Source organism: Octopus bimaculoides, chromosome 24 (genome assembly GCF_046866305.1).
Source record: "Octopus bimaculoides isolate indiv1 chromosome 24, ASM4686630v1, whole genome shotgun sequence".
In the NCBI taxonomy this organism is placed as follows: Eukaryota; Metazoa; Mollusca; class Cephalopoda; order Octopoda; family Octopodidae; genus Octopus; species Octopus bimaculoides.
In genome coordinates, this window is record NC_142951.1 from 31,123,421 (window position 1) to 31,187,720 (window position 64,300).

General features: G+C 36.4%; 2 protein-coding genes across 3 annotated transcripts; both read left to right on the plus strand.

Annotated features, from left to right (window-relative positions):
• Positions 1-27,703: 27,703 nt before the first annotated feature.
• LOC106879373 (cdc42 homolog) lies at positions 27,704-51,030 on the plus strand. Its single transcript, XM_089341234.1, has 4 exons — positions 27,704-27,856; positions 38,398-38,580; positions 43,865-44,062; positions 45,333-51,030. The coding sequence occupies exons 1-4, from the start codon at positions 27,752-27,754 to the stop codon at positions 45,420-45,422; spliced, it is 576 nt and encodes a 191-aa protein (XP_089197360.1). The 5' UTR covers positions 27,704-27,751; the 3' UTR covers positions 45,423-51,030.
• Positions 51,031-51,120: 90 nt separating this feature from the next.
• LOC106879372 (uncharacterized) lies at positions 51,121-60,059 on the plus strand. Of its 2 annotated transcripts, none has more exons than XM_089341232.1 (5): positions 51,121-52,706; positions 53,588-54,488; positions 54,831-54,940; positions 56,248-56,344; positions 58,653-60,059. In XM_089341232.1, the coding sequence occupies exons 2-5, from the start codon at positions 53,618-53,620 to the stop codon at positions 59,831-59,833; spliced, it is 2,259 nt and encodes a 752-aa protein (XP_089197358.1). In that variant the 5' UTR covers positions 51,121-52,706; positions 53,588-53,617; the 3' UTR covers positions 59,834-60,059. The 2 variants fall into 2 exon arrangements, with proteins under 2 accessions (XP_089197358.1, XP_089197359.1); XM_089341233.1 differs by lacking the exon at positions 51,121-52,706 and adding an exon at positions 52,725-53,109.
• The last annotated feature ends 4,241 nt before the right edge of the window (positions 60,060-64,300 follow it).

A 64,300-nucleotide genomic window follows, 5' to 3' on the forward strand; every position in this document is an offset into this window, starting at 1 on the left:
CTGCTGCTGCAAATGAAAAGCAGAGAATTTTATGGCAGCTACTTGAAAAAATAATGTTGCGAACACAATATTGGTAAATTTATTTCTTGTACATGTTAAAATAATGAACTCTGTGAATGAAGCTGTTTGTTTTACTAGCGTTTTACCTAGTCTTTGAATGCCAATGTCAAGGAGTGGATGGCTGCCAATTCATCGTTTCAACTGATTCCAAACACTGTTGCTGCCTGCCTGCTCCTGCTAGTTTTGTTGCCATCATTGATATTCCTCATGTGCTATTAGACACACACACACACACACACGCTCATATGTGTACGCTCCTGCTTCTATTAGCAATATTCCATACATTTAACAGCACTGCCTGTTTTTGTTTGTTTGTTTTTTTTTTTAAAGAATAGAACCAGAAACCTTTCTTAGATATTTTCCATTCTGAAGAAACCTTTTAGTATTTTTAAATTTTTTTTATCAATGTTAATTTATGAAGGATATGGTTTATTAATGTCATATTTTTATTAATCTTTTAATTTTTTTTTTTTTTTTTTACTTTTTTCATTAGTGTGTCAATTTGTGTCATTCTTCTTATTGTGATTGTTTTGACAGAGAACTAGTAATTCATTAACAAAAAGTCTTCTGGAATTAATGACATTTTAGTTGTCTTGCTAATTGTTTTATGGAAATAGAAATTCCTTTCTTAATTAACATTCTAACCTAATTCATGTTTTTGTATATTAGTCAAACCTTGACCTTTTGTTGCTCCTCTTAAACGTGTGAAATTAATGCAACTGACAATCAACCTCAAGATCTTAGGATATTTGTTGAGGGAGTCGAGGGTCTGGTGTTAGTACTTAGCATAGTGAACCACTCAAGACCAACATGATAGCAGTGGTATTTTCTGGAGTGTTTTTTATTTAATAGTTAACCAGAAGAGAAGCAATGTCCATACCCTTTGCAGACATGCCAGGTGAGCACGAGAGGAGAGGATATACAAGGGAGCAGAAGCCATTGTTGATGGAAGCAGTTTAGATTTGATAATAGTTGAATTTCTAGTTATAATGTAGTACACGCAGTATGGTATTGTGTATGTAATATAATGTATATTTGTTTAATGTCCTTTTTTTTTTTCCATGCTTGCAAGGGCCAGATAGAATTTGATGAGGCAGATTTTCTATGGCCAGATGCCCTTCTTGTTGCCAACTCTTCTTGTTCCCAACCCTTCTTGTTCCCCATGACCAGACATTAGGAAAGAGCAACACCACTTGAATGACAGTGGCACTCGTTTACAGTCAGCACATGCTATCAACACAAGGGTGTGCGCACACACACACACACACACACACACACACACACACACACACACACACACACACACACACACACACACACACACACACACACACACACACACACACATGTGATGGCACATGAAAAGCACACAGTACACTACATAAAGTGGTTGGCATTAGAAAGGGCACCCAGTTGTAGAAACCAAGCCAAAACAGGCTGGAGTCTCATACAACTCTCCAACTTACCATCTCCTGTCAAACCATCTAACCAACACCAGCATGGAAAATGAATGTTAAATGATGATGATGCTTAACCATCATTCACACATGCACACACACATTTTTACCAATTGATGTTGTAGTTAGTATTGAGGTTGATTGAACCCAGAGTTCCTGTTGGTTGTGAATGAATTGTATTTCCCCAGTATAATAAAGCAACAGACAACATCATGGGCATTTGAAATGGAATTTATTTCATAAACAATGGAAGTCCTTGCTGCCAATACATACACTTCAAGTTAAGAGAAATTATATTTCAATGACACAGCTTTCTTTGTTCAACTTTCAGCTTTGCACAAAGCGTTTAGTGGGGCGGTGGGATCATTTGTTTATGGTCTATAATAGGTTTTTATATGTTAGAGTTTAAAATAGGTTTCAACACACTGCATCTGTATTTCATTGGGTTTGTTTTTATAATGGAAGACAAGTTGTGTGTGTGTATATGTTTCTCTCCTCGAGGATCAAGCCAGATCTAACCAGCTGATTATGGAGTAAGCTGAATATTATATAGAAAAAGGAGAATATTCCAAATTCCACTTTGTATGTTTAAATTGATACTGTAGAGGTGGGCAGACTTGGAGTAATGCACCTTTTTGTTGTTAAGCACGCGGTCAGCTCTGATCAGTAGGGCATGTAATTTGAGAGAGATTTTTTCATGGTAACTTCTGTGTTATAACTTATTTGTATATAACTAGCTGTTATTATAATTAGCACTTCACACTCGTTTGGTCTCTTGTAAGATAGATTATGGGTAGATTTAATTCTTGGTATGTTGTTTCCTCCTTTTTTTCTTTCTCTTACTCTAAGAATAATTGCCTGTGTGGTAAGAAGTTTACTTCCCAACCACATGGTTCTAGGTTCAGTCCTGTTGTGTGACACCTTCGGTAAGTGCCTTCTGTTATAGCCTTAGGTCGACCAAAGCCTTGTGAGTAGATATGGTAGGGGGAAACTGAAAGAAGCCTATTGTGTGTGTGTGTGTGTGTGTGTGTGTCTTTACATGTTTGTCTCCTCCACCAATGTTGATTTGTTGTTTAGTTAGTCCTGATAGAGTGTTCCAACAATGACCATCTTATCATTTTTTTTTTATTCTAAAGTTTATGTAGGTCTGTTATTTAGTCAACCTATTAATGTAGATATGACTTTTTTTTCTCAAACAAATCTCCACTTTAGATGCTGTGGACCATATGTGACACATTCGTTATTGATAGAAAACAAAACAGTTATTATTATTAAACTCAAATAGCTGGTTGTATGGCCAAGTCAGTGACTTAATATTCACTTGCCTGTATAGCATAATTAATTGGTAGTGAAGTTGGGTGGTCGATTATAAGTTACTAGTATGTTTTGTCTTTCAGCAAAATGTACAAAGGTCTTAGCTTTGTGGATTTTGCTGCTGATAAAACATAAGCACTAGCCCAGAGTTATGTCTGCAGAGTTATGTCTGCAATTGATTAAACCAACCCTACTATTTGACTGTATTCCAATCTATTCTAGAATGATAAAAGGTAAAATTGACATTGCAGATTTTTTTCAACTTTAAGTTACGAGTGGTGCTGCCTATGGCTTTTGCAGATCTTTCCTAACAGAATCGATGTAGCCCAATGTAACTCTTCATTTAAATCAGTCATATCAGGGCCAAATATTCCTGTTTTATGTTCAAGCCAGCTGGATTCAGCCTCTCACTTGTACTCTACAATGTCAGTCTGAAAAATGATCACATTGAAATCTCAAAGCTATGCCATAATGCATGATTAATTCAAAACAATGTTAATAAATAAGCATTACATTTGACAGTAACCTGAATGCTAAAGGGTTAAACATCTGTAGCGAAACTATGGGTAGAGAAGCTGGAGAACTTGTCTGAATGCTTGGAACATACTGCACTCAAATGGAACATAGTGCACTCAAATGGAACATAGTGCACTCAAATGGAACATAGTGCACTCAAATGGAACATAGTGCACTCAAATGGAACATAGTGCACTCAAATGGAACATAGTGCACTCAAATGGAACATAGTGCACTCAAATGGAACATAATGCACTCAAAGACCAGCACTCAAAGACCAGATGACAGTGTTCCAGCACTTACAAGGATTTATGATTTTGAAATTAAATCCTTCCTTGGTTTGGTCAGGCTTTATACAAACTGGAAAAGATTAAACACAAAAAAAAAAAACAGAAATTTGGTTCAAAGCCTTCTTTTTCCAAGACAGGTTAAATAAATAAATAAAAATAATAGAGTTATCATTGATAATGCTAATTAATTGAGAGGTCTATTGAAAATACAGTTGAGCATTTAAACAGATTTCATCTTCTGCTGGAATTTTTCTTTCAAATATATTTGATTATTACTGTGTATCTCATAAATTTGTAAAGATTCCATTGTGATTTGAGAATTCTTTAGGAAATTGACTAACAGACAGCACAATAAAATTGTTTAGTCAAACACTAGAAAATTAATATTTAAAATCGTTTATATTTTTAAATTCTTTTTCTTTTTTTTTTCTTTTTAAATTTAAATGTCATGTTGTCGATGCAAATGAATCATTTGTATGCTTCAGTGTGCAATAGTTGTCTGAAACTCTTCTAATCTTGCATAAGGAACACATCAGAATAGAAAACCGCATTTGATCCGTATGACTCAAAACGCCGTTCAGTTGGAAGTAAACACCCTTAAATAGGGACTTACACGGGGTCTGGATGTCATTCTTCTTATCATTTCTATCTCGAGTTTTATTTTTAAAATATTACTTTCATATGCATGTGTGTGTATATGATGCACACACACACACACACACACACACACACACACACACACACACACACACACTTACGTATACACAGATTCTTTCAGAAATCTTTTACCCTAGTCCTGTAAAATAATGTGTTGCTAATTAGTGCCTTATGCTTCATGTTTATAAATGGTGCACATGAGAACTAAAGGTGATATCATTCAAGTTATTTCTTCAGAACACAGACATTATCATTTTCCCCACTTAAGACTAAGCTGAAACAGATATCTCTTGATATTTTTGGCGCCTTGGATTTTCTTCTATATTATGAAAAAGAAAACTATTCCCCTCTTAAGATTTTTACCCTCTTCTTAATCCTTAATCTGTAGCCAGACTTATGACTGCATTGTTGTTATTATCTAACCCTTGTTTGCATTCTGAGAGAACCCAATTAGTTAGCTAGAGATCTGTTTGAAACTCACCCAATGAATTCAACATTAAGAAATGTAATTATCAACAGAGCATTTGGATATGATAGTTTAATTAAGTAAAGAAAACTTTAATTGCTAATATTTCCAATTTTATGACCAATACAGGACATCCAGTTCCTGACACTGATAAAGCATGGCCTTCACTGAAGAAATGATGAAGGAATCGAATGATGTGCAAGATCGTATGTTTATTGGTGTTGGACTTAACCCTTATCTCTTTTCTATCCCAAGTGTTGGTTTTGATTTTTTTTTACCCTAGTATATTGTATGTGTTCTTCCACTCTTGTTTTCCTTTTACAGATGAAAAGGTTAAATTAACCTGTATTAGATCTAAACATAGAATTAAGTCCAACACTACCATTATGTTGACAAGCTCAGATTACTAATTGCATTGGGATAAAAAAAATTTTATCTTCAGTGTTGAAATATTTCTTTCAACTTCATTATACAACTGGGCAAAGTCAAAACTACATATCACTTGTGCTCTCGGACTACTTTTTATAGAAACAAACTGGACTACTTTTTATAGAAACAAACTGCTCGTTGTTGTGATTTGCTTTTATTGACCATTGAAGTTTTCCCCCAACACCTCTCTTAACATCTGCCTGAAAGAAGTGGCTTTTGTAATGGCCTTCATAATTTTATCAATTCAATTTCAGATTTTGTAGACATTGTCCTCAATTTCAAAGTATATTTTCAGCTGTGGCACAAGCTGAACATAGTAGTTGAGTGAGCTTCAGTACATTTTATTAGTCTTGAAAAGATGAAATACACAGGGAGTCCAGGTGAATTTAACCCTTTAGCATTTAGATTTCTCCATCAATCGTTATATTTATTCTTATTGTTTTTAACTAATTATACATTATTTTGTAGTTTCAAGATTTTGATGAGCTAACTGTTAATTTTTAGAATGTCATTGTAGGTTGGTGTGAGAGACCAGATTTGGCCAGTTTGAGCATAAAACTAGTAGAATATATTGGCTGAATATGTCCAGTTTAAATGATAAAAAGTTTAATCATAGAATGTAGCTAAGTGCTACAGGGAATTTTTTTAATCAAAGGGTTGATTGAATCAGTCCAAGTGTATGTAATACAGTTCTAAAACTAAGACTTGGTTAGTTGTCAGATGTTATCCCATTTATGTTTCTTAGCATATTTTGAGGGTGAATGAGCGTGAGGTTTTTGTTGTTATTCAAACATAAACTTTGGATGCTAAGTTGCAAGCAAGTAGTAGTGTGTGTTGCATTTGCAGTCATTGGATTCCAAATTCATCTCAGTTTGGCACCTTGGGGCCTTATTCTACCGTAGTCTCATGTCGCCCTAAGTTTATCAATGAAATTGTGTCAACAGAAAACTGTGGTGGCCTATTGGCTGGACTATTCTGTGATTTCATGAAGTCACCCACTCCTTACTGTTGCAAATATTTAGAACATGGCTGAGGGTTGAAGTTTCCTCCTCTTTCCTCCCACCAATTTATGTGACCCTGGTAAAAGGTCACAAATGCTGCTCTTCCTCCTCTGAGTAAAAAGTAAAACAAATTTTTTGCCTAAAAGAAAAAAAATCATCAAAGAATATTAAGTTTCCAAAATTAAGTTTTCATAAATCTACTTGGTTCCATTGGGTGACTGGTAAGATGATTAGTACCAAAAGCAAATATTTAATCACCAACACAAAACAAGGACTTCATTATAAACATTCAAACAGATAAGTGTGTGTGTGTGTGTGTTTGAAATCAGTGTGAAATAGTGTTTTAAGATTGGATTACAGAAGTATTTCTAGTGACACTATGCTATTATAGTGTGTTATTATGAAGTGTTCTGAAAGCATTTATTTATTTTATGTCCAATAACGAGACTATTCATTAAGGTTTAACACATTGACATATTCGGATTTATTTAGTTTATAATCAATACTAAGACATTAATTAAAATAAACAGATTCTATTTTTTAAATTGTTGCGTATAAATTTGAGGTTTTTGTATCTAAGAGTAAAAGACAGCGATAGGCCACCTGTGGCATTTATTAGTAAGTGTTCTTGTGACTGGGTGGGCTTGTGGCTAGAGTGTGCATGTGCCACATGTGACTGGACTGTGCATACGCTGCATGTGACTCGGTGGACTTGTAACTGGAATGCACATATTGACTGGTGTGCTTGTTGCAAGTTGACTTGGTTTGGAATGAAGGTGAAGCAGCCTGTGTGGTTACTCAACTTGTTAATAATGGCATCTGAATCTTCCTCAAATTGCGCTCTTCTGTCATAAAAAGGACACTTTGGATAATGCAGTCCTAAATACTATCAAAATAAGAGATGATCACAGGTAAAATATCTTTGGTCATTGTACTGCTGTGTCAGGCTAACCTGGGGCTAAATGACTAATGCTTCTATGAGTAAGTTAAGGAACCCTAAAACTTTAATGTAATGAAACACACTTACCTATTATGCATTTCAATTAATTTTGAATGTAATGAAGAATTTGGAGTGATTTTTAGTGCAACATTTCGTTATGAAGCTAGTTTTTGAAACCTAACATTTGGAAGATTTCTGAAGATAAAACTGTTGGAAGGTTTTAACAGAAATACAAGTAGTTTAAAATGAGGATTTTTCATCAAGCCAGTGTAAGGAATTTGTAGCAAAAGGGTTAATCCATCTTCACTCTTGTCAAAATATTGTTTGTGTGTGTGTGTGTGTGTGTGTAAGTTTTAGGGGGTGTTTCTTTGCTGTGTATGTTAGTATATTTTTATGTGTATATATATTTGTGTATGTATAATAAACATTCAAAAGTATTTTTTTAAGCAGGTTTAATGTAAAGTTATGGATGAGGAGAGACAGAGAAAAACGCCCAAACCATATGTGTGCTCTCCTTGTGCTTCAGTTATTTGAATACCCTCTTAAGATCAGTAAACTCTAAGTTGTTATTTTAAATCTTCCGAATTCAGAGCCAATCACGGTGTTTACCATTTCTCCTTTTTCAATATTATGTTTCAGTGGTGCAGTTTTACTGAATAAATAGGGTAACTGGGACCCCTAAATGAAAGGTCATTGGTTCATGTTTTGGTGGTGTGTTGTGGTTGGAATCAAGACACTTCAGTTTTCAAAGGGCCCAGTGGTGCTCTTAGCTTAAAGTGGTGTTGGAATCTTTATACTGGGTATGAATGAGTAACATCTTTTGAGAAGCAGGCTGCATGAGACATTGCTCTGCATCAAGTGGACTGCATTACTAAACAAAAAAATTCAAAGTAATATTTTGTTGGGTATGCCATTCAGAAAGTCCTGCAGGTCACAGGTTGCATATGACTGCTCTATATGGCCTGTCAGTTTGCTAGAAATGGCAGCTCAATATCCTTCAAATTACTATTGAATAATATAGTCTAAGATGCTCAGTAGGACAGGGTGGTTATTGATGGAGAGCTTTTGATTATGGATCTATTTAGTAAGGGCTGACCTGGGTCTCAAAGCAGCATAATCAGTGTATGAACAACACTGTAAAATTTCACCTGGCCTCAATGCCAGGTTCAACCCCTTTGGATATAGCATGGAGAGGAATGGTCTCTTCTTGATTTCTCACTCCTACCACCACCGAAATAGAGTATTTGACCAAGTCTCTTCTACTGTTGACTAATGCATTGTGAGTGGAAGGCATCCTTGTATGAAACTGGTGTCTTCACCTTACTTTAAAAAGCAAGCTTTATCTATTCAATAAAGATCAACGAAAGAAGTACCAGTCTAAGTACCGGTGTCATTACAATTGTCTATAACTCTTGAAGACATTGCTTCAAACATGGCCATAGTCCAGCAAACCATTGTCCTGAGAAACCAACAACAAAAAAAATACAGCAGTACTTCTTGAATGACGTTGTCTAATGTTTGCCCTTTTCTGTTTATAAGATCATAGGTCCGATCCAAGGCAGATTTTACTGCAAGTCATGTGATCGTATATACTGTACTCTTCGTCAGTTCAATTTCATCTGGTTTCTCTTAGTGGCATATTGTTATAATAATACAATTTAAAATAACTGAAACACAACTGTTTCTGAAATGTCACATGACTAACAGGACAAACACGTTTGACTTGGATCCAGTCAAACATGTTTACTGGTGCTATTTTTTTTAAAAACGAAAAAAATACTTACCCAGCAGCTAGTTTTTGTGTTTGTCGCCAGTTGTGGTTGAGTAGATAAATCAAAGGCATTAACAACATCAGGCAAAACTGGATGTCAAAATAAGAGTAGTTAATTGAAATTGAATGATTTCTTGATGTATCTCATGACTTTGTATATAGTTTTTTTATTTTTATCAATGTTTCATTTTTAGCAATATGACCTTTTGAGAAACAAAATAAATTGGGGTTAAACTCAGTTTTTTTTTTTGTTTTTTGTGTTTCACAAATGCTGATGCTATGGAAAAAAGAAAGCACCCAGTTCACACTGTAAAGAGGTTTATGTTAGGGGAGGCATCTAGCTGTAGAAACCATGCCAAATTAGACGCTGGGGCTTGAACTAGTCCTCTGGCTTGTCTGAGTCATCTAAACCATGCCAGCCACCATGGAAGACACACATTATGATGATCCTCATTCTGTGTCGAAAATTTTATGTAATCTTTTTCTTACATTATTTACATTTGGCAGATATATGTCCTCATCTTGTTTGTTCTTAACACAATGTTTCAGCTGACATACCCTCCAGCCTTCATCAGGTGTCTTGGGGAAATTTCGAACCTGGGTTCTCATTCCTAAGGTATTTTTTCGATGTTTATTATTCAGGTCACTGCCAGGAATCGAACAAACAAGATGAGGACAAATATCTGTCAAATGTAAATAATTCCTTATCTCTTAAATATAGAACTGTAAACCCTACCCCCACCCTAAAGAAAAAAACGTTTTATTTTGATTTTTCTTTACTGCTAACAACACAGAGGGGGGGGGGACCAAGCCAAGATGGATGTCTCCATGTGATCATTCAACCACCTAAAAATAGCAGCTTAATTCCTCCAAGTTACACCTTGCTATCTTGAGTAAGGGTTAAAAGACACCATTGCACAGTGTCTCTAAAAAAAAGACATGATGGTCGTGGCTGCAATGCCTTTCGATTTTAGTTCTACCCAATCAGGACTGACTTAAACCTAAACACAACACAGATGCATCGCTCAGATGTATCTTACTAGTTACAATGGATTTTAGCACTTGTGTAGTAACATCTGTTTTCTACTTGAATGTCGGTCCATTTGTCATCGTTCGATAGTTGTCCTTATCTACTGCTTACATAGTCTTTTATCACCTATCAAGTCAATTTTGTTTACTAAATCTAAAATTAGCTTCTATTGCGTTGTTGATTTATTCCAGTGACAGAAGCAAAACAAACAAAAAGTGTGAGTGGGGAAAATATTCCCTATAGTTTGTTTGTTTCACAGTTGTTTCTCAACTCTAATTTTTGTCCAGTATTGATTTCCAATCAGGATTTATATTGGTTTCAATGTCCATGTCCTTGAGCCTGTCCTCCTTTTAATATTATATTACAATTATTTGCTATATTTGGTAGCTAAAATGATTTCTATGGTGTGGGTCATATTTCTCCAGTTGTTCCAGTTAGCAACTGGTGAACTCATCAATTATTTCCATGCTAAGCTATTATTAAAACTATTTACTGAAATAATGGATTCTCAGATAGTTTGTTTCTTTCATTGTGATATAGTGTCCGAATAATTAAACTGTGCAGGAAGGAATGGTGAGCTTAAATGCTTCAAGGTTTTTTTTATTTTATTCTTTTCATAGAAATTTGTTTCTGGAAATAGCCTTAGCAATGTTAGGCATATTTGGCAGCTAAAGTAATTTCTATGGTTATTGGTCAGAATTCAAAAGGTGTGCCAATTTTCAAAGGCGGGCACAATAATATCCATGATATTTTTGTTAAAATTATTGCATAAAATGTTTATCTCTTGCATTGGCACATTTGCCTGAATATCTGAATTCATGATTGTACGGATTGTGTGTACTTTATATCCTGTTTGTTTATCTAACAAACCATTTGAAATCTGTGTTGTTTATAGTTCAATCATTGATCTGTAGATCAAACTGTAACTTTGTAATTCAGTGAAAAGTTCTAAAGGAAAAAAAATTTGTTGGAATTATTGAAGCATATATTTGTTATTATCTTTAATCACACTTTTATCAGTTTTTTTTTTCTTTCCCTCTAGCGAGATCGTTGCCAGTGCCCCTGGACTGGCTCTTGTGCGGGTGGCACATAAAATACACCATTTTGAGCATGGCTGTTGCCAGTACCGCCTGACTGGCCTTCGTGCCGGTGGCACGTAAAAGCACCCACTACACTCTCGGAGTGGTTGGTGTTAGGAAGGGCATCGAGCTGTAGAAACTCTGCCAAATCAGATTGGAGCCTGGTGTAGCCATCTGGTTTCACCAGTCCTCAGTCAAATCGTCCAACCCATGCTAGCATGGAAAGCGGACGTTAAATGAACAATATTCATTCTTGCAAGTTTTGCAGTGGCCAATCCTTTGAATATCAACCTGTCTGATTAACAATATTACTTAAATTTAATTCCCAACCAAATAATTTTATCTTATGGATGACGAGATACATTAGTAAATTTTTGTCTTGGATTTATGTAAGAAATTTTTGTATGAAAACTAGCTTAATATACCCATAAGTTATTGTACCAACAATAGTATCCCTGTATAGACTCTTGCTTGTAGGAACAGTAGCTAAATCTCCCTCATTATACTTTACCATGTTAAAAAGGGTAAATTAACCCCTTAGCTTCTTTTTTTTAAAGATAGACTGTTTGCAACTATCTCTAGAATATCAATCCAGCCACATTGTGGTTCCTTTGTTCTCAGTTTCATTTAGTTCTTAGATATGTTGTCGGTTGAAACTGTTTTAGATTTATGTTAGATATCTTATTGATATCTCCTTTCCTTCATAATATTGTTGAAGTTTTGCTAAAACATTCTTTATATATTCCTCTTCTGTAAGCATTTAAAAATACATTTTAAATGATTACTTGAGCATCATTTCTCAATTTTCATCCCAATACCTTGTAATTTTAATTATTTTTCGCTGACCAGGTCTTCTGCAGTCACTGAATATTTAAATCTCTTAACCCATTACCTGTCCTGTGTATCGCATGTGATACGCAGGAAATATTTCCCCGGTATCCATACTATGATATACATTTGTAGATCTTTTTAAAAAACCACTTGGGACTTAGGAAAGCTTTATATTACTGAGAAGGTATGAAACAAGGGCTAACCAAAAGTCTGAAAATAATCATGGATGTTTAGAATAGTTATGAAAATATTTTGGACTGGCAGAGGGTTAAAAACCTTCTTCTATAACTGGTTATGGCTGAAACTAAACTGTAATTTACTATCTTGGTGCAATTTCAAGAATTCCTTGCAATGGGCTTTTGATCATTGATTAGAAAACCTATCACATTTCATTCCTTCTCTCTACACTTTCAATAATTAGAATGTAGTTAGTTATGCACTCACTGTGTTAGTATTGTAACACTTACTATACAAGCCAACACTATGGCATCTTTTTTACTAATCCATCATGTTTTTGTTGCGATGTGTGTTAGCATTCCACCTTCTCACAACATACTTATTAATCGTTACTACACCTGGCAAAATACTTAGCATTTCTTCTGGCTCTTTGTATTTTGTGCTCAAATGCCACCAAGGTTGACTTTGCCTTTCATCTTTTCAGAATTGATAAAATTGAGTACCAGTCAAACACTGAGGTTGATGTAATTGGCTCCCCTCCCCTTCGGAATTACTGGCCTTGTAACAAAATTAGAACATTTTTCATCTTACCAGTTAAATGTTGACTCTTGGACCTTTTTGTTTTTTAGTCTTGTTTGTTAACTTTGAATTATAAAATTATAATTATCTTTGAATACTTTGCTAACACTATGACACCAGAGCAACTCTGCAAGTTAGCTATTTATTCAGTAGAACAACAGCAAATATTCTTCTGAGACATTTTGGTTTTTAGTAAAGATTATTGTAAGAAATACACCAGACCAGTGTTTCCTAGAGGACAGCCGTAGGCCTTGCTGTAAAGAAGAGAGCTGTGAAGAATGAAAAGTTGGGGGTGTACCAAATTGGTATGTTCTATACAATTGATTACAAACTTTTTAAAATTGTGCAATATCATAACAAAGAGAGCTTTATGGATGCAATTTTTTCTCTTTTCATTAACTCTTCAGTAATGCAAGTTACTGCAATTGGCACTGAGTCCAGAGCTACTTGTAACCCCAATTCAAATAGTGTTTTGGGCCATAAAATAGTAACTGTTGAGCTCTCTCAGGCAACCAACTGTTTTACTGACAGTAAAGTTCAGAGTAACTAAGCCAACTTTTATAATTTAGAATGTCTATGCTCCAGTTGGCATAAATATGTATTTATGGTCACAGTACATTTTGTGTTGTACTCTTTATAATTTTGTCTGCTTTTATTTTGGATTTGTTGGGTGGAGATATAAAACTGAAGTTATCCGGACTTTATTTGAACACAGCACAGTGACATAGTAATCTACATAAAATAAAGCATCCTGTTCATCTTAAATTACTTTGGTATGGCAATGACATTATCATTCCAGTGAGTTCCTTGTTTGGCTGCTTAATTTTTTTAAAATTGTATCTTATTTTTTGCAATTTCCTCAATGTCCTCTCCCTTAGTTACCTTTAAAAGCTAATTAATTTTGTATAAGAAAAACATGAGAAAGTGAGCATATGGATCTCGGGTCAAAGGATCATGATTTCAATATAGGAGACTCTAGTTCAGCTCTGGAGTAAGGCAAGGCCTTACAAACTCTAGTCATGTTTGTATAAATCTGTGTATATAATATATTTATTTATTTATTTATTCATTCATTCATTCATTGAAAATTAATCTGTTGGTATGTGTGCAGTAGGGATGGAAGTCTTAACACAGCACGAAGCAAATAAGTTTACATAATTTTAGGGTTTAAATTACACTAATAGCTAAGCATTTAAAATTAACTTAGAGCTCCTATGGTGTGTTACATAATTATTTTGTTTTTGTATTAGTTTTTGTCTAATATCTTCTAATCTGGCTATCCTAAACATCTCTGGCCTTTATCCGACTTAATCTGTTTGAAAATAAATACATTTGTTTTGTCACTTTCTGCTGATTGTTTGATACAATCGCTGGCCTGAAATCACTTGGTTTCAATTATTTTATGAAAACTGCCTATTTTTAAAATCATCATCGTCGTTTAACGTCCGCGTTCCATGCTAGCATGGGTTGGACGATTTGACTGAGGACTGGTGGACCAGGAGGCGACACCAGGATCCAATCTGATTTGGCAGAGTTTCTACAGCTGGATGCCCTTCCTAACGCCAACCACTCTGAGAGTGTAGTGGGTGCTTTTATGTGCCACTGGCACGAGGGCCAGTCAGGCGGTACTGGCGACGGCCACGCTCGAAATTGTGTATTTTACATGCCACCTGCACAGGAGCCAGTCCAGCGGCACTGGCAACAATCTCACTTGAATGTCTTTTCACGTGCCAGGGAGGCGACGTTGGTAACGGTCAACGGCCACATTCGAAATGGTGTATTTTACGTGTCACCTGCACAGGGGCCAGTCCATCGGCACTGGCAACGATCTACTTTTAAAATGTTCATATGTAAAATAAAACATTTTTCATCATTTGTGAAAGAACCTTTCATTACATTCTAAAGATCAACTTGCTATGGAAAATAAATATAAAAAAGTTATTGTAATAAATCCAGTAGTTTTATATGTTCTTCTGTGCTAGCATGGGTTAGGCTTTTATATTACTGAGGCCTTGTTTTACTACTGGGTACCTTTCCTGTTGCTCATCCTCAACTGCTTTTCAAGTAAGAATCTCTTTATTTCTTTGAAGACACTCAGTGAATGGATGAGCTGTTAATAGGAGAAATGACAGTAGAATCATTGCAAGCTACTTTTGCAGGTGCATATGTAAACATACACACACTCGTGTGTGTACGATGGTCTTCTTTATTTTGCAGAAATGTTGTGTCTTCACTTCCCATGACCTTACCAATCAATGCTGGGTGAATTTTTTTTCATTTCTCTTTTTCTTTTTTTTTTTAAAGAAATATTATCAGTCTGATTATTTTACTTCATTGGCATGGTATGCAATTAAATTTGGCTCCATTTGAAACCAACTACACATCAGTTTATCTTCATCACAAAATTCCAGTAATGCTATTTCTTTAATGTCATGCATCTCTCAACTCGACTCTGATAATGATCAGCCATTAAAACTTTATGTAAAAATCTGTCATCTGTCAGCATACAAGGCCTTTAGACTCTACATTTAAAGCTTCCCTTTCATTTTGTTCGGAGTTTGATGACAGACAAGACAGACTGTAGCTTTTATCAAATGCTCTAACAACAATAATTGTATATCCATATCTTTGTCATCGGTGTGTCATCCACTTTTTATGTTTTGGTTATTTCTTTTAAATACTGCTTTCAGTCATTGGGCTGTCCTTATGCTGATGTACTGCTTTCAATTGCAAAATCAGATATATTGATCTCTTGTGTCTGATTGGTTTGTCGTACATTTTATCATCATTAAAAGTAGTGGTTCTCAACCGGAGCCCATTATAAGATTTTATTGTTAAAATTTATGTGCAATAAACTGGTTATATACTTGTACAAGACACAAAATAGTTTAACAATTTGTTTTAATGCAATTCCTAATATATTTAATCATAAAAATACAGCAAGATTTTTTTATATGCATTTCTTTATATACAGTGACTGGCAATGTTCCAGTGGGGGGAACAAACACAGATATATATATCATCATCATCGTTTAACGTCCGCTTTCCATGCTAGCATGGGTTGGACGATTTGACTGAGGACTGGTGAACCAGATGGCTACACCAGGCTCATACATCAGGCTTCTTTCAGTTTCCATCTTACAAATCCACTCACAAGGCTTTGGCTGGCCCAAGGCTATAGCAGAAGACACTTGCCCAAGGTGCTGCACAGTGGGACTGAACCTAGAACCATGTGGTTGGGAAGCAAGCTTCCTGCCACACAGCCACAAAATGCTTTGTCTGGTTCTCTATTGATTTTTTTTTCTTTCTTTCTCTCCGTCCACTCTTCACTGTCCATTTCTCGCATCACATTTTTCATGATGGATGAACACATGCATAGACGTACACATAAATGCTTGCATTTGTGCACTTGTATGCAAACAGGCAGAAGTGTGCACCTGAGTATATAAATACCATTTAAATCTAACATTCTTGTTGGAGAGCTTCTATTATTAGAAGTTTGGAATTGTTTACAAAGTCCATCTGCTGATTCTTAAATTTCTATTCCACTGTAGACATTACGACTCTTGGAAATATTCTTTACTTTCTTGAAAACTTCCTGACTATTTGAAAAACAAAAAACTATTTCTAGACAATCAGATTTACTGGAACTTCCCCTTCCTATGTTAATGGTCTAACATTATACCATCACATCAGAGTTTGGAACAGTTAGTAGAGGAGAAGGAATTTAAGAATGCTTCAGAATCGGTTAAACACTTTAAGCAGCTGCCCATTTTTTTCTCTTTTAGGTTTTTTTTTTTTTTTCTGATAAATGAAAATAACCTTGAGATATTACACAAATTGTCAGCAACAATGTGTATTTGCATATAAATTTGCTAGATATTTGTATTTGCATAGTAAGGATATATTTATATTAGCATATAAATAAAATATACACTTTGGGCGAACACATACATAAGAGCAGTGATCCATAAAATCCTATTTCAAATAACTGCTGATCCAACCCAATCAGGCGTGGGGGGAAATGATTGTTAAATGAACAGTAAAGTGGTTGGCATCTAAAAGGGCCTCCACCCACAGAAGCCACGCCAAAGCAGACATTGGGGCTTCACACAGTCTTTTGGTTCACTGAATCCTTTCGAATCCTCAACCTATGCCACAGAAGCTGTTGTTCTTGAAATCCGAGGAAACTTGCAAGGGCCTACATCAGTAAAAATTAATCCAAAGGAATTGGTAAACTACTGATGTTTCATTATTGTGCGGAGTGGGAAGAGCCTGACACATTATTTCCCACTCTTCATGGCAGGTGAACCCATTAACATCCTGTGAACTTTTCCTCTGTACAACATCTACACACTAGATAAATCTCCTTAAAATGTATCCCTTTCTACTCCATTATCGAGGGTTTCATTTTCTTTTTCCCAGGGAATCAAACTATATTTCTATTTCAATTTTTTTTTATACCATTATATTATGGTAGTTATAATAATTTACCACATACCCACACCTCTTTATACACACTTTTGTTGTATTTTCTAATGTATAATTAACCAGTCTTGTACATGTCCACTTCTGAGTGGGTCAGAAACACGACAAAAGTGTTTATCATCACAAACTGAAACAAAATTGAATATAATGGTATGTGTATGTGCCTTTTCAATAAATAGCTATCATGACTTGCAAAGATGAAATTGTCCATTTCAACACATGACCTCAGATCAAGTCCTGTACTGTTTGTACAGCTTTAAGTTCTTTAAACCTTTTGTTACCATATTTTGAAAATAATGAAAGAACTTAGCAAAATAATTTTGTTATTAAGCTGATGTTTTGAATATAAATTTTAATGAGAGGTTTTGATTTATATTGCTTTAAAACAGTATTTGTATTGTTGAACCAAGGGCTGTTTCAAGTGCATTCATATCAGAAGAGTTAATAAAATGTGTGTGTGTGTGTGTGTGATGAATTTGGCCCAAGTAATTTGTGTAATTTACTTCAGAATGGTTGAATTCATTGTCGTAGATCCCTGTGTATTTGGCAAAACAAGATCGAAAGAAAACAATTATGGAGATAAATGGTGATGATTTTGGAATAAAATAAGGAAAAACGATTTATAATCCTTCTTGGTTTTCACTGATGTATTAAGGATGCAAGAACCTTCCAGTTAATGTTATTTACGATGATCTTGCCTTTCTGTCCTAACTCTTGAGTGTATAATTATAATTATTTTCAACAGGAAGTTAACAATTCTTACAAATGGCTTCCACTGGTTCTAAGCACTTTACATTTGATTTTTTTTCTTTCTCCAATTTCAATTAATGACCTTCATATCCTTTCCACATGCACTTCACCTCCCCCTTTTTTAAATTTTTTTAAATTTTAAATATTAAAAAGGGTATTTTTTAATGTAATAATGTATTCTACAAATGGGTTTATGATTGGAGAGTTTTTGCTATGACATTATTCATATTTTTTATTTTATTACTGTCACCTTGTGAATGTGGAAACTGAATAAGAAAGACTTGTACAGTCAGTTGATGTATTCCAAAGAAACTGTTCAACCAAAGAATTTTACCAGAATTTTTCCTTTGGCACATTCGTTCATTTGTTCTATAATTTCAATTGAAGAGTAAGGAAACCAATGCTTAAAACCCTTGCGTTTTGCCTGAGATGAAGACAAGGGGCCTAATAGGTTATTCACCTCTCTGTGTAATTGAACTCGCCCAACGATGGACTAATTGTTTCTGTCATCGTCAGTGTCCTGAAATTCTAGATTTTAATTTTTTGTTTTGTTTTATTTTCAAAGAGTAGAATCTGTTTCCGACTTGTGTTTCATTATGTCTTTCAAATTTGTTGGTTTAAGCCTTTAGCATCCAAACTACTCTGTCAAAAGTAATACTTATTGTTATTGTCTTGTAGCATCAAGATTTCAATAATCTGATCCGTTCATTTTTAGAATGACATTATAGGGTAAGGTGAGACGCATGAAACAGAATATTTGGGCCAGATAGGGCCACTTTAAATGGTAAAGGGTTAACAAAAGAGATAGTTTAGTGTTTCAGTCACATCATCATCATTGTTTTCCATACTGGCATGGGTTGGATGGTTTGACTGGGGCCGGCCAGCTAGGGAGCTGTCCATACTCCAATTGTCTGTTTCGGCATGGTTTCTACAGCTGGATGCCCTAGTTTATTTTGCAACCCTGTGGATTTTAGTTTGATTCTACTGTACAGTCTACTAGCATGGCTTTGGGTTGAATAGAGCTTTGAATGAAATTTGGCTGGAAACTGGAGAAACCAAGTTTGATGGACTGTTTCTTCAAGGGCAGTGTAATTCATCACCTGTTTTAATATTACCTCTTGGATTTTTAGCACATTCACTCCAAAATCTCTGATCTTTGGAAGAAAGACTGAAAAAAAACCAGGACTCACAGGTTGACCTAAACTATAAAAAAAAGTCCTATCATTTGAAAAATTTGAAAGCAAGAGAAAATGATGATCAAACAATCGGGCATTTTATTGTAGATGGAACATATAGTTACATACCTTCATACTTTCAAATATCTTATAGAACTTTTGAGGTTACCTCCGGCAGCATGTCAGTTGCTCCATTTCGTTTATTAGAAACCTTTCTCAATACACATCTGGTAAATATTGTCTTTAATTGCTTTCTTCAAATTGATATGCTTAAGGTAAACAAGGAATTCTCTGTAATTGCTCAACCTGACTAAAATACCAGCCACCCTTACACCCTCACGTAAAAACAAAGACGAATATGTTACATATGTAGTCCAAAATACACTATAGGGGAGGGGGTCTGATCACAGCTTGAATGATTTGATTATAGGATCAGGGTTGACCCAGGGCTACCACCTACATTAGGTAGGCTTGACTTCTTTGCTATACAGAGATTGTTATCGATAGGGTACAGTTGACCTTTTGTTTGTGTGTGTATAACTCTTGTATTACTAATATCTGATTCAAGTAAACCAGAATCTTCTAGATTTCTTACAACTTTTGCAAATGTTAGTCTTGGTTGTTTTTCTTGTTCTACCTGTGGCATATTAACATTTAGGATTCTCATTCATTGAAATCTTCTCTCATCTCAGGGTATGTTAATTTGTGGGGGTTATCCTACTGGTTGTTCTCAAGCTATCAAGTTACCTGTAAAAGATGGTAGCGGAAATATTTTAATGACGTTGTTTGTATCTTTGCATTTAGAATACTAAATATTTCGTGTTGTACAAGATTATCATTTCCTTTTAGAATATGGATCATAATTAATCTATATGCATGATCCTAGCATCTTTGTATTTATTTATTTATTTATTTTTTTATGATAGAGCTACGAAAGACTAAATTTGTCTTGGGTGAAATTTAATCTTGGAAACAGGAATTAAAAACTACAAAGTATATTGGCCATCTCATACTTTCATATTAACTTAAATGCCAAATGTACAAAATGGCAGAACCATTAACATCCTGGGCAAAATGCTTAGCAGCAGCATTTCATCTATCTTTACGGTCTGGGTTCAAATTCCGCCGGGGTCAACTTTGCCTTCATTCTTTTGGAGTCGATAAAGTAAGTGCCAGTTGAACGCTGGGGTCGATTTAATGAACTCAGCCCCTCCCCCAAACGTGCTGTCCATGTGCCAAAATTTGAAACCATTAACTTTTTTGGTTTTTGGAAGCGTCAAATGTGTATCATATACAAAGCAATATTTCAAACACGGTATAGCCATGAAAACAGCAGAAAGATTGGGGTATTTTACCTTTATATGACAGAAAAACACCCAATCTTTCTGCTGTTTCCATGGCTATACTGCATTTGAGCTATTACTTTCTTGTCTGTATGATACTTTAAATATTTTGCCTTTAAAGAAAAGCCATTTTGAGTGTTCATGTTTAGTTACATTGAATTTATTTGTAATATTTTAACATTTGATGTTGAATACATTATCTTGCTCTGCTTTCTTTTTATTGCCAAAAAGAAAGCTGAAAGCTAAAATGACTAACCATAATTCCTTGATACCATAATTCAGTATTAAAACTATTTTTTTTTTAAGCGAGCGATTTTGACAAATCAAAAAAGCTTAATGGAATATTTGCATCAGTCTTTCTGGCTTAAGGAATTAACTATGCTAATGTGGTCCTTTCTAATACTTTTCTTTCCTATTTACCGTTGTCAAACAATACAGCTCTTAGAGTTCTAATCTATTCCTTTAACTCGCAGCTAACCAAGTTTTTTTTAGGTATCAGTGTTAGATCAGATATTTTTGTCTGTGATTTGTTCTTGGGAAAGATATTGAGACATTCCATATTAGCTATAAATCGCTATCAGAAGCAAGTGCTTATTTACCTGCAGATCATCCCTGATTGAGCAGACATCAGCGATCACTGACTTGTCACTTGTCTTTTATTGTCATAGTGTATCTTGGATTACATTATTCAGTGTCATTCTTTTCTTCTTTCCCCCCCCCCAAATTCTAAGGTGATTTGAGGGTCAATCAATGCTTATTTTTACCAAGTGGATTTAAAAGCTCTCTTGTTGGTTTATTGTTGCTGTGGTTTGTAGTGACATTTACAGTACCCTACTATAACCTTACAAAATGTCTTGCTTGCAACTGGAACTCTTTACATTTAGGCACACTTTAGCTTTTTTATTGAAAACACAGAACTGTCAAACTTCTCTTTAATATATATTTTCTACAACTGTAAAGCTAGGGGATTAGCTTAGTTACGTCTTTTAAAACCGATTTTGCTGCTATCTCTAGCATGTCAGGTAACTACATAGCTGTTCCTTCATTGGCGTTACAATTTACTTTTATATGAGGCAAGGTTAATGTCATTTAAGTTTCACCATCTTGCGAATGTTTGGCAAAGCTTGTTCTAAAGACTGTCCAAAAGATATTCTCTAGATCAATGGTTTCTGTTTTACTCTACTGCACCATAGCCCTTCCATGGACATTAAAAAAATCCTATATTTTTATTTGTTATTAGGAATTGTATTAAAAAAAATTTTAATATTTTGTATAGTGTAGAAGTATAACTAATTTATTGCATATAAACCTTAACAACAAAATCTTATATGGACCTCCAAGGGTCATACAGACCCCAGTTGAAAACCACTGCCCTAGATTATTTAACCATATTTATTTTGAGATGGTCTGTGTTTCTTTCAATTAATTTTGAATATAACAAAGAATTTAGTAAAATAACTTAAGCTTATGTTAGGAACATAAATTGTGACAAAGGTTTGTTGGAAGATTTTAATTCAAAACTGATGAAAACAAGACACTTGTACTACAGAGCCAGAGGTGGTTTCAGCCAGGTTGGCATCAAAAGGGTTAAAATCAAGTGTGGTACTTTCTGGTGATAACAGTAAAAATGAAAGAATTCTATAGATATTACAAGGCAGTTCTCATTATGCCGTGCGTGATAGTTCTACTTTGCATGCAATGGACTCTTCTAAACACTTATGTGTGTGCTCTTAGTATCTCTACTTAGAAAAAAAAGCTGTCATATTAAGGTTTTATGCTGAGTACCATTCTCCAATTAGTTTTCTAATCTTCATATACATGACAGGAAGTAGTAGTTGTATCCTGGAAGGCTGACCTTCAGGGGGGAGAGGGTGAGGTCAGCCTTGTATTTATTAGTGAATCATTAAAGTTTATTTTATTTGACATGATTGTTTGTCAACAACTTTGTGGTTGGTAGAGGCATTGACATCTTAAGACAGGAGGAACAAACATCTTAATTGGTAGAATGACAGGGGAAGAAAAATAGCTAGGGAGAGAACTGATGTATGAAAACTGTAACAGTAAAGTGGGTGCTAATTAGCACACTTTATCTAGTAAAACTGGATATTTTAATTAAAATTATACCTTTGGTGAGGAACAACTATCAACATTATTTTTAGTGAAAAAAAAAGTGGGGACAAGGGAGACAATCTCAGTTTTAATTAAATATAAGGTAATGAGCTGGCAGAATCATTAGAGCATCAGAAAAATTGCTTTGTAGTATCTTTTCTAGCTATTTATGTTCTGAGTTCAAATCCTGCTTTTCATTCCCTTTACCAGTTGATGAAATCCAAGTATCAGTCAAGTACCTATGTTGATGGCATTGACCCATCCTCCTCCTCTTAAAATTGCTGGGAGTGAGTTTGATGTTTATCAGTGTAATGACAACTCTGAGCATGTTTCAGCTTTATTGGATCTCCTTAATGGAACACGATTTAACTATAACTGCAAGGTCAAAGGAACTAGATTTTGTTTTCATAAATGAACGCCTGCAGAAAATCACTGTTTAACAAAGTGTTGGCATTTGAGCCTTTCTCGTGTATACATGCAGGAATGGCTGTGCAGTAAGAAGTTCCAGGTTCCATCCCATTGCATGGCACCTTGGGCAAGTGTCTTCTATTATAGCCCTAGGCTGAACAAAGCCTTGTGAGTGGATTTGGTAGACATAAACTAAAAGAAGCCTGTCGTATATCTGTGTTTGTCCCCCATAATATTTGAACTTCAGCAAAAGAAACCAATAAAATAAGTACCAGGCTTAAAAAAAAAAATGTACAAGGTTTAATTTGTTGAACTGAAGTTCTTCTTCAAGGCAGTACCCCCGCATGACCATTGATAGGAGCCTCTGGTCACTCGCTGCACTGCATCCATGTTGTGGTATTGCTTTAAAGGGTTTTAATCAGTTATACTGACCACCCTCTCTCCAGTACATTGCTTGGTACGAGTTTATCTACCCAGTGGACAAAATAGTCAACCTGGATGTAAAGGGAGAAAGTTGCTGTGGAGTGAAACACCACAAGGTATTTTCATTTGACAAGCCAATTTTTGCCATTCCATGCTGTGTGTCTGAAATTAGTCATAAGGCTATGAGAAGACACTTATCCATGGTACCACACACACACACACACACACACACACACACACACACAGATACGTCTGCCTGTACCCGTTTGTTTACATTTTTCAAAACCATTTTGAATGTTACTGTGTGTGTGTGTGGGGGGGGGGGGTATTGAAATGGTTTCGCAGAATGTAGAAAATATCTTTTAATAGTTTATAAACATTGAAAAATTCCAAAGGAGGGTGTGATTGAAATGTTTCTTTAACTTCCCATTGCACTATATGCATGCATCTACAAACTGTAGATAGCTGTGCCAATGAAGAGGCCTCAGCAAGATTCCTCTACTGGTTAGAAATAACAGCTAAATTCACCTTAATACCTTATTTTCTATTGTCCTAAAAGGAAGAACGCACAAAATGTTGTCATGGTTATGTTGAATAAAAGAGGAAATGGCCATAAGGGAAACGCATTTGACTATAGGCCTAATCAGCCAGAGCTCACCTGGCAGTTAAACCATGTATCTTGCCCCAATTCCAGGATCTTGTTGATAAAGTCTTGTGATGGAATTTTTTTGAATTCTATCCGTGGATAAGTTAAGGTTTTTCTTAATTAATTACCTTCTCTACTTAGCATATCGGCAGAATCAGTGGTCAGATAATTTGAATATATCCCTCTATATTCTGAACTCAGATCATCACAGCTGGGTGAATAAAGTACTCTATCAGTCAGACACTTGACAATTTAATCAACTACATTTCATGCCTTTTCAATTGCATTTCTGGAAATACAGCTGAAATCAGCTTTCTGACATTAATTTTACCATCTTCCCTTTATGCATACATGTGGGTGTGTAAGCAAAAGGTTTGTACTTTTTACTCTCAAATTTGCTCATAGTTGCACTTTTTCATAAAACTATTTCTATGACAGATTCCAAAGAGCATGGTGTTGGTCTGTGTATTCAGTAACATTGATAAAAAGAGTACAGCAAACTTGCTGTGGGAAGTGGCAAATCTATTTCAGAAGGTCCTCTTCCTCCCGGGATAAGTTGACTGGACAGAAATTAATGAGCATTTTACATCCTGCTATTATAGATGACTTATAACATTTCTGTACTTGTTAATCAATGAAATCCAAATGTTATTCTGGAAGGGGGATAACCATATGAAAGGTCGTTTAACCCTGAGTTAACCTTGCTAAAACAGACTGAAGATCAAAGGCATTCTAGCTGTGACCCTCTTGTGTTTATTTTCTAGAACTTTATTCAGTATGTCATTTCTCTCCAAAAAATCAGGAGTGGTTTTGTGGGTATTTGACTATCATTTCTAGTGGCATTTCTACATAATTTCCTCTTATACCAAAGGTTAGCTCCTGAGATGAAAAGCTACCTGTTTTTTCAGCTTGTCTACAGTGAGGAAAGAAGAAAAGTCTGTGTAATCTCTCTGCCATCTGTTTGTGTCCTCCCAGAGTTAACCTTAATCACCATTATCCTGTTCAACTTAATTAAACCAAATATCTGCAGGCTGAAGAACTCTGAATCCAAACATTACATCATCTTTGGCTTCATTCTGTCTATTTTGTGAGAAAATAGATTCCACTTTCATCTAATAATTAAATGATTTGTTTGTTCTCGTGAAGCCATATCCAAACACGAAATATTACTGTTAATATTCATGTTGATAACTTCTCTAACAAATTCTCATACAGAAAACAGATGTGAGATCTTTAACAATTTACAGTTCAAAGAAACTGTCTGAGGTCACTCTAAATTCCATCTGCATCAAAACTCCTTTTTTTTTTTTTTTTTTTTGATTCCCAGCAAGATGCAATTATATACTCCACTATATTTTTAATATTTCTCGAACTTCCTTAACTGCTTAGTATTTACATTATTCTATCAAAAGTAATGTTTATTTATCCATATGTCTTTAATTAATCAAGCATTATCTTGTAGCTTTGAGATTTTGATGAGGTAACTGTGCGTGCAGATATAAGCATGGCTATGCTAATTTTACATCACAATCATAACTCACTGTGTAGCAGCCTATGGTTTGTGTGTGTCTGTATTTGTTTTTGATAGAACTCTACTGATTAAGAAACTGGTAATTATTTCAGAATGATAACAGTCACTCAGTAAAATGTAGATCAATGAAATAAATAGCCAATTGAAATAACTAGATTAAAAACTGTTGGGACTGATAACCCAGCGTGGCTGGAGTCCAGCGAATAAAAAAAAAAAAAAAGAATTCTATATGTGACATTTTGAGTTTTACTTGGGGGTCCCTGAAGGAATTGCAGGATAGAAGGGAAATCCTATTTGTTTGATAAATGAAGTGTTTAATATATAATAGATGTGATCTATCAAATTTAGCTGGCATTAATTTAATGAATTCTTGTGGGTGTATTTTCCCTGTTTTTCATGACCTTAAATAGAAAGATTTTTCTTATTTGTAATCAGTGGAAATTTTCTTAGTCTAAGGACAAGTTATCTTATAGGGTTTCAAATCCTCTCCGTTGTGGGTTCTCAAGTGTGAGTTCCTGAATGAATTGGTTTTTGGAGAAAAAAAATACAATCGTGATATTAAACATTATAATCACCAATTTCAGACAGAAGAAAAAGTAACAGGTTTACAGGAAGGAACTTAGCCATATATCTCATTCCAGGTGTCTATTACCTGTTTACACTGTTCCTCATTTTTTACAGACTAGGTACTGTGTTTTCGTATTAAGCATTTCATAATGCCAAGAAACTGTATAAACACCACAAACAACTTTTGCTATATATGAAAAATATAATAAAATTCTAATTAATAAATGTAAATTTTTATTAAAACAAAACATGCGGGCGAAGTAAATCTCGTGGTGTGAAGAATCAACACATGCGGGTGAAACAACACAATAAACAGTTGTCATGGTAACAAGCTGTTAATGCCTTGCTGTTTGTTGATTGGCTAAAATTACCAAAATTTCCCTACTTTAATTCTAAATAGCATCAGATTCTTTAATTTACGGGATAAAGTAATTAATTGGTTGAGCGCGATCAAAATTTAGACTTGCATTGATACATCAAACCTGAAATCAATTTGAGCAAAATTAAAGGGGGCTCATTTTGCGAATGAGAAAGGCTATATCCCTTATTTTTAAAACCTAGTACTTATTCCATTGCTCTCTTTTGCCAAACTGCTTAATTATGGAGATATACACATACATACCTTCATCGGTTGTCAAGAGGTGGTTGGGTACACACACACAATATTTAATATAGACTGCAAACATCCTGGTATACATGCACTCTCTTTATTTCTTCCACTCTTTCTCACTTGCCTTTTATATCTATGACTGGAAGTGTATAAATAGATTTAGATAGTCATATTCTAAAATGTCTATGAAATGTTCTAATCTGGTTGTTTTATCACATCACATGATGCCTCCTCCTCCTTCTCCTCACAACTCATTTACTGACCATCTTTCTCCCCCTCCCCACTACCTATCCAGTAACCTCCAACTATGTGGAAATGTAGTCAGTATTGAGACAAACTAATTGTACCATGTCAGGTCTGCAATGTAATGGTGATTGTGGTGAAGTTAAATGAAATAAAAAAAAAAGAAGAAAAAGGTATTAAAATGTTAAATTTAAAATGACATTCATGGAACAGATTACTGGGTCATGCTCTCAGCTAAAGTTTGTAAATTGATGCTAACCAAAATTTTGTCTTTTACTGACTGAAAGGTCAAAAGGTAACTGCAGAGTGGTTGACACACACATTGTAGACAAAGGGGAAACACATATGTTAACCTTTTCTCTCATTTTTAAACTACAATGCCAATTGACCTATAATTACTTGTTCGCTTGGTTTCCCACCCCCACCTCTACTTCCATCTTTGTTGGAGCTATCCCTTCCCCCTATCTCTACTGAATTGGGTTGGATAGTTCTGCAAATTCAGATATTAGATTAACACTTTTGTTGTTTTATATTTCTGTTGAAATTGCATTGCTTTTACTTCAGTTAATTATGAAAATATCTTTTACATGTTTTGACTATTAGACTGTGGTCATGCTGGAGCACCACCTTGAATTTATTTAGTCAAATGAATTGACTCCAGTACTTTTTTTTAAAGTCTGGCATGGTTCTTCATCTGTACACACACAACCTGAAGTAGTGACGAATGAATTGTTTTCAGGTAACATAACGTGATGTATGATTTTCACAAATATTTTTCGTTTTTTTTTTTTTTTCATTAATCTTATCCTTACAATATTGTTTTTTTTTTCCTTTGCAGAGTTGTTTTGAAGTTGTTTCATCATGCAAACGATAAAGTGTGTTGTGGTTGGTGACGGTGCCGTTGGTAAAACCTGTCTCTTAATATCATATACGACCAACAAATTTCCTTCAGAATATGTCCCAACAGTAAGTCGACTTCTATCTCACTTTCTCATGAATATTATTTAAAATTACTCATAACACATTCGGTTCATTAGGGTTGAGGAATTTTGGGACACCTGCTGTTTCAACCTTGTCATGTCTCCTCAGTCAAAGCTACCTCAGACTAATAAATCTAACAAAACTTTTTGCCCTTTGTTTAAAATATTCATGTTCATATTTGCTGGAATGTATTAAGAATGAATATGTCGTTCTGACTCTTGTGCACTCTTGTGGAGGGCTAATTGGGCCTATTACCCGGAACCTAAAGAAAACAAGAATAATAAAACAAGAATATATTACTTTAAATTCAGTTTAAATGAAAAACTTGTAAGTTCACAAATTTTGAGATTACCTTTAAAATCTGAATTTTCAACTGTTAGCTCATAACAAATCCTCATCCAGACCTGATTCCAATGCTGGATGGCCAAGAACCAAATGAAGGGCATCCTGATTCCCAAAAGGTATTTGTCTATGTAGAGCAAATGTAGACTGAGATTACAAGGGTCCCGGACGGACAGACAGACAGAATTTCGTGTTTGTTATTATAGATTATTGAAATGTAGATGTTGTTGTTGTTGGCACTCCGTCGCTTACGACGTCGAGGGTTCCAGTTGATCCAATCAACGGAACAGCCTGCTCGTGAAATTAACGTGCAAGTGGCTGAGCACTCCACAGACACGTGTACCCTTAACGTAGTTCTCGGGGAGATTCAGCGTGACACACAGTGTGACAAGGCTGACCCTTTGAATTACAGGCACAACGGAAACAGGAAGTAAGAGTGAGAGAAAGTAGTGGTGGAAGAGTACAGCAGGGTTCGCTACGATCCCCTGTCGGAGCCTCGTGGAGCTTTTAGGTGTTTTCGCTCAATAAACACTTACAACGCCTGGTCTGGGAATCGAAACTGCAATCTTATGACCGCGAGTCCACTGCCCTAACCACTGGGCCATTGCGCCTCCACTGAAATGTAGATAATCATAGCTAAAAGCTAATTAAGAATGTACTCTTTTGCACCCAACATTATTATTATGTGAAAAGCCATTTTACTTCCATTGCTGCATGGGTTCATCTATCATATGGAATTTTACCACTGATTTGTCTGTCATCTTCAAGGCTCAGCATCACGAGTTTCATCACACCCCTTCTCGCATCTTACTCAAAGATGCCACTAACACAATTTTTTTTTTTTTTTAACTGTTGTACTCTGCGCTCCTTGTCCATTTATCACATCATCACATGTCTTATGCCAGCATAGTAATCTCTCGGGCAAACATCAGCTGATTCTTTTACAGCCTTACTCTACTCTCTCAGCTTATTGTAGGTGGACATCATGTGTCTGACATCCTGTTAACCCCATTTTCCATTCCAGCCTACAGCACACCGAGGGGGTGCTGGAAAGTTCCTGGCTTTAAGGGCATTGTGAAAGGCCTGGTTGGAGACCCAACCTTCCAAGTTCTTTAAATGGTTTCAAAAACCTGAAGGACCATTGCAATAAGTGTGAATCTGAGGGGAATATGTTGAGTTAAATCATAATTAACTGATCCTCCTATATTTGCTGTTACCCAAAGTCAGGAACTTTTCTGTACCTCCTCCTATATATATTATATATATATGAGAGGGTGCTGAAAAGTTCCTGGCTTTAAGGGAATTACAAAAGGCCCGGTTGAAGGCCCAAACTTCCAAGTTCTTTTACAGGGCTTAGAAAAACTGAAGGATCGCTGCAATAAACATGTGAATCTGATAGAAAAGTATGTTGAATAAAATCATAATTAACTGATCCTGTATTTTCTTTTACCCAACCCAGAAACTTTTCAGCACCCCCTTGTAGATCTTTTTTTTTTTTTTTTTTTTTTTTTTTGTAAATTTAGTCATTGTTTGGTTCAACCTCATCACCACCACCACCTTGCTTAACGGTTTTTAATGGAGTTCATTTTGTTGCAATTGGTTGAACCAGGCATCAGGGATATCTGTCTCCTAGTAGTCTTGTATGTCCTGGAAAGGGTTGTGTACTCTACCTTTCTTTCTCCTGACTAAACTGTAAAAAGCAAAAGGGTTCTGAAACTATTTTCAGGATTGTAGATCTAATCTGTGTGATGCTCGCAGTAGGATACATATTATCCAATTGAGCTAGAACAGGTCAACAAAGTAATTTAAAGAAATTTACCTCACATGGGTCACTGATATTAGAAATTTGTTGAACCCTAAGTTAGCGTGTCAAATGTTAACAATCCACTTGGTCACTGTGGTTTTCGCTAATGGCCATGACACAGTTCTGTAGGAAGCGGACATAGTTAGATTGATATCAGTATTATTTTTTTAAAAATGAAAGACAGCTAACCTCGCTAACCCAAGTATGGTTTGAACTCTCGCTAGCATTCTATCAATCCATGTGTATTTACAAGAAAGCATCCAGTCAAATTTTGTCCGCCCACACATACACATATCATATAAGCAATCTTGAAATACTTGGTTTATTTAAACATTTATTAAATTAGGTTATAAATAAAGCACTAAATGTTCTGTAAAATGAGATTGTCTTACATCCGGTTGGTTTTCTTTTTCTTCTTTCTCCATACTTGTAGAAAGTCGTATTTCTGTACGATCTTTAGTTTATTAACCCTTTTGCATTCAGATTCCTCTGTCAAATGCAATGCTTATTTATTCACATTTTGAATTTATCATGCATTATCTTGTAGCTTAGAGATTTTGATGATTTTTTTTTTTTGATTTTTAGAATGACATTGTTGAGTAAGTATGGAAGGCCAATGGTGATCATAAAATGGGTAGAATATTTGGGCTGGATATGGCCAGTTGAAATGCTAAAAGGGTAAAACTGTAACTGTCAATCTACTGATTATAGTCTAATTGAAAACGTGTATAAATCATACATGTTCAAAAACACAGGCACAGATGTTGCTGTGTGGTAAAACGCTTGCTTCCCAGCCACATGGTTTCGGGTTCAGTCCCACTGCATGGCAACTTGAGCAAGTGACTTCTACTATATAGCCTTGGGCTGACCAAAGCCTTGTGAGTGGATTTGGTAGGTGGAAACTGAAAGAAGCCTGTAGTGTTTGTGTTCCCCACCACTGCTTGGCAACCAGTGCTGGTGTGTTTCCGTTCCTGTAACTTAGCAGTTAAGAGACCAATAGAATAAGGACCAGGCTTAAAAAATTTAAACAAATACTGGGGTTGATTCATTTGGCTAAAAATTCTTCAAGGCAGTAGTGTCTTCTATGGTCCAGAGCCAACTTATACCTTGTGAGTGGTAGACAGAAATTGTGGAAGCCTGTTATATATATTGTATTTGTTTGTTCCATCACTTGAGAACCAGTATTGGTTTGTTTATGTCCCTATAGCCTAGTGGTTCAGCAAAAGACCGATAAAATAAGTACCAGGCTTAAACAATATGTTGTGGGGGCGGGGTTAATTTGACTAAAACCTTCAAGGCATGGCAGCAGTCCCATGACTGTCCAGCAACCAATAATTATACTGGGTACTGAGGACTTGTGTCACTCACACCAAAGAGCCCTTGAAAATCTTTATAGGAAGAAAAGTGACATCAGCCAAATCCTTCAAACATGTCATGAGAATCTCCTGACCAAATTAGCTACCTTCTTCTGGTCGCTACTCCCATTGCAGTACATGATACTGGAACTTTACTCCATCCCCTTTGTATCATTTTAAGAATGCCCCAGGGCTCGGTCAACTCCCCCTTACACTTTGCCTGTGACTATATATTTTTTTTCTACTGATGCATTTCCTCTGAATGTGCCACCCCAGTGTCGCCCACCATGGTTGCCTGTTTTGATTGCCAAACCAGCAAAAGACTGTGTGGGTTGTAATTAATTAAGCATTTCGGTATGAAATTTCATTGAAAAGATTGCTCGAGGGGAGGGGAGGGGGGTCACCAATTCTCTTGGTATCGCACACGCACACACATCACAATTAGTGTTGAATAATTTAACCATTTAATGATTATTAAACCCTTTTTTACAGTCTGTGGTTATGCAAGTTCAGTATTGAATACTAAACTAACTGCCACAACAGCAGTAGCAGCACTGGTAAAGAGTAGTAGTAGTAGTAGTAGTAGATTATAAGGGTAGTAGTACTAGTAACGCTGATAGTAATACTGCTTAGTGGAACCTATCCCACTTTTCTCTCTCTCTCACCTTCCTCCCCCTCTTTCTTCCTGACAGCTGTTGAAGTATGTAGGAGTGTTAAGTTTTCACATCTCTATGAATGGCTGATGACTCATTGCAGTTCCTTACCTCCCAGAACTTTTTTTTTATTTAGTCCTCCTTATCTGCTTTGTGGATCCAGTTTCTTTTTCTTGTTGCCTCCAGCTAAAAGAACTTGCTGCAGAAAATCAACTTGAAATAGTAAATTTTCTTTTTTTTTTTTTCCCTTCAGCATTTGACAGCAGGGTGCAGGCATTGACTGCATGGTGAGAAGCTTGGTTCCAGGTTCAGTCCCACTCTGTGACTCCTTGGGCAAGTGCCTTCTACTATGGCACTGAGTCAACTAAACCTTTGTGAATGAATTTGGTAGATGGAAACTCAAAATAAACCTTTTGTGTGTGTGTGTTTGCCACTCTGCAACTTAGTTTAGCAAAAAGGATCCCAATAGAATAGGTAGGCTTAGAAAAAAGTACTAAGGTCAATTTGTTTGGCCACACCCTTTGGGGCACTGCCCCAACACAGCTGCAGCCTGAATGAAACCAGTAAAAGATAGGATTATAGTTCATGTAAACATTAATCCTTTCATAACATTTTGAATGGGATTTTTATTTCTCTGAGTCCAGTGGAAGGGGCACAGTCCATGGTCCTTTACAGGCTCTCTGAGACCAGTTCAGTTGGATCAATAAAGTTGATCTGTTTTAAACTGTTGTAGGTCAACACATATTGGAAAAACATAAGCAGTGCGGAAGGTTCTGACATACTGGGGCTGGTGGTTAGTGTAGAGTCGAAGAGGAGGAGAAATGATGTTGGCAAGAGATGAGGGAGACGGGTAGGCTGGATGTGCCTAAAAGGTGGTGGTACAAGACCAATCAGATCCATGAAACAGGCCATTATAGTTGCAACATTGTAGGGCAAATCAATGCACTAGGCTCTATAGTATTTATTTATTTATTGATAGCAAACCGCAACACACATAAATTAGAATTTGGCCCCTCAATGTTCCAGTTCCTAAACCAGTCTGAGAAGAAGGTCTTCCAAAGATCATGGCCATTACTCACCTTCCAGGAATAACTTTAGAAGAAAGAAAAAAAATATTGTTCAATGTTAATTGCTTAATTAATCATGTTAGGTAATGTTTTTTAATTTGAATTTCTTCTACCAATTCCTAAAATATTATACTTTACCTTTTTAAGACTCAAATGATAAAACCGTTTAGCTTTCTGTAGATTTAAAAACAAAAGAATTCAGTTAGGCCTTAGTTGAGGGTAAAATTTAGATATTTTATATTTATAGAAATAAACTGATTACATTATTTTGGCTATTTATAAATCTCTAAACCTTAGTCATATATATATATATATATATATATATATATATATAGGCTGTGCATTGTGGTAGGAGGGTATGATTGGTGCCAGTGTAATAGGTCTGTTATCAAGAGAAATTCTTTGGAGGAACAGATAAGGCGCTGGAGAGAAGCTATCTTTTGGGAAGGCTACTGCAGTTCAGTTGCTTGCATCACACACACTCTTACACACTAATTCGATTGTCCTTTCTCTGGCCTAATTGATGGAAGATATAAAAGCTGCCTTCCTTTCTGCTACTCGTTAAGTTGATTACACACACACACACACACTTTACTGTATACAGAAAAATTTGTGAAACTTTATGAATTTCTACATTAAAATGTTGAATATTTCTATCAGTTAATGTAGTTGAAAGGACCTGACCAATTTCACAGCATTTTTCTGGTGTATGTTTTTGACACCCCACCTCACTCTCTACCCTTGAATCAGCTTATCTTGGAGCATCCATCTGCTAGGTACCACTACTTCATAGTAGTGGTAGTAATAGTGGTGGTGGTGGTGGTGGTAGTCATTTCTCTCGGATATTAAAGTTGCTCTGTTATTGAATTTTCTGTGGAGATCACATGTCACTAATTACGTAAACTAATTAAAATATTAATTTCTTCCTATCTGCTGTCTTCTCTGGGTGGGCTGGTAATTCAGCTGTCTGTAACTTGGGAATCGAGGTTTGTTTAAAATTTAGATAGTTAACTGCACAACTACAGGATGCAGAAACTAATGGTGGTCTTCTTCTGTGTCAGCAGAAATTTTATAGCAAAACTGTTCTAGGGTTTGGATATAAAAACTTTTCTCTCTCTCACACACACAATAATCTCGATGTTACTCCCCCCTTCTCGGCACAAAAGTTATCCAAAATTTCAAACTATATTTAGAATTTAGCTGTTTACTGATTCTTTTTTAAAGAAAATTTTAGGACTTTTTTACCAAGAAATATTCTATCAATTAGGTTGTTATTATCATCATCATCTTCAAATATTTCTAATTAAAAAAAATGCATGTTATTACTTAAAAGAATAATCTCTCTCTTTTTCTCAAAGTTCAGTATATAAGTTTCTGGTTACTGGTAAATGCCCCATATTTTCCATCTGTCCTACAAATATGGAAATTTTATTTTATTTTACTTCTTTGTTTCTAATTTCCAATTTTGACAAAATCCTTAATACATATGTACTACAAACTTAGAAAATTCAAACCAACAAGGGGTCTTCTACTCTAAATAGTCGCTCAACCAACTAGAAATAGCAGCCAACTCTTCCTCAAGTCAGAACCTACCATCTTAAATAAAGAACACATTGGACGCTGTAGTTCTAGATGTTCCTAAAAAGAAGGGATGTTCCCAGCTAGATTGTATTTTAGTTTACTCAATCTATCCCTGATCTAAACAGCTAGAAAAGCTCTCTCTCTCTATTTTTAAACTTGAATGTAGTTATTAAACTGGCTTACTTTAATATTCGCACACTCGCCCAGTCAATCTGTCTTCACTTGAGTGAGATGTTGACTAAAGAAAAAACCAGGCCATCTCTTATAGTATTTAATAGTAATGTTATTGATGTTGACGAGTAACTCAGGAATGTCTATCAATTAACTTAATATAAGTTTTCTACTGAAAGGGAAAGAAAAAGAAAAAGTCTTAATTGACTGTTGAATGCTGTCCTCCCAGGAGAACTGAAAAACTACTTAATATCAGACTAACCTAGTTAGGTTGGTAGTTAGTTTACCCCCATTATAAGTAGTAGCAGTCGTTGTCAGTCTTCACACCCTAGCTTTAAAAAGCAGGACAGACAGATACATAGTCAGTCTGTCTGTTAAAGCTAGCTTGTCTCTTATAAAATATCTTTCTGAAATACTCTCTCTCTCCACCCCTACGTAGGCCAACTAGAGTCAGTATCTCTATAATTCAGAATAATTCAAACTTGTATTATTTATAAGTGAAGCATTTGATGGAGGAAGAGGGGGTTCACGTATGTGTAGCAGACAATGCATGTGTGGTATCTCCTCTTAATAACTTTATAAACATATCTGCATAAGATATTTCTTTTGTGAGTCGGTCGGTCTGTTTAGCCTTTGGTCATCCATTGGAGAATTGACCTATAATCGAAGTTATCCCAGCCCCATGAGCACTTTTTTTTTTTTTTTTTTTTTAAGTAAAGCTAGAGAAAATTATAGCATTCAGTAACTTGAGACTGTAGTGTGTGATTTAAGGTTTTTTTTTACTCTCTCAGAAAAGGATCTCTCGTTGGTTTGTAGTTAGGGTATTGAAATATTGCAGTATTGAAGTTTAGATATTTTTGGTGTCATTTCTGTTTGCAGGCATTTACAACAGTTATAATTCCATTTTTTATATTACTGGTTTCAGTAATTGGGCTGTCATGCTGGAGCACCAACCACAGTACTTAGTTGTTCTTTTTTGGGGGGGAGAGGGGTCTGGTACTTATTTTATCGGTCTCTTTTGTTGAACTGGGATGTAAACAAACCAATACTGGTTGTCAGGTGGTACATGGGGCATGGTACACAGGACAGACAAAGGGTTAAAATGATATTATGATATTTAGCCCTTTAGTATCCAGCCGAAATATTCTACCTGTTTTATGTTTAAACTGGCCACATCCAGTTACGTGATAGCAGATACATGAGGGTGTAAAGATGAGGTGTGGAAATTCTAAGTGGAGACAAACGAATGGTGTCTGCACAAAAAAGGGGTGACCAGTGAAAATAAAGTGAGAAGCAGGAGAGGGGGATTGGGAAAAAGAGGGGGGTGTCAAAAGAAATGGTTGCAAGAGAAGGGGGTGGAGAACTCATGGCACAAAGGGGGTGGAATATGTGCAAAATAGTGCCATTGATAGAAGAGGAATAGACGTTAGGAAGATGAGATGGGGAAAACTTGACAGGGACAGATTGGTTATTGGGCCTGGTCAGTGTATGGACACAGCCATAATGCTTTTAGGACTTCACTTTGTCCATGACAGACAAGTCTGCTTGAGTACAGTAATGTGCCAATCATCTCAGACCTTTGTCAGTTCTACCATGAGGCTTAATATCTTGGCATAAACATCACATGGCCATAACCTTCTTCAGCAGCTGTGCATGTGTGTGTGTAAGTAATCTTATGCCATACCAGTGTTTCAATAATTTCATTCAAAAGTACTTCATACAAGTATGCTCAATACTATAAACATTTTGTAGACAATAGTTGTTTATATATACACATCTGAATATACTGGGAAGCAAACAGGACATTAAACAAAATATTTGTAAGTAATATAGTTTTGTTTCCTAGTGTACTTAACGCTATAAGTATACACACACACCTCCCCCACCTCTCTATTGACAAACATGAAATCTAATATACAAGACTGGGGGTTTAAATGGTTTGTGATCTCTTTCAATTTATTTTCTACCTAGCCATTAAGGATCAAAGAGAATCAATTGTATATGCTATTGATGGATCAAAGAGAATATATTAGGTTATTTATCGATAATCTATTTTCTACGTCAAAGAGAATTTATCATGCGTATTTTTGATGGATCAAAGAAAGTTTATTGTGCATGGAATTGATGGATCAAAGACCATATATTATGTATGTGCCTGTGCAATTTGATCTATCCAGTTAATTCAAAGTATTTTTAGTCGATTGTTGTGCTACCACTGTAGCAAAAAGTACACAAATTCATGTTCTGTATTACATTTTTGGTTAAAGTCAACACAGCAATTTCTTTCAAGTTGGTGGGGTTCCTGTTAAATTCTAAAGAATCCTCAGCAAGCTAAACATTATCACCAATTCTACCAGCTAAATGAGTGGTTTTTGTTTCCTTTCTGACTCTGAAACGGACTGGGGTAAATTTAGCTGTGATATTTCACAGAATTTCCTGTGTGTTGATGGAACTGGTAGCAAGTATGGTATCAGTGGAGGTCATGGAAACTGATAAGTTCTGAAGTGAATAAATTTTGTTTAAGGTAAAATTGAAGTCAGTGCTGCTTCTGTTGCATGTTGTCCTAAGAGACCCTTTATAATGGTTGTCTGTTTTCAGAGACTAAAGAACAAAACTAAAAGGTATTAATAAACATTGGCTTACAATTGAAACATTGGTTAAATTTCCATTTAAGACTGAGAACTCTGTGGAGACATTTTGAGTGAAAGACTGCAAATATAGATAGAAGAATCTGAAGACTTGGTTTATTCTTGTTTGTTGTGTAAAACATAAAGGTCTTATCTACATGCTGCTTATAGTTAAGATGTGCAATTATTCTTGTTAAATGAAAAATAACAATAGTTAGGATTGATGTGCATTAGTTAATGTTTCCTTTCAATTAAGTCCCAATTATTCAAACCCCATGGTCTAAAGACATGCCCAAAAATGTACGCTGCTAGAAAAAGCCAAGGTTAATATCTAAATCAAACACACTGAGTGGTTCTCGGGGTTTTGAAGATTGGTGGGAAGAGAAAAAAAACCCCCATGACATAAGGGTTAATGCAAGTTGAAAACTGTGCATTAAGATATTTTATTAACCTGAGACCCAAGGCCTAGTTCAGATATTTGCAATAGGCTCTGTTTAAGGTACTCAAAGGAAGAGACAGGTGGAAATGTTAAGCTAAATAGATTAAGCCTATTATCCGAGAACAGATACATTCCATTTGGTTGGCTTTTACACTGCTTCCTTTTATCAAATTTCATCCATAATGCTTCCTCGTGCTAAGTTAGATAGATAACAGTGGTGGCAGGATATGTGTATGTGTGGGGAGGGTTCTGCCAGATTGATAAATTTTTCTCAACCTATCATTCCTTCTCTTTAATATAATATTTCATTTCTGTGACATGAAAAACATGGTTTTGGACTATTAGGTTGGAAATTTGAATGGTGAGAGTTCTGTTCTATAGAAACACTTAAACTAATATAATTACATTTATATTGAACACTTAACTATGTTAATTAACTTTAATTATGTTTTTTTTTTTTTTTTTTTTTTTTTTTCCTTTTCTCTAGGTGTTTGATAACTATGCAGTAACAGTAATGATTGGAGGTGAGCCTTACACTTTAGGATTGTTTGATACTGCTGGTCAGGAAGACTACGATAGGCTAAGACCCCTCAGCTACCCCCAGACAGATGTCTTTTTGGTTTGTTTTTCTGTAGTGTCGCCATCTTCATTTGAAAACGTCAGAGAAAAGGTAAGTCCTGCTTAATGTCTACTTCATAAGCAACAGTTTTTGACAATTAGTGTGACTTTTGAATTTTAGCTCATGAGAGCTGTTTAGAACTAAAAGTAGACCAGAAGATGGAGTTTCGAGTTGACCAAAGTTTTTGAAGTTTGCAAGCTGATAACAAGCAATGTCTGAGCCAGAGCCCTATAAAAAGTTACTGTATGAGGACGACATGGGTTTCATTGCAGAACCTATGGAAGGTGGCATTAAACTGCTGAGATTTGAAGTCTAATGCCACTAGGCATTATAAGCACCAAACTAATAATAATAATAATAATAATAATAACAACAACAACAAGAGCACTCAGAGAGCACAAACCTCTGCCAAGGCAACACTAATGTCCTCTCAACAATTACCCAGAGATGATTTTTAAAATGAGAATATCTGAAATAAACTCAACTGCTCTCACAAACGAGAGTACTAAAAATGAACCCGATCGCTCTCAATAATTAAGTAAAAAAAACAGGAAAAATAATCCAGAATCCTTGTCCGGTACTGGATCGATCCCAAAATCTAATCCGTTTGTGCCAGTCATAGGGCCAAACATCCCTGAAAGTCTTATCCGAATCCATCCAGCGGTTCTTGATATCTTATCCATGGATAAACAAACAAATGCAACTGAAAACAATACCTCCACCTTTGCTAAGGCGGAGGTAATTAATAATAATAATAAAAGAACACTTAATGCTTATGCATTTAAACTGACCATATCTGGCCCAAATATTCTACTTGTTTTGTGTCCAAACTGCTAGGTTTTGCCTCTCATACCTACCCTACAATGTTATCCCGAAAATATAACCTCATATCATTGTAATCTTGAAGCTTTGAGATAGATGAAAATCATGCAAATAAATAAGCATCGCATTTTACAGAATAATCTGAATGCTGAAGGGTTAAGACTTGCTAGGTAAGCTAGAAATATGTAATTTGTCTAGTAAGGTCTCTAGTGAAGGTGGCACATGGCTCAGTGGCTAGCGAGCTTGATTCCCAGACCGGGTTGTGTTTTGTGTTCTTGAGCAAGACACTTTATTTCATGTTGCTCCAGTTCACTCAGCTGTAGAAATGAGTTGCAACGTCACTGGTGCCAAGCTGTATCGGCCCCTTTTGCTTTTCCCTTGGACAACATCAGTGGCATGGAGAGGGGAGACTGGTAGGCACGGGTGATTGCTGGTCTTTCATAAACAACTTTGTCTGGACTTGTGCCTCAGAGGGTAACTTTCCAGGTGCAATCCTCTGTTCATTCATGACCAAAGGGGGTCTTACATTTGACAGAATAATCGGGATGCTAAAGATGTTAATCATACTTGTGTACAAAATGATAATGTTTCACAAGTTGGTTAAAAATTAATTCAGATTTGTGAAGTGTTCGATTATATTTTTAAAAATCAGTAATTCACTTCAGCACATCAGTTCCTCATGGCGTAGTGGGCTGTCATCTGACTCATCCAAGAAAGATAACTGTGCTGTGTGGTGACATGAATGTTAGTGGGCCACACGCCCAAATTGTATAGGGAAAATTTGGTGATACATTAGTCGGAAGTTACTCAAAGTAAAACAATGGTAGTAGTAGTAGTTAATGACACTAGACTGTGTTGAAGTGGAAGTGCTTAAAATGTTAGGCCTTTCATTTAGGAAAATCCAGGATTAAGATGCATAAAAATTGTATTGCAAAACATTTCCGAACCACCCTGTAAAGTAGTTGTGAAATATTTCATAATGCTTAAATTTCATTTAAAATAGTGATTACAATAGAAGAGGTCTTAATACTGTTGTTGAAACATTGACCTTTGTGTTATGTACATTAAAAACTTGTGGGTATCATTTTTTTCTTCTTCTCTAAATGCAATATTATTATTAGATCTCTGTACCACTGACAGACATGGCCTGAGAAAAGTCTGACCCTATTCAAATAGGGATAATGGGAACAAATGTAGTTCTTCTGATACTTAACCGTTTTGATGCCGAACCACCCAAGACTGCTTCTCATTCTATGATAGAACATTTGTTTTAACCCTTTGTTATTCGAACCGGCCATATCTGAACCAAATAGTCTACATGTTTTACATTCCAAGTGGCCTCTCACACCTACCTTACAATGTCATTCTAAAAATAAAGAATTACATCGTTAAAATCTCCAAGCTACAAGATAATACGTGATTAATCCCAAACAATGTGAATTAATGAGGATTACATTTGACAGAATGATCTGAATGCTAAAGGGTTAAAGACCCCCTCCCCCTTCAGTCATGAATGACCATGGGGTTGCACCTTGAAAGTTAGCCTCCAAGGCACAAGTCCAGACATGGTTGTTTATGAAAGACCAGCAGTTGCCCATGCATTCCAGTCTTCCCTCTCCGTGCCATTGATGTAACCCAAGGGAAAGGCAAAGGCTGATACAGCTTGGCATAGGTGACATCACAACTCATTTCTACAGCTCAGTGAACTAGAGCAATGTGAAATAAAGTGTCTTGCTCAAGGACACAACATGCAGCCTGGTCCAAGAATCGAACTCCCTACTTCACGATTGTGAGCCCGACACTCTAACCACTGGGCCATGAACCTTCACATGCACCTTAAAACTTAAAGCCTTCCATCAAAACCTAAAATCTTCCATCCTAACCCTAACTCAAAACCTTCCGTCCTAACCCTAACTCAAAACCTTCCATCATAATTTATTGTTTGAACTATTTTGTTATGTTCCAAACATCAGTTTAATGATGACCCCCACCCCTCCAAAAAAAAAAAACCCAGTTGTTTCCGTAAAATCTCTAAATTCTTGATATTTTTTCAAAATTGAAATGCTGAGACTGTGTGTTTCGTTAGAAATATGATCACGAAAGGATTAAACTAGACATCCTGGTTTAAAAATACACCTGCTGAAGTAGATGCAACTGGAAACTAGGCTAATTTCAGCACCAGAGATATAGATCTACAGTCAAGGATGTCAGTTGAAATTTATCACTGATATGTTAGCCTGCAATAATGGCAGAAGCTTAGCAATGACAACATTTTGAGCTTTTTCTGCTTTTTAAGATTTTATCAAGTTTCCTAATGTACAGGAAGTGTTCCACTTTTATCATTTTGATCCAGTCTCCTCCTTCTTATTTATGTGGAGCAAACAACAGTTCCTGGTGTACATAACATTAAATGGCAATTGAATTTGATTCACTCATATTTCCATTGCTGTAATCCATTGGAGGTGGTCACCAGTGCTCTTTTTCTAGTTTCACCAAGTGGACTGTATCCATGCTTGGATACCAGTTTTGTTGTGTCTATCTTCAAAGGAGTTGCTGTTTAGCCCCAGGTCAACAAGGCCTGATTAACCCTTTTGATATCCGGCCCAAATATTCTACCTGTTTTTTGTTAGAACTGACCAGATCCAACCTCTCGCACCTTTCCTACAATGTCATTCTAAAAATATACAACCACACCATTGAAATCTTGAATCTACAAGATAATCCATGATTAATTCAAAACAATATGAATAAATAAGCATGACATTTGATAAATAAATCTGAATGCTAAGAGATTAAGAGAGTTGCATGTCATTTGGGAGACTTGGCTGCTGTTTCTAGCTGCTCGAGTGAGTCTGTAGAGCAGGGCTGGTCAACCTGAGGCCTGTGGGCTGCATGCGGCCCGCAGACTTTTATCTTGCAGCCCGCTTGATACTTTCATGAAACGGGTTTATTTAAACATTTTTAAGATTCTAATCAAAAATTAAAGATTGTAATGAAAAGTAAAAAAGAAAGATATTACTGTTTTTGCAACAGTAATATTTCCTGTTGAATCCACGATCATTCATTATTGTGATAATAGCATGAGAAAGCTAAATGCTTTCAATTCTGTCCGTATACAAGCGGCCCTCAAAAACCTTTCTGTGGCCCGCAGTGTAATTCAAGTTCTCCAGGCCTGCTCTCATTATTTGATTTATTGGTTTAAAGCTGAACCACTTTCTCCTGAAGTGGGAGCAGTTTCAAGTCAAGTGTTGCCATCTGTAGATCCCGGATATGGTAAACTCCTCCAATTGTAAGCGTTACCAGAATCCACCATCCTTATCTACTACAATGCTTGGTCTGTCCTACCAAAGCCTATTGTTTTTTGTTTGGTTCACTATTTTTTTTTTTTAATGCTCACTTTGTCATGTTGGCTTTTTTAATTTAAAAAAAATTTTTTTTTTAAATTTCCGTCCTAATATCAATCTCACAAGGAGGAAGTGAGGGTGAGACTGACCTTAAGAGTCAGACGAGCAGGAAGTGTGGAGAGATGTTTTGTGTTTATAGACATAGCAGTAGTAGTAGTAGTAGTAGTAGTAATAGCACTTGATCTCTTGATCATGTGGCCAATTGAGATGCACTTTGTGTGTGTATAAAATGAAATGGTCATGTAGGAATAGCTTTACTCTTTTACTTGTTTCATTTGACTGTGGCCATGCTGGAGCACCACCTTTAGTCAAGCAAATCGACCCCAGGACTTATTCTTTAGAAGCCTAGTACTTATTCTATCGGTCTCTTTTGCCAAACCGTTAAGTTACGGGGACATAAACACACCAGCATCGGTTGTCAAGCGATGTTGGGGGGACAAACACACGCACACACATACATATATACGACGGGCTTCTTTCAGTTTCCGTCTACCAAATCCACTCACAAAGCTTTGGTCGGCCCGAGGCTATAGTAGAAGACACTTACCCAAGATGCCACGCAGTGGGACTGAATCCGGGACCATGTGGTTGGTAAGCAAGCTACTTACCACACAGCCACTCCTACGCCTATGTCATAGATCTACTCTTTTTCTCTTTCTCTCTCTCTCTCTGTCTCTCTCTCTGTCTCTTTCTCTCTTTCTCTCTCTCTCTCTCTCTCTCTCTCTCTCTCTCTGTCTGCCTGTCTCTCTTTCTCTTTGAGTGTATCTGTCCATGTCTGTGTTCGTCTGTCTGTCTGTCTCTCTCCTTTTAAAAGATTTATCAGGGCAGTTCTTCATTCAGCACTGTGTGTGCATGTGTGTACGTTTGTATGTATTCTGCATATTCAGCATAGTCTTGATTATTTTCTATAATTAAAACACATGAGCAGTAATATTTCAGTGGAAATAAGATCACAAAAGATGGAAATTCTTTTCTATATTGTCTCTCTCTTCCTCTCTGTAAGGTTCAGATAAGATTGCGGCCCCACCCACCACCACCACCACCTTCACATTGTTAATGATTTACACTGTAAAATAGATTTTCTTAGATATTCCTATGTTCTTTTGCAGTGGGTTCCAGAAATCACACATCATTGCCAGAAAACACCGTTCCTGCTGGTAGGAACACAAATTGATTTGAGAGATGATGCCGGTACAATAGAAAGATTGGCAAAGAACAAACAGAAGCCAATATCATATGAACAAGGAGAGAAGTTGGCCAAGGAATTACGTGCTGTGAAATATGTTGAGTGTTCAGCACTGACACAGGTAAGAGAGATATTTGTAATATCGATTCCTTTGAAGGTGGCGAGCCAGCAAAATCATTAGCACGCCAAATGAAATGTTGCTAAGCATTTCGTCTGTCTTAATGTTCTGAATTCAAATTCCACCGAGGTCCACTTTGCGTTTCGTCCCTTTGGGTGGTCGATAAAAATAAGTACCGGTCGAGCACTGGGGTTGATGTAACTGACATATCCCCCCCCCCTCCTGAACTTGCTAGCCTGGGACCAAATATTGGTTCCTCTTCCTCTTGTAAATGGGTGAGAGTTGGTAGCAGGAAGGGGCTTTTGGCCGTAGAAAAATTTACCTCTGTAAATATTGTCTGGCCCATGCAAGCATGGAAAAGTAGACGTTAGAACAATGGTGTGGATATGGGTGGGCAATCCACAATGTTTACAGCTTGATTGTTGCTTGAGCTGGTTGTTTGACTTACTCTGATCTCTTGTTGATTTAAGAAGATTTAGATAATCTGTCTAAACAACAACAACAACACAGCAGAAAAACAACAACAACAATAAAAGAAAATCATTGGTAGTATTAATTACTCTTATCTTTCATCTTTTACTTGTTTCAGTCATTAGACTATGGCCATGCTGGGGCACCACCTTGAAGGGTTTTAGTCAAATAAATCAAGCCTAAGATTTATAATTTTTCGAAGCCTAGTACTTATTCTATCGGTCTCTTTTGCCAAACTGCTAAGTTACAGATATATAAACACACCACTAGTTGTCAAGCAGTGATGGGGGACTCGCACACACGGTGGTGAGCTGGCAGAAACATTAGCACGCCGGGCGAAATGCTTAGCAGTATTTCGTCTGCCGGTATGTTCTGAGTTCAAATTCCGCCGAGGTCGACTTTGCCTTTCATCCTTTCGGGGGTCGATTAAATAAGTACCAGTTACACACTGGGGTCGATATAATCGACTTAATCCATTTGTCTGTCCTTGTTTGTCCCCTCTGTGTGTAGCCCCTTGTGGGTAGCAAAGAAATAACACACACATACAACAGTCTGCTTTCAGTTTCCGTCTACCAAATCCAATCACCATGCTTTGGTCGGCCCGAGGCTATAGTAGAAGACACTTGCCCAAGGTGCCACGCAGTGGGACTGAACCATGTGGTTGAGAAGCCAGCTTCTTACCACTCAGCCACACCTGAATCTTATGTTTAGTATATTTCTACTATGTCACATCAAACTATTTAATTTTATCCTGTCTTTCTGTATGTCTTAATTTCTTTTTTCTTTTTTTCCCCATTCTCAGAAAGGATTGAAGAATGTGTTTGATGAAGCCATCCTTGCTGCCTTGGAACCTCCAGAGCCACCAAAGAAGAGGAAGTGTATTATTTTCTGAACAGTTTACCTGTTATTTGGTGTGGACAAAGAAAAGACGGAAAAAAAAACACACACACTAAAAAGAACAATTAAAAACTCAATTGTAATTTTCTTCACCATCCAATTTTTTTTTTTTTTTTTAATTAAACGTTCTCTTTTTGCAACTTTTACCAGGTTTTCTTGGGTTTGGAGTTGCAGTGGATAAAACAAACAAATAAGATGAAATTCCTCCCCTCCAACAAAAAAAAAAAAGAAAAAAGAACAAAAAATTAAAGCGTTGCTGGGCTTGAGTAGACAATCTGTCATGAGCTGTTAACTAGACTTGCCGAATCGTCATTCTTGTGGAAATTTTGGGGTATTTTGGCTGTCAGACTGTTCGGTACAATTGAAAATCTAGCTTGAAATTGGTCAGAAATAACCATGTGTTTGTGTGTATACATGAATGTCTGTGTGTATATATGAAAGTGTGTGTGTGTGTGTGTGGCATATGTACCTTAGTGATGAATAACTAATTATAAGTAAAACCCCAATTGGGGTGGGGAGTTATTCTAATAGGGTGTTTTTAATCCACACTTTAAAATATCTACTGGAATAAAAGTGCATTTGAAATTAAATATTCTATGCTGTGCATGTGTGAGTGAATGGTGCATGGCCTAGTGGTTAGAGTGTTGCACTCACGGCTGCTAGATCATGGGTTCAATTCCCAGAAAAGGTGGCGCGTTGTGTTTTTTGTACAAAACACTTCCTTCACATTTCTCCAGTCCCCCTTTTGGTGGGTGGGTGGTATGGGGTTGACCTGTTGTCTGACCACTTTCAAAAGCTAAAACCATCATTCATTCAATGCAAAGAGTATTGTGACCAGCAATATATAATGAGGTCTAATAGTCAGGTTGGTCACATGATATATATATATAGATAGATATATATATATATATATATATACGCACACACACACACACACACACACACACGCGCGCGCGCATTACATAATGGGTCGTTTCTGAAAAGTTGATTCTTGGCTTCATTAATTGCTCTGAGACCTCATTTAATTAGGGCTACAATTACCAAGATGGGAGTGCTATCATTATTGAATTCTTTGAAACAATCACTGGAATATTTATTCTTCATTGTCTTATGATTATTACAAACACTTGAGTTCAAATACCACTCAGGTTTAACTTTTCATTTCATCCTTTCGGGGGTCAATAAAATAAAGTACCAGTGAAGTAGTGGGGGGGGGAGCAATGTAATCGACGACACCCCTCCCCTCCCAGCTTCTCCTAAACTTCCTGGGATTGTACCAAAATTTGAAACCATAATGATAATAATAGCAGACAAAATGCTATGCAGTATTTAATGTTCCTTGACACTATCATAATATCCTGCTGAGGTCAACTTTATCTTGCATCCTTCTGAGGTCGATAAAATTTGAAAGTTTTTCCTTCACTTAAATTTCTGGCTTTGTACCAATGTTAGTTGCCATTTATTATGGGAATAATTTATTGTTCCAACACTGAAAACCACGAGATCAGTTTTTTTTTTCCTTTTTGTTTCCCCCCACCCCCTTCTTATTTTTACATTTGAACCATTTCTTTTATCTATGTGGTACCTTTTGATAATAAAGGGCAGCAGTTGGTCTACCAACTTGTGTGCGTTGGGAAGCTGGATATCATTCATGGCGGTTCTGTGAATGACATTATTCCCAGTGGATATGTGGGCAATGGATATTGTCCATGGTGGCTGCACGGATGATGAATTCCATCAACCATGGCTGTGGAAGATGGGTGTCTGTTAGATATTCTACTTGTCACAGTTTTTTTTATTAAAACAGAATCTAACTTCAAATTTAAAAGAAATACTGAAGTTTCCAAGCTAAAACTATTTGATCTTTTGTCATACAACTTCTTTTCTTTAATTTTACAACTCTTTTTCTTTTATTTTACAACTGAAATATATATATAAAAAAAAAACACCTCCTTCATTCTGATTATAGAAAAGGCAGGGGGAAGTTGGGTTACTGAGGGTCATGTGTGTGAGACAGATGAAGAGCAATGTCGGAGGAGATGGCAGTGTTGGACTTTATCTACTCAAATTCAGCAATGTTCTGTACACAGCCAGTGTTTGTTTCTTCCTATAAGACAAACTTCAAACGAATTTGAACCAAAATGTAGACGATCTCATTTCTTTCTCTTTTTTTTTTTTTTTTCTTTATTCCAAATCATCATATTATTCCAAACCATAATATGATGGCTTGTCTTGAGAAGTTTTGCTTTTAGTGCCATTTTTTTTTTTTTTTTTTTTTTTTCCTTTTTCCTTTTCTGCTTCCACATGTGATTGTCTCAACAAAGAAGAAAAAAAAAACATTTATTTACATATTTCATGGTGTTTATTTTACACTAATTAACTCTGTCTGCTCTTGGGGGCCACTCTTGAGATAACTGGCTTATTTGTCTCTAACACTAGCTGCTCTTGGTGGGGAAGTGCACACTTCGAGATGCTGGGCTTGTTATCTCTCGAACTCTACTTGCTCTTGTGGGCCATTTACGGGATACTTGGCTTGTCATCTCTGACTCTACCTGCTCTCAGAACAGGCTACTCTTGGGATACGTAGCTAGTCATCTCTTGGAAGTTTATATATGAGAATACAAGAGAGAGAAAAAAAAAGGGAAAAATGTGAAAAAGATTGTTGTTTGCTTCAAAAATTTTACATAAAGCTTTTTTCCTTTCTGTAAAAGAAATTCAGAAAAATTAATAAAAGTTTAAAAATTACTTCAGCTTTCTGCTTATTGAATGAAATTATATATATATATATATACACACATATATATATATATATATATATATATATATATATATATATATATATATATCAAAAGGATGTGTTATAACACTATTCACAGCCATACCAACAATCACAAACTTAATTTATGTATGCTTAAGTCATTGCTTTCTAATTTTCTCTTATCTGCAACATTCCCCCCAACCCATCTTATGATTATTAAATTGATTTCTTTAATAGTATAAACATGCTATCTTTCTTTCCCTCCTTTTTGTCAATTCTTTATTAGTATTTAAGGCAGCCAACTGGCAGAATCAGGTGCCTAGTGGTATTTCTTATCTCCAAGTTTAAATTGCATTATGGTTGACTTTGCCTTTTGTCCTTGATGAAATAAATACCAGTCTAATACTGGGGGTAATCTAATCGGCTAGCCCTCTCTCGCCTAAATTTGCTGGCCTTGTGCCAAAATTTGAAGCCATTATTATTATTGTTATTTAAATGCGGCCATGGTTGACTTTGCCTTTCAACCTTTCGAGGTCAATAAAATAAGTACCAGTTAACCACTGGGGTTGATGTAATTGACGACTTATCCCCACTCCCCAAAATTTCTGGCCCTGTGCCAAAATTTGAAATCCTTATTTTAAGGTGGCGTGCTGGCAAAATGCTTAGTGACATTTCATTTGTCTTTGTTTTGAGTTCAAATTCCACTGAGGTCGACTTGGCCTTTCATCCTTTTTGTGGGGGTCGAAGTAATTACTAGTTGACTACTGGAGTTCAATGGCTCCCTTGAAATTACTGGCCTTGTGCCAAAATTTATAACTATTATCATTATTATTATTATTCAAAACATCCAAAATTTATTTTATATTTTTTTCTGATGGTAAATCTTTCCCCTGAATTTTTTTTTTTTTTTTTTTTTTTTTTTTGCATTCATAAAAAAACAAAATTACTTCCAAATATTTGTGTGCAGAGGAGGGGTAGGGAGCTGGGTGAACATGGAATTTGTCTTCTTTCTAAATCTTAATCCTCAATGTTGCTGTCCTTCTTACTTTAATTTTGTCTTCACGAATAAGATTCATCCTCATTAAACTTTAAAAAAAAAAAAATCTGGGTTATTATTTTGCATATATTGTGTTGGATTGCTATCTTACGACTTGTAAGAAACCCACCATTCTATTGCTATAACACTGGAACCATTTTGCTTGTTATCTTGAAGATTAAATAACATAAATTTACGAACATATTGAATGTTTTGTGATAGAATGAGAGGAAAAGTGAAGTTTGGCACAAAGGGACATAACTCCAGCATGAATTTTGCCTGTACTGTGCCAGTACCCGTACTTGTGTGTGTGTGTGTGTATGTATGTATATATGAGTGCTTGTGGATAATTTCAAAACTAAATATGCACAAGTACATTTAATAGAAATACATTTAGTCTTGCTTTGTAAATAGACTCTTGATGAAACCATGGGTCTCTCTTCTACTGTCTGCAAATGGGTTTGAAGAATAACTCACACTAGTTTTACCAGTCATTAACAGCTCGTTAGAATTATCTATTTCATTCTGTCTTTGGACAGAGCGTAGCTTATTGCTGCTTCTTTTCTGCCGATAAATCTTTTGAGTTCTGTTCGGGCAATGCAAGATGCTATATTTAATAAAGACAAGCATTAAAATTTTTGGTGAAAATTTGCTGACTCAGCACTTCGCTTAGTATAAGAAATATTGTTTTCCAAACAATTGATTTAATTTGATTAAATAAAATATAACTGATTTTAGAGCACATAAAATTTCGAGCTATAAAAAAAATGTTCATATTTTATGTGTGTGTGTGTGTAAAGTTAAAATATGCAGTAACCAGCAGTGTCAAAATGCAGGCTGGTATGCAAGTTGCAATGGACTACAGGTGCATTGCATTTATTTTACTAGTAGTTGTAGTTCCTGATGTGCTGTAAATGACCTGTGAAACTGTTTTTTTTTTTTTTCACTGTTCCACAAAAAGAAGCCCTGTTGTGCAACCATGGGGATCTATAGGCAGGGCAAGACTAAGTGTACACTTTATGTATTCAGGTAAATTCATTTACAATATTTTGCGTGCAATTTGGTAGACAAACAATGCAGAAGTGTGTGTGTGTGTGTGTGTGTGTGCGCATCTTGCATCTATTTACACCAGTCTAGAAACCAGTGTGGCATATTTGTCTCTTTATGTCTTGTAACACTAAGCAGTTTGACAAATGAATATTGATAAAATGATTATCGGACTGAAATAGATACCGGATTCAATATGATCTGTTAAATGCTTTGATGGCAGAGCTACAGTATGGTCGTAATCCATGAGTTAACGCCAGTAAAAGAATTCCGGGTGGTTCCTCTGTATGCTTTCCATCTATCAGACACTGAAATTTTCTGGAAAGAATGATAGTGCTAGTAGTTTTTTTTTTGTTCTTCGGCTGTTCCTAATTATGAATGATTATTAATCATGTAAACAAATCATTATTATTATTATTATTATTCAGCCATCTTCCATTTTAATCCTTTCTGAAACAATGTAACCGACACACACAACAAATATGCATGCACACACACACACACTTCCAACCATACACACACACCCCTTCAAATCTAAACGTAAGCAATGACATTGTTTGTATTCTAATTCATAATTATCTAAAATAACAAATGTATGCAGGTGAAGAGTTCTATATATGTATGTAGGTATATATATATATATATACACGCATCTATACAAACTTTTACCTGTGTTTGATGGCATGCTAACTTTTAAAAACAAATGGACCCAGATACTGGTGTCATCAAATATAAATAAATAAAACATGTTTTAAAAATGTTTTTTATCTTTATTTTTAATTTTAAAAAATTTTATTTATTTATTTATTTATTTCTGTACTTCTTGTTTTCTTTTTATTTGTTTATTTAAGGCATAGGTGGGGCTAAGTGGTTCTGTTTAGAAATGAGTTGTGATGAATCCTCACATCAAAAAAAAAAAAAAAATTATAGGGTGAGGAGCAGTCACATGATTTTGTCAACCAATCAGCTGTCTCCGGTCCGGTACTCTGCCTCACCTGGTACTTTTTATTTTATTACTACCTTCCCCTTGGAAGACTGAAAACCAAACTTGGTCTTGATGTAATTTGAAAGGGCTAAGGCAGAAAGTCGAATAACTGAATGCCATACCATACACAAAAGAAAGAATAATTTAATCAATTTTCTCCCGTTTTTTTTTTTTTTTTTGAAGATAGAAAATGAAAGCCTTGTGGCAATTTGCTAGCAATCTGCATAGCTGTGTGGTTAAGAAGATTGCTTTGAACCACGTGGTTTTGAGTTCAGTTCTACTGAACTAATGTCTTCTACTGTAGCCCCAGGATGATCAATGAATGCCTTGTGAGTGGATTTGGTAGACGGAAACCGTGTGGAATCTTATCGAATATATATGTGTATATGTTTTTCTGTGTTTCTTTTCCCTACATACACACACACACACACACACACAGCTCAGCAACCAGTGTTGGTTTGTTTACCTCTCTGTAGTTCTGCAGTTCAGCAAAAAAGAGAACGAACAGAGTAAGCACCAGACTCAAAAAGAAAAAGAAGTACAGAGGTCGATTTATTCAACCGAAATCCTTCAATGCAGTGCCCCAACATGGCCGCAGGCTAATAACTGAAACCAGACAAAAGAAGCGAAGGGGAGATAATTTCAAGAGCTCAGCTCCTGAAATTATCTCATCGTTCAAAGCATCTCATTGCTCAAAGTGAATTGACACAGGGAAGAAAGGCAAAAATCTTTGTTTGGTCGATTAAATTTACCGATAAATTACTGGTATTATATTTTGTCCCCCAGAGGAGAGATAAAACGAAATTAACCTCACTAGTATTTGAACCTTGTGGGTAAAGAGATGTAAATTATTTTATTGTCTTACCTCAGGTCGGCTTTCGTTGAGCGAACCTGATCTACAATCAAATGCTTTCCAACTGAGATCGATTATATATATATATAAACATTTTTTTATTTTGTATATTCGTAATTTCTGACATCTAAAAAGGTAGGAATCCGAAAAAATGTTTAAAAAACAAATGAAGGAGAGGTGTGAAACTGCATTAGCTCCGTTTTCCGCCGTAAGAGAATAACATTAAAAATATCGATCCTAAATTATTAACTGACACAAATTATATCTATATCTTAAATTTTTTTTTTTTTTTGGACAAATATAATTCAGGTTAATTCCAGCAAGATTAAAATCCTGCCATATGTCGTAGAAAATGAATGGGTAATATCGAAATTAAACGAATTATTTTGAGAAGTTTTTTTTTACTATCAATGTTTGAGCCAATTTTTTTTTTCATCAGTATAAACGTTTGATAAAATATTGCTTTATCACTGAAGAAAATATGAAAAAAGGATTTTGTTTTTTGCCGTGTGTCCACGCCAGATCGTCTTCGGGATACGGAAAAAGACGTCGTATGCTTTACGGTAAACCAAAGGAAACTCTCCACTACAAAGTCGCTAAGTATTACATTTAAGCTTTGTTATTTTTAGTTTATACTATTTTATTGTCGTTCAGTGTCTATATTTTGAAGTTCTGTAGTGTCTTTCATGTCTGTAATCTCTAAACTGATTGTCAATATGTTTATTGAGAGCCGTGTTTGTTTCATTTGATGGCTCTTAAAATGTTTCACGTCCAAAGTTCACTTCTGGGTTTTGTTGGATTTTGTTCGTTTTGACGGGCATTTCTCCAATTTTTTTATTCCCTACAGCCTTTGAAATGATGGGCGTTGGGCATCTTTTTATGAAAAATAGTTTGAAGCTTTAAAACAATCGGATAAGCCTTTTCGATAAAGAAAGAAATGTATTCTGTTGTGTCTGGGGAGAGTCGTTCTCTTTTGGTGCCTTATAATTTAACACACCTACCGGTAAGATTTCCTCTTATTTCTTTTTTATTTTTCTAAATTATAAGGCACCAAAAGAGAATGACTCTCCCCAGACACAACAGAATATGCTTCAACACACGAACTCATAAAGAATCTTGCAAACCAAATCCCAAAACGAAAAAATAAATGTAAATATTTTCAAACGAAACGGTGTGTAATCTAACGGAGATTTTGGCTCTTGTTTCTAGCACATCCCACCTTCCTCGTTCTTTCACATATGTTGATGTTTTTCAATATTTTTCTCCCCATAAATACATTTTATGGAAGTATGGTACAGAAGTGACATACGTGTAGTCCATTGCTGGAATTGAATCAACGAAGTTTATGAAAAACAAGTTGGTTAATGTAAACATTAACCCTTTTTTTTTTTTTTTTTTTTTTTTTTTTATAAAAAGACGCCCCTCATAATTTCAAAAATGATGAAAAAAAAAATTGTTTCTTTATTTCTTTTACTTGACAGTTTTAAATCTCTGCCAACAGAATTAAAACAATGGATGTGGCATCATCTTCTGGTTCAGAAATATTATTTCCAACTTTTTCTGCTGAAACAATTGATAAGAATACTGAAATCAGAAAAATAACAGTACAAGATGCAAGCCAAGAACAGATGTCTGATCCAAAATTAAGCCAGTCACAAATGACACTTCCAGACATTACTAAGTCACAAACTACCATCCCAGACATAAACCAGTCACAAATCACCCTTCCCAACATAAGTTTATCACAAATGACACTTCCAGATATAAACCCGTCGCAAAATGCATTTTCAGAGACATGCCAGTCACAAGTAATTCTTCCTGATACAAACCTGTCACAAATGACTCTTCCAGATACAAACTTGTCGCAGTTGACTCTTCCAGATACAAACCTGTCGCAGTTGACTCTTCCAGATACAAACCTGTCACAGTTGACTCTCCCAGACACAAACCTGTCGCAGTTGACTCTTCCAGACACAAACCTGTCGCAGTTGACTCTTCCAGATACAAACCTGTCACAATTGACTCTTCCAGACACAAACCTGTCACAGTTGACTCTTCCAGATACAAACCAGTCACAGTTGACTCTTCCAGACACAAATCTATCACAAGTGACTCTACCACTTACAAACCTGTCACCAGCTACCCTTACAGATTCAAGGAAAACAAAAACTGTTGATTCTAATTTTAACGAGACCAATTTCAGTTTTAAAGAATCAAGTCAGTCACGGGTCCCTCTAACACAGCCAGCCGGCCTGTCCCAAACGATGACTGTTCCACCTTCACAGATGGCACCAACAACTGGTCGTCATAAATTTCAAGAGATCCAAAACAGTCAATGTCACGTTACTCTATATCCTGGCCGAAAACATTCTACAACACAAGGTAAAATATAAATCCACATAAGTAATTGTTTTGAACTTTGACACAGGGCCAGCAATCTTGGGAGGATTGGAAGTAGAGGGTAGTCGATTACATCAACCCCAATACTTGATTGATACTTTATTTTATCAGCCTAAAAAAGAACGAAAGGTAAAGTTCTGCCAGTTTGACGCCTTCCACACTATTAATTAAATAATATGAAGGCTGGTATTTTGGAGTTTCTGTGGGTTTTTTTTAGTATAACGGGGTCAGGTTAATTAATATGTGTATCTACAGTGCAATTTCTAGTTCAAACTCCCTGATTCTAATAATTGTAAATCGTTATTTTGCTCAAATTTTTGTTAGGTTCCATCCTTTTGACAGAACCTCCTGATTTCGACCCCTATAGCTTCACCGAAGAACCTGTCGTCAAAAGCCAACAGACACGCAATGCTAAGTCAAAGCATTTTCAAACAGTAAGTATTAAGTTTCATTGAAGATATTTCATATTGTTTTGGTAAGAGATTTTGATTCATTGTGTTCAATATTAGGGAACTGAAAGGCAACAAACCGATAGAACCATTACAACCCTGGACCAAATGCATAGTGGCATTTTGTCTATCTTGTGTTCTGAGTTCAGATTCTGCCAAGGTCAACTTTAGCTGTTGTCCTTTCAAGATCGTTAAAATAAATACCAGCTGAGTACTGGGGTCAATGTAATCAACTAACCCCTCCCCTGAAATTGCTGGCTTTGTGCCAAATTTGAAACTAATACCAGAAAACCAATGTAAAAAGAACTCAGAAAGTTGGGCCCCCAGCCAGGCCTTTTGTGATCCCTTAAAGTCAGAAACTTTTCAGCACCCTCTCATATAGTATACTATTTCCAGGCCGCATGGCTCAGTGGTTAGAGCGTCAAACTTACGACCGTGAGGTTGGGTGTTCGAATCGGGCTGCATGTTGTATTCTTGAGCAAGACACTTTATTTCACATTGCTCCATTTCACTCAGCTGTAGAAATGAGTTATGATGTCACTGGTGCCAAGCTGTATCGGCCCCTTTGCCTTTCCCTTGGATGACATCAATGACATGGAGAGGGGAGGCATGTATGCATGGGTGACTGCTGGTCTTCCATAAACAACCTTGCCCTGACTTGTGCCTCGGAGGGGGTCTCCAATTTCCAGGGCACTAAATGTGCATAAAGGCTGCTGTATAGTAAATCTACTGGTTTCAGGGCATTAAATATTTTTAAAGGGTAAAAGAAAATACAGGAGGATCAGTTAACTATGATCTTATTCAACATATTCCCCTCTCAGATTCACACACTTATTGCAACAGTCCTTCAGTTTTTCTAAGCCCTGCAAAAGAAGAACTCAATGACTATAGCATAATCGCTAATGTATCACTATGCCAACTAAGAGAATTAATGGTTCAATTCCTACCAGTTGCATACCATATATGCCAGTGTATGTGGTGTGTTTTTTACATTCTTAAATATAACAAAAACTTGTCATACATCAAACACAACTGTATTACAGATGGAACTCCAAGTATATGTTCGTACGATGAAGCGTAAATTTTTTTTCTCACAAGAAAGTAGAGGTTTGCCTTATTCAAGAATGCATTTTATGCACTGTCAAATATGTTCCTTTGTGTGTGAGATGAATATTTAATTGAAAATAAACAAAAGAAAAAATTCTGTCAGTTAATTGTTAATTAGTTACTACATTAATTCTTTCTTCTCATCAACTTTTTTAATACAATTTTGCTAATAAATTTCTTTCAAGAAACCAAAAACAGTGAGAGCCAGTATAGTGGAGGTTAAAAAACTTCACAAGATTATACAGCAGCAACTGTTAACTAAATCCTATTCTAACCTGACAAGTAAGTGAAAGACCAATTGTTTTAAAAGGGGAAGCATTACATGTTGATTATTAGATATGGTCTTATTGAGGAAACTTCTGTAAATTAACCCACCTGAGGCTGTTGTTGGTCCTGTGATCTAAGTTAAAGACTTCTATCAAAATTGTGTGTGAATTTATATTGCAAACAGCAGCTGTTAAATAATGACCAAATTATTTTACTGAATTCTTTGCTATTTTTTCAAAATTAAATGAAACAATATAGGCATGGCTGCGTGGTAAGAAGCTTGCTTCCCAACCACATGGTACCAGGTTCAGTCCCACATGTGACACCTTGGACATGTAGCTTCTACTATAGTCTTGGGTTGACCAGAGCTTTGTAAGTGGATTTGGCGGATGGAAACTGAAAGATGCCCATTGAACATGTGTGAGTCTTTGTGTGTTTACGTCCCCATAACTTAGTGGTTCAGCAAAAGAGATTGGTAGAATAAGTACCAGGCTTTAAAAAGAAAAAGTACTGGGGTCGATTCATTTAACTAATTCTTCAAAGTGGTGCCTCAGCATGGCTGTTGTCTAATGATTAAGATAAAAGATTGAAGCAAACTTCTTACCACACATGCGCCTGTGAGTTGAAAATCATCTTGGGGGAAGTGTAGATTAAACAAACCCCTCCCCAGTTTAATACTAGCCCCACCACCACCACCACCACCACCGGCTCTTAGCTACTTTTAGTAGAATCCACTTCAGCTGGACTTATCAATAACATACCACTGGTTATCTCCCTTGTGTAACTCTACAGTCACCTGATTCAGTACACCTCACCTGACAATTTAGGTGCCTTTTAGTAGATTCCATCCTATTCCAAATATTTGGATCAGGCTTTTAGTTCCCTCACATGTGTGGTAGATCCAGTACTATCCCCTTGTCCCTAGTCCTCTTTACAGTACCTTAAAAAGGTACGATAAAGGGAGCTCATTTGTTGTCACAATCTGAATCAGACCACTCCTTACCTACCATTTTTCTTCTTCGGACAATGACCAAATGTTCAGAATAGCCATTAGTCATATCAGTCTCACCTACCATACTTTGAAGGCTTGCAAAGGTCATCAGTATTACCCTCCTTTCCAAGCTAACTGGATCCTTAGTCTATATTAGTGGTCCTCAACTAGTGTCCATTCTAGATTTTGTTGTTAATTCATGTGCAATAAACTGGTTTTACTTCTACAATGCACAAATTATTTTTGAAAATTTTGAGACACTCCCTAATAAAATGTGAGACGACTTAACCCTTTCGTTACCACATTTCTATTGAACTACACTGCCTGTGATTCAGTGAATTTGGAAAAGATTGACAAAATTTAGTAAAATTACTTTGGCATTATTTAACTGGTTTTTGAAACATAAACGATCTAAATATCAAAATTTCATTTTAATTTAACCGTTTCTTTACCATTTTACCATGTTTCTGTTGAAAAACACAGCCTTTGTCATTATTAAGCTAGGCACGGGGTGGCTCTGTGGTAAGTAGCTTTCTTACCAGCCACATGGTTCCAGGTTCAATCCCACTGCGTGGCACCTTGGGCAAGTGTCTTCTACTATAGCCTCGGGCTGACCAAAGCCTTGTGAGTGGATTTGGTAGACGGAAACTGAAAGAAGCCCATCGTATATATATATATATATATATATATATATATATATATATATATATATGTGTGTGTGCGTGTGTTTGTCCCCTAAACATTGATTGACAACCGATGCTGGTGTGTTTACGTCCCTGTAACTTAGCAGTTCGGCAAAAGAGACCTATAGAATAAGTACAAAGACTAAGTCCTGGGGTTGATTTGCTCAACTAAAGGTGGTGCTCCAGCATGGCCACAGTCAAATGACTGAAACAAGTAAAAGAGTAAGCCTGTTTGGAACATAAACTTAAAAGTTTGATGAAGGTTTTAATTTAGTTTACTTTAACCCTTTAGCATTCAAATTGTTTTTAATTAATATGGCATTATTTTGTAGCTTTGAACTTTTGATAATGAGATTGTATATTTTATAGTGGCATTGAAGGGTAGGTGTGATAGGCTGGATCTGGCTGATTAGAACATAAATCATGTGACATATTTGGGTCAGATATGGCCAGTTCAAATGCTAAAGAGTTAAAGTAGGAAATTTGTTTCGCCGAACCATGGATGGTCTTGGGTAAGTCAGTATTTAAAGGGTTAAGATAATTTTGAGAATCATTAACTTGTCTTTAGAATGTAGATTTTACTTCTGTTTTTTTATCATCCACATTTGTACAATGTTAAAAATGTTTATATCTTTTTGTCTTTCTCTAGATCTTCTACTAACATCACAAGAAAAATTGTCAGATATTAAAAAAACGAATTCAATCACTTGTGAACTGTTGAAACAACAGGGCTTGCAAATGAACCACACTGCAAAATCAAAAGCCATTCTCCTTAAAAAAATCAACACTCTTAAAATTCAGCAGAGAACATTAAAGTCCCTATTTGACTCTCACAATGCATTTTGTCGAATTGCTAAGGAAAAACTGAATCTTCCATTATGTCATCGGCCAAAGACTACTGAAATAGCGTCTTCTAAGACTACAGAGCCTCCAGCAAATGACTCGCTTGTAGATGTTGGTAAGAACCAGTCTGATAAAACCAGTACAGTTTGTTCCATGAGTCTACCTTCTAAACATGTTAAAATTACAACAGAAAACAGAGCTGAAATTGAAGGCAACAAACGGCCAATCGTGAATGTTAACACAAATGTTATGGATCAGTATTCCATAGAAGAGCAGCATTTGCAGCTAAATCTCCAAGGTATGATGCCAAACCAGGTTCCCAAAATCTCTAAGAATATTGTCAATCTGCCAACGAATCAAGTGAACAGTTCAAATCCAAACAAACTTAATTCTTCATTTATAGCTCCAAATTCAAAGAACTCTTTGCCACCTTTGTCTGTAGCTTCCAGTGAAGATTTCCCTCAAATGACAATTCCACCGTTCTTGGCACGGCAACAGACTTCAGTCCCTGGTGAGAGCAATCTTAACAGTCGACAGAATAAAAGTGCCGTAAAGAAACTTGTGTCAGAGGAGAATCAGAGAAAGAATCCCTTAACGAATTCATCAGCGCCAAACGAATTGAACCAACCCCAGAATACAATATTTACTCAAACACCAATAGTTGAGACTCTACATAATGCTAGCAGCATAGACATGTCCAACAACTGGAAGATCACGGCTAACTACAGCAATACACTGCGGTATAAGAACCGCTCCAGGATTAATTCGACTCTGAACATTAGCCAAGAACATGCTTATTCTTCCAGAGAAAACAGCAAAAGCCATAATGGTATTTACCAAAAAGATGTTGTTAAAGTTTTATTGATAGAAGACAGTGAATTCACTCCGATATCAGACGTATTTCCTTCTTTGCAGTGGTCCAATCTCAAGGACTGCTTATTGCCTTCTTTTTTATTTGAAGACATCAATGAATGGCCAGTCAAGTAACTTCAAGTTATCTTTCATATATGTGTGTATATATATGTATAATGTAGTGGTTTGGAAAAAGAGACTGATGAAATAAGAACCAGGATTAAAGAAGAAGTGCAGGGGTCAATTCATTCAACAAAAATTCATGGTGCCCCAGTATAATGACAAATAAAGTGATTATATATATATATATATATATCTATACTATAAAAGGCAAATTTTTTCTGTGTGTGTGTATGTTTAAAATTCATATATATATATATATATATATATATATATATATATATATATATATATATAAATTCAATTGAACTCAGTTTTTTTGTCTTAAATTCATACTTATTCATTTTCTAAGCTTCCTAAATTCATGCTACTTATATATTCTATTCACCTAGGTTTCATTGCTGTTTTAAAAATTACGATTTATGCATTGTTGTCTCTCAAATATTTAAAATCTACGATTAAGAGGCCTATCTCCTGGCTGATAGTATACCTGCCCTCCCACCCCCTCCACCGGAAGTTCATTCCTCTGTCATCCTGTCATCCTCGGCTGTCTCCCGGAACCCATCTAGTGGCCTTGGCTATCCTCTCCCCTACCTTTGGGTAGCGCATAAAGTTTGAGTAATGTTTGCAGGTTGTAGGTACTGTTTTGCTTATGAATTCTTCCAATTGCAAGTTTTCTTTTCAGGTACACGACACTGCTTTTTCCCTTCCCAGGCTACAGGCCCACACCCCCAACACCCATACTGTTAAGATTGGCACTCTCAACGTCGGCACGCTGAAAGGTAGATCTGGTGAAATTGTTGAGATGCTTGAACGGAGACGCGTAGATATGTGCTGCATCCAGGAAGTAAGATGGAGAGGAGGTTCTGCGAGATTCCTCACAGGCAAAGAACACAGGTACAAGATTTTCTGGGCAGGGAACACTGACGGGGTCGGGGGCATAGGAATACTTCTAGCGGAGAAATGGGTGGATAAGGTAATCGAGGTCGTTAGAGTAAGTGACAGAGTACTTAAGATTAGACTAGTGCTTCATCATAGATTAGCTACTGTCATCTCAGCCTATGCACCTCAACCGGGGCTACCAGATGGTCTGAAAGACTAATTCTGTGACACCCTCTTGCAAACTACCTCGTCGACGAGTGACAGGGACCTTCTCTTTGTGGCTGGAGACTTCAATGGTCATGTCGGACGTCGTGCTGGAGGCTTCCATGGCATACATGGAGGCTATGGCTTCGGTTCCCGCAACAAGGAGGGAACCAGACTGCTGGAGTTCTGTGATGCAACCGATCTTATGGTCTGCAATACCAACTTCAGGAAACCTGCCAGTCACCTAGTCACCTACCGCTCCGGCAGACACTCTAGCCAAATCGACTACATCCTCGCCAGAAATAAGGAAAGAGGGCGGCTTATAAATGCCAAAACCTACCCTGGCGAAGAATGTACCCCACAACATAGATTAGTAGTTAGCGACTTTGGGATCAAGGCAATATGGGTGCCCAGAATTAGACCGGCTTGGAGGAGAAGGGTGTGGAAGCTTAAAGACCCTGCAAATGGACAGAGACTTAGAGACAAGTTACTTGAAGCATTTAACGAAATAGAAGGGGATATAGCATCATACAACGTGGAAGACAATTGGAGATTTCTGCGGGACAACCTGTTGAAAGCCACCGACCAGATCTGTGGGTGGTGTAAGGTCCCCTCTCGACCCAGAGTAACGTGGTGGTGGAACAAGGAGGTAGACAGGGCTATTAGACAAAAGAAACAGGCTTGGAAGGACTGGAAGAATGGTGGTAGCAGGGAATTGTACCAATGTGCCAGAAGGGAGGCTAGGCGACAGGTTTATTTAGCCAGAGGGGAAGCAGATAAGAAAAGATTTGCCAATGTTCTGCGCCGTGAGGACCAAAGACTCTAGGTATTTTGTGTTGCAAGACAGTGTAGGAGAGAGAATAGTGATGTTGTAGGAGAGAAATGTGTTCGCATGGATGATGGTATGCTTGCACTAAATGAGGATGCAAAGAAAGAGGTCTGGAGATGCCACTACGATAGATTGCTTAATAAAGAGAATGAATGGGAGGATGAGAGCCTGCCGTATGTCGACCCAATAGAGGGACCAGCTATCTGAGTTGATAGTACCAGGGTAGATAAAGCAATTAAGAGTATGAAGACCGGGAAAGCCCCCAGCCCATCAGGAATCACTGCAGAGATGCTCAAAATATCTGGCAGTGTTGGCTATAGCCTAGTCACCCATATTACGAACCAGGTGATACACGAAGGAGTCATACCCAATGACTGGTGTAGCAGCATCATAGTCAACTGCTACAAAGGTAAAAGTGACGCTTTAGATACAAATAATTACAGAGGCATCAAGCTGTTAGATCAGATTATGAAAGTTACAGAGAGGGTCATAGCCCAACTAATTAGGGAGCGAATCAATTTAGATGAGATGCAGTTTGGGTTCATGCCAGGTAAAAGCACTACTGATGCCATATTTCTAGTGAGACAGCTGCAGGAGAAATACCTAGCTAAGGATAAATCTCTGTACCTGGCTTTCGTTGACATGGAGAAAGCCTTTGACAGGGTCCCCCGGTGGTCAATGAGGAAACTTGGGATAGAAGAATGGTTAGTGAGAGCTGTGCGAGCCATGTACAGAGATGCTACCAGTAAGGTGAGGGTTGGAAATGAGTACAGCAATGAATTCCGGGTAGAGGTAGGGGTCCACCAAGGTTCCGTCCTCAGCCCCCTCTTATTTATCATAGTCCTCCAGGCAATCACAGAGGAGTTCAAGGCAGGTTGCCCCTGGGAGCTCCTCTATGCTGATGACCTTGCCCTAATTGCGGAGTCACTATCAGAACTAGAGAAGTTTCAGGTGTGGAAGCAAGGTCTAGAATTGAAGGGCCTTAGAGTCAACCTAGCTAAAACCAAAATCCTAATAAGTAGGAAGGTAGATAAAACACAAACCCCTTCAGGTAGATGGCCCTGCTCAGTATGTAGAAAAGGAGTAGGTAGTAACTATAAGATGTATCCGGTGCAAGCTATGGACACATAAGAGGTGCAACAACATCAAAGGCAGGTTAACTAGGAAGTTAGTTTTTGTTTGTGGCAGATGTTCAGGTGCAATAAAGACTGTAAACAAACAGGAAACAACTTCGATCTCATTCCAGGGTGAAAAACTAGAGGTAGTCGATAGCTTCCGCTATCTGGGCGACCAAGTTAGTAGTGGGGGTGGGTGTGCTGAAAGTGTAGCTGCTAGAATAAGAATAGCCTGGGCAAAGTTTAGAGAGCTCTTATCCCTGCAGGCGACAAAGGGACTCTCACTCAGAATAAAAGGCAGACTGTATGACGCATGTGTACGAACAGCCATGCTACATGGGCTGTAACTGCTGAGGACATACGTAAGCTCGCAAGGAATGAAGCCAGTATGCTCCGTTGGATGTGTAATGTCAATGTGAATACCCGTCAGAGTGTAACTATCTTGAGAGAAAAGCTGAACATTAGAAGCATCAGTTGTGGTGTGCAAGAGAGACGATTGCGCTGGTATGGACATGTGGTGAGAATGGATGAGGATAGCTGCGTGAAAAAGTGCCACACCCTAACAGTTGAGGGAACTCGTGGAAGAGGTAGGCCCAGGAAGACCTGGGCTGAGGTGGTGAGGCAAGACCTTCGTACATTGGGCCTCACCGAGGCGATAACTACTGACCGAGACCTTTGGAAATGTGCTGTGCGTGAGAAGACCCGGCAAGCCAAGTAAGATCATTGCCAGTGCCCCTGCACTGGCTCTTGTGCGGGTGGCACATGAGATGCACCATTTTGAGCGTGGCCGTTGCCAGTACCCGCTTACTGGCTTCCGTAGGATTTTCGAGTGAGATCGTTGCCAGTGCCCCTGGACTGGCTTGTGCGGGTGGCACATAAAAGACACCATTTCGAGCGTGGCCGTTTTCGTGCGGGTGACACGTAAAAGCACCCACTACACTCTCTGAGTGGTTGACGTTAGGAAGGGCATCCAGCTGTAGAAACTCTGCCAAATCAGACTGGAGCCTGGTGTTGCCATCCGGTTTCACCAGTCCTCAGTCAAATCGTCCAACCCATGCTAGCATGGAAAGCGGACGTTAAACGATGATGATGATGATATATATATATAACTATATGAATATATATATATATATAACTATATGAATATATATATATATATAACTATATGAATATATATATATATATAACTATATGAATATATATATATATATAACTATATGAATATATATATATAACTATATGAATATATATATATATATATATATATATATATATAACTATATGAATATATATATATATATATAACTATATGAATATATATATATATATATAACTATATGAATATATATATATATATATATATATAACTATATGTATATATATATAACTATATGAATATATATATATATATATATATATAACTATATGTATATATATATAACTATATGAATA

Bases quoted from the DNA above. Each gene is read 5' to 3' on its own strand.
- LOC106879373 (XM_089341234.1), top strand. From the start codon at position 27,752: ATGCAAACGATAAAGTGTGTTGTGGTTGGTGACGGTGCCGTTGGTAAA. The intron at 27,857-38,397 runs GTAAGTCGACTT...CCTTTTCTCTAG, and splicing joins CTTCAGAATATGTCCCAACA to GTGTTTGATAACTATGCAGT. The intron at 44,063-45,332 runs GTAAGAGAGATA...CCCCATTCTCAG, and splicing joins AGTGTTCAGCACTGACACAG to AAAGGATTGAAGAATGTGTT.
- LOC106879372 (XM_089341232.1), top strand. From the start codon at position 53,618: ATGGATGTGGCATCATCTTCTGGTTCAGAAATATTATTTCCAACTTTT. The intron at 54,489-54,830 runs GTAAAATATAAA...AATTTTTGTTAG, and splicing joins AAAACATTCTACAACACAAG to GTTCCATCCTTTTGACAGAA. The intron at 56,345-58,652 runs GTAAGTGAAAGA...GTCTTTCTCTAG, and splicing joins ATCCTATTCTAACCTGACAA to ATCTTCTACTAACATCACAA.